Source organism: Genypterus blacodes, unplaced genomic scaffold (genome assembly GCF_046128005.1).
Source record: "Genypterus blacodes isolate CSIRO-AG114 ecotype Tasmania unplaced genomic scaffold, CSIRO-AGI_Gbla_v1 ptg000029l_1, whole genome shotgun sequence".
NCBI classification, from domain to species: Eukaryota; Metazoa; Chordata; class Actinopteri; order Ophidiiformes; family Ophidiidae; genus Genypterus; species Genypterus blacodes.
Window position 1 is genome coordinate 2,731,271 of NW_027466842.1, and position 70,438 is coordinate 2,801,708.

General features: G+C 42.7%; 5 protein-coding genes across 8 annotated transcripts; 4 read left to right on the forward strand and 1 right to left on the reverse strand.

Moving 5' to 3' along the window:
• The first annotated feature begins 2,175 nt into the window (after positions 1-2,175).
• On the forward strand, positions 2,176-7,934 carry kiaa0040 (KIAA0040 ortholog). 2 transcript variants are annotated; one of them, XM_076145049.1, is made up of 2 exons: positions 2,176-2,435; positions 5,691-7,934. In XM_076145049.1, exon 2 carries the CDS (start codon positions 6,314-6,316, stop codon positions 6,638-6,640), a length of 327 nt encoding a protein of 108 aa, XP_076001164.1. In that variant the 5' UTR covers positions 2,176-2,435; positions 5,691-6,313; the 3' UTR covers positions 6,641-7,934. The 2 variants fall into 2 exon arrangements, with proteins under 2 accessions (XP_076001164.1, XP_076001163.1); XM_076145048.1 differs by having other exon boundaries at positions 2,191-2,439.
• Positions 7,935-10,265: 2,331 nt separating this feature from the next.
• Positions 10,266-38,707, reverse strand: tnn (tenascin N). Of its 3 annotated transcripts, XM_076144941.1 has the most exons (20): positions 38,502-38,707; positions 33,260-33,457; positions 32,929-33,141; positions 32,383-32,757; positions 30,221-30,354; positions 29,990-30,119; positions 28,414-28,596; positions 28,168-28,257; positions 22,906-23,169; positions 20,516-20,779; positions 20,065-20,328; positions 19,524-19,787; positions 17,935-18,198; positions 15,293-15,423; positions 14,738-14,876; positions 14,472-14,623; positions 14,211-14,307; positions 13,942-14,106; positions 13,289-13,452; positions 10,266-11,990 (listed from the first exon to the last, which is right to left on the reverse strand). In XM_076144941.1, the coding sequence occupies exons 2-20, from the start codon at positions 33,453-33,455 to the stop codon at positions 11,850-11,852; spliced, it is 3,630 nt and encodes a 1,209-aa protein (XP_076001056.1). In that variant the 5' UTR covers positions 33,456-33,457; positions 38,502-38,707; the 3' UTR covers positions 10,266-11,849. The 3 variants fall into 3 exon arrangements, with proteins under 3 accessions (XP_076001056.1, XP_076001057.1, XP_076001058.1); XM_076144942.1 differs by lacking the exon at positions 17,935-18,198; XM_076144943.1 differs by lacking the exons at positions 17,935-18,198; positions 19,524-19,787; positions 20,065-20,328 and having other exon boundaries at positions 10,268-11,990.
• A 10,046-nt stretch (positions 38,708-48,753) lies between these two features.
• On the forward strand, positions 48,754-49,905 carry mrps14 (mitochondrial ribosomal protein S14). The gene is made up of 3 exons (XM_076144910.1): positions 48,754-48,842; positions 49,021-49,185; positions 49,421-49,905. The coding sequence occupies exons 1-3, from the start codon at positions 48,774-48,776 to the stop codon at positions 49,601-49,603; spliced, it is 417 nt and encodes a 138-aa protein (XP_076001025.1). The 5' UTR covers positions 48,754-48,773; the 3' UTR covers positions 49,604-49,905.
• Positions 49,906-50,158: 253 nt separating this feature from the next.
• Positions 50,159-52,908, forward strand: cacybp (calcyclin binding protein). The gene is made up of 6 exons (XM_076144669.1): positions 50,159-50,286; positions 50,820-51,027; positions 51,110-51,206; positions 51,398-51,497; positions 51,619-51,713; positions 52,145-52,908. Exons 1-6 carry the CDS (start codon positions 50,269-50,271, stop codon positions 52,305-52,307), a joined length of 681 nt encoding a protein of 226 aa, XP_076000784.1. The 5' UTR covers positions 50,159-50,268; the 3' UTR covers positions 52,308-52,908.
• An 851-nt stretch (positions 52,909-53,759) lies between these two features.
• On the forward strand, positions 53,760-61,861 carry plk3 (polo-like kinase 3 (Drosophila)). The gene is made up of 15 exons (XM_076144668.1): positions 53,760-54,135; positions 55,122-55,229; positions 55,339-55,455; positions 55,664-55,793; positions 55,910-55,997; positions 56,282-56,377; positions 56,467-56,665; positions 56,858-56,984; positions 57,258-57,373; positions 58,343-58,463; positions 58,567-58,650; positions 59,011-59,173; positions 59,261-59,390; positions 59,522-59,632; positions 59,782-61,861. Exons 1-15 carry the CDS (start codon positions 53,899-53,901, stop codon positions 59,977-59,979), a joined length of 2,025 nt encoding a protein of 674 aa, XP_076000783.1. The 5' UTR covers positions 53,760-53,898; the 3' UTR covers positions 59,980-61,861.
• Positions 61,862-70,438: the final 8,577 nt, after the last annotated feature.

Sequence of the window (70,438 nt, forward strand, 5' to 3'; positions counted from 1 at the left end):
CGCCTCTGGGGAGCTGCACGTTTTTTATTAGCAGTCTATTTCTGCGCAGTTGTCAGATTCCACCACAGCAACCCCCCTCCCTTTAGTCACTTTTCATTAGCACTTACGTTCTAAACCTCTTTGTGAGCGTCACATAGGCTACTCTATGTGTATGTGTGCGTGAGTGTGTGTGTGTGACCCTCACCAAGTTTCTAGTTGGTGGTGGTGATTTGTTTCGCCCTTTTCCACACAGCCCAGTAATCCCACAAAGGTCCACTTAATGCTACCGGTAATGTCACAGTCATTATTTTGTTAATGCGAGTGTAAGATCAGTGATCCAAAGTGAGTTCAGCATGATGACAGTGGCCTTTCCTCAAGCTTGTTCAGGCTACGAGCTGAGTTTGGAAAAATGGGTGTATTGTTTAGGTTTTTTTCCCTCTACAGCGTCATAGGTGAGCACAACGGGGAATAAGACGTCTATGAATGAAATGGGAGGCGGTCAGCGCAGCATAACAGGGGGATCAGGTTTCCTCAGAGGAAACAGGGACGCACACGAGGGTCACGGCAGCATGAGGTGAACATGAGGTTTGCCTGGAGGAATTGGAAGACATAATAAGGGCAGTGTGATACAAGGAAAGAATAAAGTCTTGGCAATAACATACAGGCCTAAAAATAAAGAAACCACTGTACTGCACTACACGATTTCATGATCAGCACAGTTTCTGTTACTGTACAGGAAGTACATGTTACAAATTAGTCAGTGTCCTATTTCTTTGTCACCATTTTGGTATTTGCTTAGTTTGCTTTTACTGATTAAAATGAGGAAATACAGATCCAAATTCAGCTGAATGCTTGTCTATGGGATACGTATGCCTGATTAAAGAGATTGATGGTTCATTTTTTTAGGGAGGGAACAAACAAACACAAAAGTCCAATCTTGCGATGTTAATACATCATTTTGAAACTTCCTGAGTATAATGGTTCCTCTCTGGGCCATGACTCACTCCTCCACAGAGTTCCATCGTGCATGTAATCAGACGTATTTAGTGGCTATCCCTCATTTGTGCCAGAGCAGCAGCCCTGACGTGTTGCTGCGTGAGATCGATGTCTTTGATAGCTGAACGCACCAATTAAATGCGAGTTCCTCCAGGGAACAGCGATCAGTTTATCCTTTTTGTTTCTACAAACCCAGAAAGTAAAATAGATGAAATGATCCTAACGTGTAAACGAGGACCTCCGGCTCATTCATACACACTTGTGTGTGAGGTGAATGTGCACAGCTTAACTGCACAGCCTTACACACGCCCTGCCACTTCCCACATTATTGTGTCTAATGTGTTTTGGCAACTGCGGTGTGCATTTGACGGTGAAGGCTCAGACACACCTACAGGCAGGTCCAGGCTCATCTCGCCACTGATGAGGCCCTCAAGCTACGATGAAACACACCGGATGTTTGTCAAAATCCTGAGACTACATTTTGGGTGGAGGCTGTTTGGTATGCACTTTAGATTACTTTAGTGGATACTCAAATTAAATTGTATTTCACTTCAGTTCCTCTCTGTTTGTTTACCAATGTGATTTAAAGAATCAGCGTATATCAACAGAATTAGTTTGTTTTAGTAAATTTGCCTTTAGCCTTTCAGTAGAGAACACCGGAATTAATGCTATTTAATGTTATGAAGTTGTTAACACAGAGCAGTCTATCTCTCTCTCTCTCTCTGTGTCGATACACTACATGCCTATCACTGAATCTATCACCTGGTGAACACAGTCTTTCACAACTTTCATTTCTCCTTTCTATTCCATGTTTCCTGGCGTGAGATGGGTGGAGTTGTGTTTGCTTAACTATAATTTAGTGCCATTATACAAAATGCAGCCTGCTTGCCTGTAATTCGATCCGTTTTGCGGGGCTTTCAATTCTGACAGCGTAATTTTACATCAGCAATGCTGGGAGTTTGTCTTGAGGCGCACATGGCACCCTGCTGAATAATACACACTTCATTTCATATTTTCCTACCGTTTGCCTAATTTACACTCTCTGACTCGCTCCGCTTCTGACATCATCCAGCGTTTGTGTGTGTGTGTGTGTGTGTGAGTGTGTGAGTGTGTGTGTGTGTGTGTGTGTGTGTAAAGTAACCACAAGAATCCAGAGCGAGCACGCGCCATGCAGGAAGCACACAGGCACAGACAGAGGGCCCATTCTTAGACAAGGAGGGCAGGGTACGGTGACGCTGCTGCCTGAAACACACACACTCAGAGAGAGAGAGAGAGAGAGAGAGAAAGAGAGGAGGAGGGGAAACAACGGTAGAGAGGGAAACAGGAACAGAAAGTGAAGTCTTGTCAAGATGTCTGGGTGAGGGGGTCCAGAACCGAGCAGCAGCCTGATGCCAAAACAGAAACAACAGAATCTCCAGCAGCCGACTGGGTGAGACAGAGAGGGAGACCCTGACCTGCATGTGGGTAAGGTGCCACTTTCCAAACATTTCTCCACTGTCTATCTCAAATATTCCGAGAGGTGATGTAAATATCAGCCACCGGTGCCTTTTTATCGTCGTTGTTGTGTGACTTCGGAAACAAAGATATTGTTGTTGTTGTTGTTAAGTGGAAAAGTCCCTTGTTTAGTTTGATTTGACAGGATGCTTGACAGGCTCCACTGATAAGATGATAAGTTTCCTTCCTGAGCGCGGGTGTTACATAGTCATCACGTTTTGTCTCTGCTCGCACATTTTCTTATCACATTTGCACAGAAACCATTTCATTTGTATATAAAAAAAGATCATTTATGAGGTTTTTTACGTTTGCTATGTCAGCAGTGGAATCACATTCTGCCGCTCTGCTCAGTGGACCTTTGCAGAAAACATCTTCGGAACATTTCCAGCATTTTTACTGATGAGGCTTTTTATTATGGCTTCTTTTGAGAAACTTTGCTCCTCCGCCACTCTGGGGCGTCTCACTCTTTTGCCAATTACACTCAGTCAGCTTGGAGTTGGCACCGCTCTGACCTGTAATGGGTCTCCTCTGCTCTGCTCTGTCTTTCTTTCTTTCCTACTGTGGTGAAACTGTGAACTCAAGACTATCAGCAGGCCTGTAGTTACCCAAGTGGAACAGTTTCACTTAAGGATGGAAGATATTGTTGTGCAAAAAGGCAACGGATACAAAACTAATTTGATATATAGCGTTATGGTGGATGAAGTGAAGCTGTGCATACCCAAGTAAGTACATAAGGACGGATTGATGCTCCGACTATGTGCTTTGGGGCAAAGTCATTAAAAATTCCTGCCCTGCCTTCTGTCACAGTTTTGTCTTTTAGGTCGCTCATGTTCCCTAAAAAGCAGCAGGGACTCACTGAGTGCAATCATAACATATTTCTCAGCCCCTTCCTGGCTTTGTGCGGCCCAGAAATGGCCTTTTCCTGTATACGAATGGGTCCAGGCCAACACAATGTCATGAGAAAGTGTATGCCGGCCTAAGTTTTGTCTAAGAATGCGATCGGCATCCCAGTGAAGTAACAGTGGAGGAAGAAGCGGCTGAGGGCATTTGAATAACTACATTTATCAATTCCGGGCTAGAAAAGCAAGACTATTAAAAGCTCATACATTCAGAAAAAGCACATTAGGACTTAATAGTATCAAACTATGCAAAGTAAAATTACTCACCGGGTGCATAAAAGCTACAGGTGTTAATGCCCAACCTGATTTTGATCGACTCTTTACTCCTTACACGATGGCTCAGAACCAGAACACTTACCATATTACAAACTTAATGCAGTTACCAGCTCCGATTTATCTGTTTTTGCTATTTGTTTTTATTGAAGCAAACATATTTTGGAGATTTTATACAGAAAGAAGGGGAAGAGGAGAGAGAGAGAGAGACAGAGAGGAAGAAGGAAGGTTGTACCATTAATACTATTGTTGCTCTTAAACTTTATACGTAGACCCTGAGGTAGAATACAAGTAGATTGAAATTGCAATGATGTCATAGGGTAAACACAGCGTTCACAGAATGATGTCAAACAGTAATGCAGGGTACAAATTGCATCATAGGCTGTGGCGAAGAGAAGGAGAGAAGAGAGAAAAAACCCAAACAAACCCAAACATTCTGATTTTGGCTTTATTTCCACATATGAATGAGGATTCCATGTGACTTATGTGTTTACCATATATGGTGTGTGATATGTGCCACATACGCGAGCGAAAAACAAGAATTGTGCCACTTTTGCTCGTCAGTGCAAATGTAGCCGCAGAAAGAAAGAACAGAAAAAGAGAAAGAAGCCATATGATCAGTTTCTGTTGTTTACTGTTGTACAATGACCTGATCATGAACTGAGCTATTCTAGTTCTCGCAACACTGACGTACTTATCCGCCCCATTTTAATGACGCATTGTTTCTCATCTCTAAAGTTGGATCACAACTATTTGTTTTCGCTCCTTGGCTCGGTCCGGATCGTTGTTGCTTCTTAACGACTCCCTTCTATTGTTCACTGGGTGTTTGCATAATAAGAGCATACGTGACATATCTCAACTTAGCTCACCAGAACACAACAAAATGGCCCCGGGTTTAGACTAAAAAGACATAGGTGTTTGAGCTGATTACTGCTTCAGCTCTCTACCACAAAGACGGGGCTAAATGAGTGTATGCATAAACAAAAAGAGGCCTGGTGTCTCACAACAACGCACCAGCTGACTCTCACTGCTCTGCTTTCTTAGCTCAGCTTCCTGTTGAGCAAATGAGCAGGAGGGAAGTTGAAAGGCTGACTGCCGGTAAACCAATTTCACACATGAGACGCAGCACACCGCGACAGCCACGCCAAACCTATTTGCTCTCCACATGCAGGTGCGTCTTCCCCTCTCTCTCTCTCTCTCTCTCTCTCTGCCTAAGAAGCAACCAAATGTGAGATGAAAATCTTCCCTCCCTTCCCCGCGTCTAGAATACCAAGAAGCTCTGAGCCGCAGAGACACGAGAGGACACATGCAAGAGAAAAAAAAAAATATTCAGGTGGTGTTTTGAATGATTTTAGAGGAGTACGACCTTTTAGCTATAAATATAGGAAATCAAAGAGGTTGCCTGGAGGCGTCAAACCTTATCAAACGCTCCATATTCTCAGAGAAGAGAAAGGAACAACGGTCCACTTTTACTTCTTAAAAGTGGCACTTGTTTGAAATCGCCCATAAAACTTCTCAAAGTGAGGTAACTATAACCTCAATCTCTCTCTCGTCGTGGAAATCTGCAGAAAAGATTCCATCTGAGGCCGGAGGAAAATGTTTCAATCAGACATTTATGAAATCTAAAGCCAGATTCCGCCGCCTATCTCCTCCAATGGGAACCATTAGCCTGCTATATTCAAATCTCTCTCTCGCTCTCTCGCTCTCTCTCTGTCGCGTTGTCGCTCTCAGAGGGGCTCTTAGAGAGATTGGTCTATCTCTGTCTCGCCTTCACAGACACAATCTCTCCATTTTCTCTCTCTCCCTCTCCCCCCTCTCCTCTACCCTGTCGTCCTCTGTGGGACTCTTAAAGAGACCTTCCCTGGGATCCTGAAAGACTTCTCTGCAATATTAATGAGAGGAAAAGCTTGAAAAAAATATCTAAGCTGACATTGACAAGGGGAGAGAGAGAGCGAGAGATGGAGAAGACAGGAGGAAGAGGATAGAGATACTGTAGTCGAGGCCGAGTTTTATCCATGTAGTCACTTTCTCTGTTGTGTTTTCCTGCAGATTATTCCCCGCTCGGGCCAAGCACCTGGAAGGAAAACAAAACGGCGAAGAGGGCTCGAGGAGAAACACTGAGAGGGCCAAGAGCAGGAACACAATAAGTGGAACAGCAAAGGCCGTGGATGAAGAGGAGCTTTTGGATTATTCCTCCTGCATCAACTTCTGAATCATTATAAGTCAGGGGATCTGCGGTCTCTCGCTGTTGTTTAAGAATGGTTTGGCCTTCTAACCCCTGGATAGGACGCTGCAGAGAGAGATATTAACTCATCCACCACGCTTACAGACTCCTAATTGAACAGAAATATCACAAGGCCAAACAAAGACACGGTCAGCGTAACCTCATCAGATCGTGGTGCGTTTAAGGACTCCAATCAATACGTCTGTTTGGATTTGATGTTCATTTTAAGAGGAGACTAAATTTTGCTTCTCAGATCTTTATGGCCTGAAGCAGACGTGAATTAAATGAACCCGTCTTAATTATTGTGGTGTCGCACACGGGCTAATATGTGTATTTACAGTGTTGTAAACTTCACACCCTTCTTAAGGATTTATTAAAACTTTACCACTTGGCGCCTGGCAGAGTCTAGTAAAAGAAAAGTGTCACAGCAGCTCCGTATCCTGAAGCCATGAATGTAACCGACAGTATCCTGGAATTTTTCAATCACCTCTGGAGCTTCGCTGTAGACAAACACAACCAGGGGGTCTACAACACCGTCTGCCTGGTGGTCCTCCTCGCCCTTCCCCTGCTGTTCCTCCTCACGGCTTTGATGGTGTGCTGCCATTGCTGCTGCTGTCGCCATGCCAACAGCTGCTGTCGCTGCTGCGGGGACACCATAGCAACCGCTCGGTCGGACACGAAGAAGAAGAAAAGCTCGTCCGACACCGACGACTTGTGGATCTCTGTCAAGGCGGGTCCGATGACGCCTGACAGGGTCGCCCTCGCCATGGTGTAGGAATTAGTTTGGAACTGCTGATCCATGGCCAGATGAACTTCACCGACGCAGTGGAGCTGATGTGTCAAAACGAGCTTAACTCAGACGATGGTGACCTTAAAGGAACCCAGTAGAGATAAGGACTGGAGCAGGAAGCTAATCTGATTGAAATGTAAAACGTGTACAGATTTGATTTTGTATTCATGTGTGGTTGTATGCAAAGCTTTTATCATAATGTTTACATCAGTATGTGTGAGGGGAGTGTGTGTGCAGGTGTGTGTGTGTGTGTGAGGCTCAGTGGTTCATAAAGGAGGAAATATGCAACAGCACACACAAGCACCTACAGGTCTATATATCTTCTAATGAGTGCTTGGGTATGCGTGCATGTGTGTGTGCTTGTGTGTGTGTGTGTGTGTGTATGGGGTTCTTGAAGCTCCTGTGTGAAATTCATTGCTTCAGTATTTGTGAGTGAGAGCCAATTCACCGACTGCCCCCAGGGGCTCAGGTGGCTGTAATGCCGCCGACAATACGCCTTTACATTCAGGTCGTAATCTAACGTTGTGATTGACAATCACTTTGGAATTAAAGCAAAGTAGCGTCGCGTTCTGAGAAGTTAAACTGAGAGTGAGAGAGTGAGAATAAAAACTATTTTGAAGTGACTATGAAACTGTTTTATGTCATCTCTTGATTTCGGTGCATCTTCTTGCTTTATCTACTTAATAGCTAATAACAGCTCAGTCCCCATGAGAGGCACTTATGCTACTTACAATGTCTGACTGTTCTGTTATTCGGATCAAATGAGTTTTAAACATATTCATACATCTCCTGCATTTTCAAACTACTCTGATCCACAAGAGCATAACTGAGAAAATAATCAAAGAATGTGGACTTCAAGTGGATTGCAGTGGAAGGCTTATTTTTTTTAAGTATATGACATCTTTAAAGCCCAATTAAGCAGTGGCGTTTTGGCAGTAGCATCATCTTTATGAATTAGCTCACACTGGCACTGGGACGATCTTCTCTGCTCGAGTGCTGTTGGGAAAACAGGCCACACTCATTTGATTACTGTTCTGACAGATGCAGTCCCATGTGGAAACAGGGGTTTGTCTGTTCTGATTCATGTTAGGAAGGAGAAATTGGACTTGAACTCAGGGTAGAAACAGCAAAATAAAGCTGCCACCGCTCAGACTTATGGCTATTTAAGGAAAGTAGATTTGGAAAGCAGGGATTTCGCTTTAAGAAAGGAGAAAATTATATCAATCCGTAGATTGCATTTGTCGAATTACTGTATACGTTTGATTAAAGTGCCTCCAAATTTTGCCCGTCCTTGTTTTTTTTCATGAAGAACTGAAAAACAAAATAATTTTTTTTAGCTTTCAGGGTTTTTAAATGTCATTCAGACACTCGACCTTTTGGCTTTGGCAGTTTGAAATTAAACATTTTCTCACTCTGCATCGCTACAGGTGTTTTGCTGTCAGACAGGCAGATACATTTTTGTTGCCATGGCCTTTTAATCAGTGTCACACCCGCAATATGGAGCCATTTAGACGTTACAATTATGACAATGCCCTGTTATAGACTTCTCTCACTTTGTACAGCTCATAGTTGATTTCCTGGAGAATATGTAAATTCAGCTGCAGCAGCCACAAGGTTTTAATATGCATTTTTCCTCTCTCCTGTGGCAAATTTGCTCTGATCAGAAGGGATGTGGGAGGATTGGTGATCACTTTCAACAGCAAATCTGCCATCCTGCCTAGATTCCTGATATGATATTGCCAGTTTTTGAACCCTGTCATCATTGTGCATTATGCATGACGTTGTTTATTTAGGACGTGCTACTGTTTGTTGTTGTAGAGTTGAAGAAATGGCTGAGGGAATCTCTCTTTTTCATTATGTGCCTGGCTGGGCTTTGCTGGTTCCTCCGCATGCATAATTTATCTTGACATATAGAGATGCAATGACAGAACACACAGGTGCAGGATGAGAGGAAGAGAAATGCAGCATTTTCGTAATGCTGTCATATCTAATAGAGCGCTCTGAGTTCTGACATAAATTCATTATCTTTACATGTAACCATGGCAGACTCATAGGGAACAAACGCTGGAACCGTAGTTTAAAAAAAGAAACCAGTAAATAAATAGAAAATGCCTGAAAGACAAAGAAGAAACAGATGCATGTTGCTTGCGTCACATTCACATGCAGCATATGTGTGTGACATTAACATCCACTTACTGTAGCGGCTGTATATTCCAAGACAGAACCTTTTCAGGAACTTTCCTTCGTTTCTTAGCCAGGAAAATTGTTGGTGAAAGAAAGGAGCCAAACACAAAGATGCAACTTACCATCACAATGTGCTTTGGGGGTAATGGCCTTGGTTCATTGTGTGTGTGTGTGTGTGTGTGTGTGTGTGTGTGTGTGTGTGTGTATGAAACAGATTGTGTTTCGATATGCCATGTTTAACAGTGTCATATGATGCCCTTTTAACTTAGTTTGAGGCTGTTTGGTTTATACAGTATATAAGCCCAAACGTGACTCAGGCATTACCCATGCAGGCAGTTGTGTCCATCCTAAAGCCAAGAAAAATTCCCCTATATGGGCAAACGCAGTGGGGCACCACAGGATTTATGCAGAGACCCACTTGGGACCCATTATTAAGCTGTTTTTTAACCCATATGAGGCCACATATCAGGGCTGGCTGTTAGATACGTTCAATTAGTGTGTTTAACCATGAAAGAGTTTTTCCACACACCTTACGCCCCCACAAACTCATTAAAATTGTAAGTTGTTGTGAAGAAAGCATTGCAAACAATCAGCAATTCTTACATCCAGGAGACAGACTGACAGCTACATTAACAACCTGACAACACACCGGTCGGTCTACAATCCCTGTCCTGCTTCGGTTCTCTGCTCCTCTCTCGTTCTCTCTTTCCATGACTAAACAACCACTCACCCTCCACCCTTTTACACAAACACTCCCTTGTTACAACATTAGCCAGTTCTCTCATGGAAAAAAGGAATCACCGCGAACCTTAAGGCATAAGTGTCAACCGAAGTGGCACATGAAAACAAATGGGAGACAGAAAACCGCGTGCACACACTTCCAAAGAGAGAGAGAGAGAGAGAGAGAGAGAGAGAGGGAGAGAGAGAGGAGAGAGGGAGGGAGGGAGGCTATACTCCTGTTTCTCATGCTGTGTTTATCCTGGCACCAAGCAAAGCACTTGCCTTCCACTGTGCAATGGCAGGAGCTTTAAAATCTCCTTAAAGTAATTTGGAGTCACTGTGGCTGAAAGGCCTTTCGGTTCAATGAGCTCTTCTGAGACATTTCATTTCAAAGTTGAAATGAAATGCTATGCAAGAGATGTTTGTTGCCAAATTCCAGACGCCGGCTTTCTCATACTGTTATTTAATTTTGATGAATAACCACTCAGTTTTCTTTTCATTCATTCCTTTGACCGTTGAAGGATAAATGACAGTGTTGAAGTGTTGCAATTTGATCTGAATACATCAGATGTTGTGTCTGTACCAATTATGCTTTAATAGTGTCAACATAGAGTTTGTATGTTTATTTATTATTTCTAGGTTGTTACAGACTGTCAGACGCTGCAGTCAACAATGGTTTGATTCATCTATCCTCAAATGTTATTAAGGAACATCAAAACAGGATGCATTTTAAGTAAGATTAAGGTTTCTCGACACAGCAACAAAAACGAAATCGGCAACAATTGTGTAAATTGTGCATCTATTGTTGTGCTATTTCTGTAGAACTTATACTTAAGAGTATGTAAGTAACATCCTTCCTGACAATTTAATAATACTATATCCACACATCCAGCTCTGCATCTTCTCCAGTTTAATATTGAAAGCAAAATAAGAGGCAAAATGAATGCAATAGATGCCTTCAGCCTTTTGTTGAACCCCTGTCCATTGATCGTTTCAATTTAGGAAAATGAAAACAGCACTATCAGTACTTTGCATCACAGACTTTTATTAATTTACTCATCCAGCAAATGCGTGGCATGAATATGATGCAGTAACTATAATATCAGTGTGAAAATGCAAGTAATACGTGTTCATATTCATTCACAGGCTTTTTAAAATTCATGCTGAGGTTCTTCACTTCTGACCTTGAAAGCCATGACTGAGGAATAAAACCTTATGGGCCATGAAGGATTAACAGAAAATATTAAGGAGATGCAAAACGTACGAGGGACAGAGACTAGAAATCAAATCTGGCAGTTAGCTGAAAGATTGATCGATGTGCTGAGTCCTTGCCACATAAACAAGAGTTCGTAGTATAAGTCTGAAATGGTACTCAAGTAATAAAGCCAAAGTCAAAGCAGTTTTAATAACCTCTGTCAGTTCTCCAGATTAAAAACAAGACCTTCGTCATTAAGTTGGCGAGGATGAGACAAGAAACTCTGATGAAGTTGTGTCTTGTTGGCGAGTGATGAGGGCACATTATACTGATTGATAGGCACTGTCCTTATCACATAAATGTAAAGCAGGAACAATATGGCCTATCCAGACGTTCATTCATTGCTATTCTCTTGGTTAAGGTGCCGTGACTGTCTTTGGCAGCCAACAAGCATCATAATCAATAAATCCAGGGTTGTAACTCGCCAATCGTGTATATTCCCTGACAAAACACACAGGCACAGGCTGTCGTGATAATACTCCTAAACACACTAAAAGCTGCTATTCACGTTCTTCATAGAATATGAAACAAACACATATAATACAAATAACCTGGTTTCCTGCCCCGAGAGGGGAAGAAAGACTTAAAGGATATGATGTAATTGAAGATATGAGTTTTTGGTTGAATCAAATAGAATATTATTAAGTTTCCGCCAGAGTCAAAATGAAAAATTTCAATTAAACTGTGTTATTTCCATCAACTCCTCTTTACTCACACACTAAACTTGTTAATGTTCAACTTCATTTTCAAGCACATCAAAACCACTCACAGGGACTTTTCTATTGGCCGCTTTCCCGCTATCACACTACATTTGGGAATTTCTGATACGACTTCTGATATAACAAATCACACAATAACTTCCTTTTGTTTATGATGTCCACAAATGCATGCCCGAGAGACGTGTATGACAGCTGGATATTGAGTGAAGGGTCCAAACGTGAACACATGTAACCATAATAATAAACAGAGAAGTACCCAAATCTATTGCAATGGAGAGAAAAAGCAGCTGAGGCGGCATTGATGGGAGTCGCTCCTCTATGGGGTTTGGAGGTTTATGTTTCTGCCTCTCATCAAAGATCGCCTATTCCTGCCGGTCAAAGCCCCCAGGGGTCGGATCTTCATCTCGGTGAAGTCCAAGGACGTGAGGTGGCCTTTCCACGGCTCCCAGTTCAGCCCCTAAGTCGAGGAGAGACGTAGGAGGAGAAGAAAGAGAGGAATTAGTGTGTGAGTGGGTAGAGAAGAAAGCGTTATTGGAAGGATGAGGATGAAGTGTAGAAAAAGGGCGTCAAGGGGGGGGCGAGAGAGAGACAGGTAGGAGGACAGGCAGACAGGTAAGGAGGAGGATGTCGGCCTCTAGCTTCATTCCGTGTGAGTACAAACTTGCTTTGACCGTTATTACATTTCATCAACAAACATTGCAGGTTTCAAGCGGCCTGAAATTTAAAAAATGAAATCTTGACAAGAGCAGAAAGAATCCCTCGATATTTTCCTCAGCATCGCACTCTGTTACGCACATTAACTGTTGTTGCTGCCCTATCAACCCGGCGAAGACACACTTATGTTTTAATGTTGGTAGGAGACATTTTTCTTCCTCTCTTATCGCTGCTGATGGATTCGGGGCATTTTCTGCCTCGTCTAAACAATCCAGAACAAAATGGTCGACTGGGGAACAGTTGATAGCTGATAGCTGATAGCTGACCGGGGCCCAGCCTCATTTATCAGCGTGATTTTTCTTCTTTATGTCGTTTTTTCTTTACTTGTTTCTTCTTTTCTGTCTGTCTCTTTTTTCCACAACGCATCTCCAATACTTTTGTTGATTTCAGCTACTGTCAAAATTATGAATGCGTATTTATTAGATTGTGAATGTACTTAATTATTAAAAGCAATTATAGTTGTTGTAGCTCTGCATATATTTATAGTGTATGTGTCACTTGTGTGTGCGTGATTCCTTTTAAATTACTTTCTTTTCTATAATTTTGTGTCAATTCCTCATAATTGTGAGTGCAAGCATGGCTGTTGACTCTGCCAATAACAAGTAAATAATCCAGAGCATTCAATATTTTATTCAGCATACATTATTTGCTGGTGCATGCGTGTGTGCATGCGTGCGTTTGTGTCTCTGTGTGTGTGTGTGTTTGTGTGTGTAGTAAAAGGTGAAGTCAGAAATGACAGAGCCTGAACCTTTAACTTGGATTAGAATAACTCAGTCATCAGGTAATACTAACAGTGCCACCTATTGGTCTCAAAGCATACTACAACACAATCCCCTATTTTGTATCACTCGAAAATGTTTGTGTATGTGTTTGCCAGTGATGCAGCTACCACAGAATTTGAGACAAAATTGCCATATTAGTCATTGTCACACATATATCGGTTGAGCAAAATGAGTCACGAATGATAGCACGTGTCTCTGTGTGTGTGTGTGTGTGTGTGTGTGTTTGTGCATGACCCCCCCCCCACACACACACACTTACATTACTGTGCCTGTTGTCACCCCAATTTCCATTGAGGTTGGCCAGGTGACAGTTCTTGTACCACCAAGCGCCGCGATGGGTCAGCGCACAGTTCCCCAGTGCGATGTCATTATCTGAATCCACAGTGGACCAGGGTCGACCTTGGTGGTAGGTCATAGCGTCACCTAGGGTTCAGCAATCAACAATGAAGAAAAATAGTTATCTACTATGTTTAAAAAATAATTAAACCCAAGTCTACTTTGCACACTTTTCTACTCGCTCCTTTTGCTCCCATCTGTTCTCTGTTGGAAGAAATTTAATAAGATACCAAAAATAGAATATACTTAATGTTGTCTCTACACATAGGCGTATTCCCTGCTGCTGTATCTGCCTGACTTCAAAACCCCGCTAAATCCTCGCCACGTTCAGACACTCCATTCCCTGTTGTAACCGTCTCTAACTGCCTGAATATAACTTTCTGAAAGATAACTTGTCTGTGTTTGCTCTTTCGGCTCCTCACAGCGCAATGGGTGGGATGCTCACCCGCGTCTGTCTCTATAATTCCTTCTGTCTGAGTAAAAATGAAAGACACAAAAGCTGTCTCTTATTTTTTTTACATTTGTTTGGTTGTTGTCTATGATTTTCTGAAAAGGTCTAAGACGTAAGCGGCCCACCTGCTGTCCCGCTGTATTTGCCAATGGCGAGTTTGAACTTCTGCTTAACGGGGGCAATCTTAAAGTTGTCGTAGACGGCGTAGACCCTCTCCGAGCCCAGACCAAGGTCGAACCGTAGCTCGTACTGGGTGGGAGTGTTGGTCAGCTCGTAAATTTTATCCATACCTGACAAGGACAAGGACAGTGACATTACAGTAAGAAGAAATACTCCAAAGATCCATGGTCAACACTGTGATATCTCTTTAAATAAGTAACGTTTCAATTCTCACCAAGCCAGAACTCGTCGGTCATGTTGCCGAAACCTGCTATATACTGTTTCCAGCGTTTCATAAAGTTCAGTCTGCCAGTGTTGCGGCGCTGCAGAACCTGGAAGCACCAAGAGGGCACAGAAGGAAACAATTCACACTAAAAGCTGCTTAACAGTTTCTACAGGTTAAAAACAATAACATCAAATGGTAGCCACACTGACACCCACACAAATAGTGACAAACACTAGCAAAGTACACCATCAAATGCGACGATATTCATACCAGCCAGCCGCCTCCGTCCGTGTCCATGTCGCAGTAGACCTCAATGGGTTTGGAGGCGTCATTGTTTATAAAGATGGTGTAGATGCCACTTGGTTTCCCGCTATTCTTCATGATCTGAAGACAGTCCATGGGGAAAGGGTACATCTGGCCAACTAAGGGAGAGAGCCATATATGGAGTGATGCAATTATTAATCATTATTAATATGAGATGTGGGTGTGAGTGTGTAATAAAAAAGACGGGGTGTGTTACAGTGGTGTGTACTGACCCGTATTGAAGATGGTCTCTACCACCATGCTCCTCTTGCCTCCCCTGTAGGCAATTAGAGTGACGACGTATCTCTTCCCCGTCTCCAGACCAGACAAAGCAAATCTTCTCTCTGTAGCTCCAATCTGCTTCTCAACAGCCTGACCACAGTTTGGACACAGTTGGGGTTAAGGGGCACAGTTCATTGTTATACTAGATCTAGCTGCATTAATGTGCCGATGAGGGATTTGTTAAACATCAGTGAGAGGCGTGGAAGTGAGTCACGTCCACATGCAAACACTACTTCTTAGCTGCTACTTTGGGGCCACAAGAGGTCAGTGTTCAACAGAGCATAACTGCACCACCACCCTAAGCTTTTGAAGTAAAACCCACAAAACATACTGTCTATATTCAGTGACTGCAGGTTTAGAGTGACATAGGGAATTTTAGAAATAAAACTTAAACTAAAAAGATCCAGCATTGGAGATGTTGTGGTATTTTTGTGAGGCCTTTAAGGTCAACATAATAATAGTTGTGCTTTTTGGCCTGGTGTCAGTGTTTGTGCGTAGTTCCAAACCTCCATGCTGCCATCCTCAGCTCTGTAGGTGAGCATGTAGCCCGTGATGTCAGCCTGTGGAGGGATCCAGGTCAAGGACGCAGAGTCCGCAGTCACATCTGTAGCCTTTAGGTCCTTAGGGGTGTCGATATCTGTTGGTCAGACAGCAAATCTGAGCAATTTTACTCATTCATGTTCATCAGTAAATGTTATTCATTCAGCTTTGAAATTGGGTGAGAAGAGGATTTTGCTGGTGCTTTTAAATTTTATATGCATGCTTTGTATTGTTCCTGTGCTGCAGGTTTAGAATGCAAACCTCACTCTATTTCCATAACAATTGCATTCATGTTTCTCAGGGCAAAATAATCTAAATGCAGTGTTCCTCCCTTAAGCCTTTCAGACACATTAATGTGTTTGACAGTAGACCTTTTTCAGCCTCACTCCACTTGAATCACAGCCGCTCTCTCAGATGACCAATGATGATTACCACCTGCCTCCAGAGACTTCCCTTGTCTTCACATTTGCTAAGCGCCTCTGCAGATGGCAGTTCCATCCACTTATCCTTTGCTTCATTTACCTGCTTCGGAGATTAAGCCGAAACAGACACTGAGAGCCCCAGGAATGTTAAATTGTCTGAGACAAAGAACTCTGGGATAGTGTGGGTCTTTACCTCCCATGGCTCAAGAGATTTGAAGTTTATATCAGTGCAACTACAGCACCAGTCATATGAATCAATTATTTATTGAAGAGGCATGCTTTTACTGCTTACAACTGTCAGATTTAAAATCAGCCAAGAATGTAACTGCTGTCAAATAAAGTGTAAGACAATAAGGCCAAATGTGACGAATGTGGTATTAATATATCAGTGGAAAGTCATTCTGAGGATTAACTGACATATTAATGGTGCCTGTTACTACGACCAGTAAAGTCACAAATGGAATAACACCTGCATTTACGCATCCCGGCAGAATTCGTTGGAAACAATGGCTTTCTTATTCTGAACACAGAAGCGTGTCGGCTCGTGCCTGATGGCGTCTGATGAGTTATGACGAGACGAAGTTTACAATCCAAAACTTTGGCCATTTTCTGCCTAATTGAAAAAGATCCAGCATTCACTTAGAGCTCCCGAGTGATTTTACAGATGATCTGGTCTACACAAAGATCTCCCTGTTCATCCACCATGTGCTGGCGCTACTATTTTTACCCCGTGCTGAGTTATGCGACGTGCCCAGTGAGCCGGGCCAGCCAGCGTGAAGCATTTCCTCCCAGAACAGGAGTTTTGGTGCATTTTTTGGCACAGATTTAAAGTAAACCTTTTTTGACAGTCCTATGAGCTTTTTATATGTTGGTCATAATGGTTCAAATGACATACAAATAATGGGTTTCTATGTAGTTTATGTGTCCAACACTGTGTGTGTGACAGGACATATTTCTTTAAACCTTTACAAGATGAGCTGACGCATTAATGTCAATACAAATTAATGCGTTCACATTTACCAATGTTTCAGAGCTGTCTGTACAAACTAAATCATCTCGATGTATTGCTTCACCTTGATACTTCACGTCCTGCAATTTGCTATCATCTCCGTATGAATGGTATTAGTCCTCCTCATCATAAAGGTTGTAACTTGACTGTACCTACACATAACATAGCCTCAAGGTAGTAAGCTGGGTCTGCTTTTGTGCCAAAATCCTCCAAATGAGGGCCATATGTAGCAGGGCCTGACTGAGTGGAAACTCTTATCAGTTGAGCTCAGACGCTTTTCATGTTTAAAGAACACAGACCTGTTTGTGTCTGTGTTTATGAAGAAGCCTGGGGATCATTACCGAAAGGCATCTTAGTGCTGTGGGATCGTGTCCCTTTACAAAACAATGACTAATCACCATATCTGTGCTGCAGCAACACGATGGGGCTTTTTCGGGAAAGTGGCCCTGCACAACTTTCTGAGGCGGCGTGAGAAAGCTTACAGCAGTCTTTCCACGTTTGAATTATATTCTTTGTATTTCAGTTCAGTATGCTCTATGAATATGGATATGTTCAGCTTGCAATTTGCAGCCCAGTGTGTGGAGATTAAACAGCTGCATCTGCATTCAGAATTATAGCTCTTATATAGTGTAGACATGTTGTGTTTCATCTCCCGTGGATTTTAAATTAAAAATTTGCTTTTCTCACAATCTTGAGCAAGTGAACCTTCTCATATGAAACAGAGACGTAACAGGAATCGCATAAACCTTCCCTTAACAAAGCAGCTTGTCTCTGCATGATGAGAGATGAGGTAGGGATAAGATTAAGAAATGCCTGTTGTTTCTTAAGATAAGAGATCTCTATAGTCTATCAACAATTCTGTATACATAAATACGTACAGTGTGGACATATTATACAGATTACCAATGTTTCTATTCTCATATAAGGGCTTATTTGGGCTACATTTGCTATAATATGCAAACACATCCACACATAGATCCACATTTGCTCGTCCTTGCTGTTGCATATATGTGCACACTGAGTGGAAACAGGCCATTGTAGGTACAGTCACTATAAAGGCCAAACAGTTACCAGCTAGTCTTATACTCACACTTAACCTCATGTGTGTTACATGTTAATGTGAAATACTAATTAAAGGAAAAAATGATGCAAATTAAGGAAAGACAGTCGTGTCAACCTGTCTCAGCCAGTGTGGAAATCTTCCTGCTGGCTTTGTCCCCTTTAACAGCCCAGATGTAGACAGTGTAGAGAACCCCAGGCATCAACCCGGGCAGCCTGTAAGAGGCGCTGTCAGGGCCCACTGTAATGCCCCCACTGAAGCCCTCAGCAGAGCTGTAGGTCAGCACGTAGCCATCAATGTCTGCCTGGACCCGATCCCACGACACAGTGATGCTGGACTCTGTTTCATCCTGGGCTAAGAGGTTAGCGGGAGCATCCAGTTCTAGAGGGAGATGTTAGTGGAGGTGGTTAATGGTGCCAACAAGTCATTTCTTTGGTGTTAATGGCATTTCTGAAAGTGAAATGAAACCATTTGTCATGCATTTGCCACTATAAATGATTATATTAGGTGAGTATTTGGAGAAAACAAACATTTTACTACAAAAATTAACATAGTATTGCAAATTGATCTGCCCAACATAATAATAATAAATAATCAGTAATGTTAAAATGTAAAGTAGAGTCTTCAGTCTGAAATTGGATTAGGAATGACAGGTAGCTCTGCACGGAATGGTTGCAATTTTTGACTCCCAGGAATAATGTTTCTGTATCCAGGCATAGATGGATGGAATGATGGATCCTCGACACATACATGTTTGATGGCCTTAGCACCTGCTGATGACACCAGCAGTGAGGGAGGCTGTAGGAGTATGTATGGGGGATGACTTTGAATAAGTTATGGCTTATAGGCCTCAAAGACGTTCTGGAAAACCATTTGAAGACCCAAGAGCGGAAGGCAGGGCATCATCCAGACGGAGAAGTGTGGATCTCAGTTGGTGATGCTGAGGATGAAAGAATGACTTTGAAAAATGCAAGTTGATAGACTGACTTGGACTCTGCTGTTCATGATTGATGTTCTTCCTACCCCAACAATATTTGAGTTGAGGATCAGTCATCACAACTGTCTGTTATTGAGATGAGGGAGGCAGCTCTGACACAAAGAGCTCTGATATCTTACAAGCCCTGACTTTGCTATGGGCTGTACAGACATGATATGGGATCACAATTGTAAATCCCCATTTTTCCTGGTCGAGACTGACTGACTGACCCACAGCTATGGTCACAAAGATTTGGTAGAATATGAAAAGATGAGAATGTGTTTGGTCACCTGCAAAGAATAGCTCTGTGCGTTTCCTTTTGGAGGTTTGCTGAAGGTATGATTCATTCAGTGGACAAAACATGCTAAGCAGAGACATGCTGAAGGGATTATGTACATGTCCTAGTTAGCACTGGGATGCTGACAGATCTCCCAGGATGCATGAAAGGAAGTTATAGGGGAACGGGATCTCTGAGCTGATTTGCTCACCATGCTGACATTGCAGTTGAAAGAGATGGGGTGAATGAATGGGGTGACGGATGGATGTGTTAGGAAACTGTTCTTAACGAATGAGTGGGATCCTATTAGTTAACCATCTGGAAAATGTTGTGTTCTTGCACTTAGAAGATCCGATATATTGAAAGGCACAATACTAAATACTACAATGTACAATTCATTCAAAAAATGGCTTTAAACGTGCTTTGAATTTATCAAATAATTGTATTTGACACCTGTCTCAGCTTGAGTGGAAATCTTCCTGCTGGCTTTGTTCCCTTTGACAGCCCAGATATGGACAGTGTAGAGAACTCCAGGCCTCAGCCCAGTCAGCCTGTAGGAAGCACTGTCAGGGCCCACTGGGATTTCCCCACTGAAGCCCTCATCAGAGCTGTAGGTCAGCACGTAGCCATCAATTTCTGCCTGGACTCGATCCCACGACACGGAAAAGCTGGACTCTGCTTCATCCTGGGCTAAGAGGTTAGCAGGAGCATCCAGTTCTAGAGGGAGATGTTAGTGGAGTATGTTACTACTGATGCAAACTATAGTATTATTGTTTCATTTCTCATTAACAAGGAAAATGAAACAATTTCCATGCATTGTAACTGTTACATGTCATTATGATGATGATGACCATACAGAAACGTATGTGGTTTCTTATGATCATGAAGCTGATCAAAGAAACACACAGTTTGATCATTAAATAAAGTAAACCCTCCCCAGATGAATAGACCAGGTGGGATGTTACTAGTTTATGGTTTATGGTGAAATAGTAACCTGTCTCAGCCTTTGTTGAGATCTTCCTGCTGGTTTTCTCGCTCTTCACAGTCCAAATGTAGACAGTGTAGAGGACACCAGGCCTCTGGCCCGTCAGGCTATAAGAGGTGCTGTTAGGTCTCAAAGAAATCTCTGAACTTGAGCCTTGAGCAGAACTGTAAGTCAATCTATAGCCATCAAATTCACCCAGGACCCGATCCCAGGACACACTGAAGCTGGACTCTGTTTCATCTCGGGCCAAGAGGTTAGAAGGAGCTTCCAGTTCTGCATAAAGAGTTGTGGTTATTGTAATAGTTGAATTGTACAGCCGTTGCTGAATAGACAGTGATAACATTTATCAAACAAGCTGGTGCTGCTCAGCCTGGCTGTGTATCTAATGCAATTGTGCACTGCTGTGTTTGTAGGATTTGGAACATTGCATTTGTTTAAACAGAAATTGATATAAAGAGACCTGTCTCTGCTTGTATCGAGACCTTCCTGCTGACTTTGTTCCCCTTGATGGCCCAGATGTAGACCGTATAGAGAACTCCAGGCCTCAACCCAGTCAGCCTGTAGGAGGCGCTGTCAGGCCCCACTGGGATTTCCCCACCAAAGCCCTCGGAGGAGCTGTAGGTCAGCACGTAGCCATCGATTTCTGCCTGGACTCGATCCCACGACACAGTGAGGTTGGACTCTGTTTCATCTTGGGCCAAGACGTTAGTAGGAGCGTCCAGTTCTGCACAAGGAGTTTAGGTTAGTGTAGCAAACATGACAGGAACTACCCACCACCGATACAAACAAGCAGAGTGTAGTAATCTGTCTACACCACACTCAGTCAGTGTGTGAGAGGTTAGAAACAGGAGAAAACAGCAAACTTGGATCGAGACAGTTGTAGGGATTTCTGTTTTCTTGTTTTGAAGATGTTGTTATGTAGATTAAAAGTAAATATGATGTGATTGTTTTCTTTTAAAGCCCCTACTTGACATTACATTACATTACATTACATTACGGTCATTTAGCAGACGCTTTTATCCAAAGCGACTTACAATAAGTGTGTTCAACAAAGGTAGATAAAAGACATTGACATTTTGAAAAATCCAAGTTTGACAAAATCACATTGAGTAAAAACAGATACAGTGAATTACATTAAGGGCTCTATGAGCTGTTAATCAAAAACATGCAAACTATGTCACACCACTACTGCAAACAACATTAGAAAGGTAATGTAACAGCCGGCGGACTGGTCTCAGCGCAAAGACTCTTGGGATTTTGAGTAACTTTCCCATTCAAGACCGAGCTGTAATATGAATGGAGGAATCACCGGTCCGATAGTAAACCCTGCTGCTGGGACATGAGATTACTGTGGAGAAAGAAAGGGGCTACACCTGCCGCCCGGAGAGACTGACTGTCACCTTACCGCCCCCTTTGAGGAGCGAAGCAACAGCCTGGGACTACTCCACAATACATTCCTGGTCGTAGCGCTCCCTGGGGTTGTGCGGTGTATAGGAAAATGGGGAAAGACTCTAAAATCTCAGATACCAGATGTTATAGCCCAGGCTCACAGGGAAATACCCCAAATGAAACCCACCACCTGCATGTGCGCCTTGAGTCTGATCATTTGTTCTATTTGAAATCAGGAAGGACATTGGCCACTTTATAGCAAGATAACTTTTAAGACACCAAGTTGTGTGTTTTATTACTGTGATCAGTTGCTGAAACGACAAATACCATACAAATGTAAAACTAAAGCTTAAATAACCAGTGAGCAGTTCTAAGTCCATTTCAGTGTAGATCCCTGCTACTTGATGTTTGGCCTCAGGTTATTGGAGCGAATTCACCTGCGCTGCTCATCAAACAGAACGACCAAAATGAAACCTAAGTCTGCATGAAACATTGCAGCTGTGTATAAAAATGAAAGAAAAGTGGAAAAGTGCACACTTGGATTGTCTACAGCAAATATTTGTATAAATGGTATTAAGGACGGCCATCAAGTGCACGTCAGGGTTTTCTATTTAGCATGACTAACTCCTGTTCTGAAAGTTCCCTTTGTTCAGTCGACTCTAAAGCGGTGACATTTAAATATATGAGCGTATGCCAGTCAGATTTCCACGTCGCTCTTCCTCTGCCTGTCTCGGGGAAACGTAAATGCAAACAGACGACGGCAGGTGGTAACCTTCACAACAGCCAGACCGAGGGTGCAGTGGAACATTAGAGACGGGAGAAGCATAATAGTTATTGGTTCCTTTGGTGACCTATGCGAAAAAGTTCTCCTGCCAACGTACTAGCAGACGGTTGACCCCAGGTTTTAAAGTGCCTTTAAATGATGTGTCCAGTAGAATTACGTTAAATACAGTTTTCAGCGAGAGTGACATTTCCCCTTTTGGCATTTTGTTAGGGATAAAATGTCCACTGTAATTTACGCTAAGCGCTAGCTCTAACAAAAAAAGCAGAAAAGTGCCAGAACTGTAAGGACTAAGCACACAAAAGGTAAAAAAAAAAAAGAAAGAAATGATTGATCCGTTGTTCATTAAGGTAGTTTGAGGTAGTAATTTCTTCCACAAAGAAGGTTGTGACTTCAAGCTTTTTTCCTTCTGGTCTCAAGCTGTAAAGATGAAAGAGGTCAAAGTAATGTGCCACCTGGGAGCACTTCAGATATCAGAGATTCACCAGTCAACCTGTACACACTTAGCCATTAGAAAAGCTTTACAAAGGGCAAATCTATGGGTTTGCAGACCCACCGCTGTGCATAGGAATACCAGGTTAGCAGTTGCGTTTTACCTTTCTGGAGGTCGACATAGCAGGAATTTATGACGTTATCTTTTTCCAAATCTCTAATAAACTCGTGTCCAGTTCAAAGCTTACCTGTCTCAGCTACTGTTGAAGTTTTCCTACTGGTTTTTTCTCCCTGGATGGCCCAGATGTTGACAGTGTGGAGCACACCAGGCCTCAATCCGATCAGCCTGTAGGAGGCGCTGTCTGGCCCCAGAGGGATCGCAGCGCTGGAGCCCTCAGCAGAACTGTAACTCAGCATGTATCCATCTATTTCTGCCTGGACTTTTCCCCACGAGACCGTCGCAGTGTCCTCTGTCACCTCGGTGGTGACCAGGTTGGTGGGTGCGTCGATGTCTGTTTGATGAAGATGAAAAGAGAGAAGAAACAGACACTGAAGAAAGCTCAGCGGCAAAGGAAAGATGAAAAACTCAAGATGTTTCTGCAGACGAGCAAAGAAAGACGGGGCCAAGGTGACACAGCTCCTTCCTTGATCCTTCAATCATCGATTCAAGCTGTGTGGAGAGTTGTTAAATTACCAAGATGCATAGAGAACTCACTAGAGAGAGACCATTGAGATATAGAATGACAAATAAAAACCAGCTTAGACGAGTAGTGAAGGAAGACGCCTTTAAAGAGGAGGTCAAGGTGAAGTGGATGAGGCAGCAGAGTCAGAGGCACGTAGCAAGTAGCAACAGAAGCATGTGGTGGGCGGGTGGTGAGTACATGGGGGGCGGGGGAGTCACAGGGGGGAAATATTGAAGGATAGAGAGCCGGATTAATGAATGAAGATGGGATTGATAGGAATATTAGTCACCGGTGTTGGTTTTGATCGGCTGACGGTTAGTTGATGTGGCGTGCAAGTCTGTTTCTGCCCAAACTGCTCCAATCGAAACAAATTATTCAGATGCCAACAGCTATGTGAGAACTTAAGTCCATGAGCAGCAGTGAGATGCGGACACGGTCGGAGAAGAACGCAGATGTTTTGTTTGCGTAGTGGGCTTGAAGCATCACAGGAGACATATGGAAGAGGCAGGTGGTGCTGTTATTGGTGTGTGTGTGTGTGTGTGTGTGTGTGTGTGTGTGTGTGTGTGTGTGTGTGTTCACGAGGGGCGTTTGCAGTGATGCGAAGGGACGTCTTGATACGATTCGAGTGAGAAAGGGGGAGCAACAAAGGAAGAGGAAGAGGAGAGAAGAGGAGGAGGAGGAGAGACGCAGCGGTGAATTAGGAGATACCTCAGGGGCAGAGAGGAAGTGGAGGGAAATGCAAAAGCAATCATCATGGCGAGTTATTCCTCTGTGGCAGCAGCTTAGTCAAGGTCAGTCTAGTGTCACCACACAGTCTCCCGTCATCAAAACTGATTGATGATGCAGCGACGAGACCAAAGGGAGGGAGCAAAGAGTCTACCCCCTCATCTCAATCTCTCACGATCTCCTTTCATGCTGCCTTTTCTCTCTCTCTCTCTCTCTCTCTCTCTCTCTCTCTCTCTCTCTCTCTCTCTCTCTCTCTCTCTCTCTCTCTCTCTCTCTCTCTTTCTCTCTCTCTCCTTGTGGCTGTAGCATCCGGCCAAACCTGAATAGATCGGAGGCGGCTCACATAGCAGAAACACACACTTTCAGACGTAATTTATAAAAGTTTCGTTTTATTACAGCTGAGTGTTTCCTCCCAGGGCTAAAACATGAGGAATCGTTCAGTCGCTGGATGCGTGAGCGCTTGTCGCAAAGTGTAAATGCAGGCATCACGCAATCCACACCTTCACACCCACACACACATTAAGCACCATGTCACACACACACACTCTCAGATAGCTTCAGAAGCATAAAAAAGAGAGAATCTAGTTTCCATCTTACAGCCTGAATTTGTCAATTTGTTGAGTAATGTTTGGACCTTGCATTCTGCACATGCAGTCTGAACAGGCTGAACCTTGACAACAGGCGCTGTTAGCTATGAGTTTTGTCATTTTATCCAAAGTGAAACTGATGAACACACGATTTTTTACTTGGATTTGCAACCATCTGAACAAAGTTTGTATTCAAGCTGTTCCGTCCTTGTTCTCCTACCAAAAGAAAAATCTGTGAACTACAAAGTACTGTGGTTTCTTTGGGGCCTGTATGTTATTAGGTTTTATTTATTTTATCAAGTTTTTTCCTCGAGCGCCGCTGCTGTGAGAAGTTGCCTCGCAGTGTAAGATGGATCGAGTTACTCCAGACGTTCTACTCCATCAACTAGTGGCTACCGGGCTACAAAACCCGGCTTGTGGCTTTGAGCATTTGGGAAACAGCTTATCCATTATGTGCAGCATGTTCTGCACAGGATTGACCACAAGGAACACAGTCTTTCATCATCTACACCCCTCGCCGTCTCACTGTACAGCAGACCGAGGGAAAATATGTGCCAGTAGGGTTCTGTTCCTTTACAGTAAGCCGGGTGTGACGTGTTGATGTCGTGCAGATCTATTTGCTGTTTGTAAGAATAATTTGAGCTATAAACAGCCTTTAAATGATCCAACTACTGTACTGGTGAGCTTGTGAACCGCGTTTTGATTCATGATTGTGATTAGAAGAGCATAGAAAAGAAGAAAAAGTATATCTATGTATTCCATGGCAACAAATATACATGGAGGACATTGACAAATCATGTTAACATGTAGATATTACATAAACAGATTGTCCAGAAAGGTGATAATGAAACACGTGCAGGCACATATTACACCTACAAATTTTCACTCACACTGTCACAGATTACGAGAGCATCACTCACTACAATCAATCAACAAGTCAGAAACAGACAAAGACAAGTCTAGCTGTGTCCTTTCATAAATCCATCGTAAATCTGCTTTACCTAGACAATATAACTCCCGTCTCATACTCTCTCAGTTGTCATGTCCCTTATACAGGTCAGGGAAAGTAGCACTGATGGACAAGCCACAGCAGGCAGGGTCTCCCACTGGACCCGCGTCGGGCCAAATCTCCACATGAGCTGCTGCAGTGTGTCCAGATAATACAAAAGCTCAATATGCAAGTCCTCTGCTTCAGCCAAGACCATCTGCTTTTTGTTATATATCCCTTGGTGTTAACTTTATTGAATCTGAATGAGCAGCAGTAGCAGTGATGGTATGTTATGCTTATAGGCTTTACAATATTTTGGCAAGTTATCGACTATGAAAGGTCCATTCCACACACAGATTCCATCGATGGAGATGTTTTCATAAAGGTTAGCTTCAACATTTTTACGAAGAGTATTTATGACAATAGCACACACCACACGATCAGTTTGAAGACTAGTCTGAGTCCACTGTTTCACAATTAGAGAAAGAACGATATATATCCCTATATTCATGCTGGCAGTCCAACCATGAATGTTTTATGATGGCATTCTACGACTATGCAAACAGTGTGTTTTATTCTTTGCATGAAACAAGTTAAAACCATTCCTACTGGATATCAGGTGCATATTCAGCTCACTCACTCACTCACTCACTCACTCACTCACTCACTCACTCACTCACTCACTCACTCACTCACTCACTCACGCACTCACTCACTCACTCACACACTCACACACTATCCGTCGTTCACACAGTTACTTTCTCCGTCTCTCAGTCCCTATTTGTAACTCACTTACTTATTCACTGTTGGTCAGTCAGTCAACCAGTCACTCACTCACTCACTCACTCACTCACTCACTCACTCACTCACTCACTCACTCACTCACTAACCCACTCATTCACTCTCACATTGTCGTGGGAGTGTGTGTTTCAGTTTATGCAGAACATTTAGTTTCATGCTGAAAACTCATTTCTCGCAGGTTGCCGTGTCAGTCGGTAAAATAGAGACGAGTGTAATTCCTAAATTGCTGATACTGCGGGAACATTTTCTGTCTTTCTCAGAACTGTGAAGGTTAAAGGGTAAGTGAACAGAGAGTGAAAGAGGAGGAGAGAACACAAAACAGCATGATAAAGAAACATGCCAATGGTGAGCTATGAGGGAATTTCTGACAAAGAGAGAAAACGAGCGAGAGACAGATGGTAAAGTGGAAGTATTGCAAAATCTTTCTACAATGAAGCTTTTCTTGAGGATTTATGGGGTCAGGACACATCTCTACACAGTAACATCTGCATTATGAGACAAACATTATTCTTTGTGACCCAGTACTTTAAATCCAATCCCACCGCTCTCTCTATATATATCCTCATTTCCAATTTTATCTCTATCATCTGTCCCATTATTCCTGCTTGTTTCTACAGAATTAGCACTACACAGGACTGTATTAATTACATTTATTGCCACTGTTTCTTTTCAGAGATTTCCACGTGTTCTTCTCTTCATCTCTTAGCCCGTATGACCAAGTAAGCCAAAGGCAAACGGTGTATTCAGCGAGATAACAGACGGGCACCCTAAAGACGGGTGAAGAACTCTTACTCTCCGTCACCTGTAAGCCTCTTTTTCTGCAATGCCTCAAATGCTGAGAAGTCTGTCTGTATGTAGATTAGCACATTTAGACACATACGCAACCTCCACATGAGTATTTGAAAGGCACGTACACACACTCACAAGACTAGCTTTGACAGGGGCCCTTGGGTACCTGTGTACTTCAAAAGAAACAAGGTGAGTCTTGAAAATACCGAGCTAAGAGTGGTGACTAAAAAGCATTAAATTGGCTGCCTTGGGCTCTTAAAAAGAGAAATCAGCGTAGGCAGAGATGACTTTTAATAGAGTCGGTGATGAAGCTGAATGAAAGAGGTGAAGAAAAATGTGAGCGAATGTTGGGAAAGTGTGATTTGTCAGAGTCATTTCAATAATAACTCTAAAGTATTTGTATGTCCAGTCCAGCTGTTGAAGTGAAGCGTTCACAATTAATTCCTCCTTTCTGTTCCAGCACACGTTCAGATCTTACAAGCATAACTCAACTGTGCCATATTGCCAAAGTTCGACTTTACCAGATGGACCCTGTTCATTATGGTCCGACTCACCTCAGTCACCAGGGACGATCTGTGTGTGTGTGTGTCATCTCACATTTCATACCATGTTTCCCTTCAGTGACTGTGTTCACCGCAGCCATTATAACCTGTCCAGGTACTTTGCTGTACTGTCTGGCCCCTCATCAATCACTAAACCCACAGTCACACCACAGCCCTGCTGAATTGCATTGTGCTATTATCAATGGCGTTATGCAAAAGGCAACACTAGATTGCGTTTCTAATAATGAATATGACAGAATACGCTTTTTCAATTATGGTCTGACCAATGATGTATCTAATCCAAAATAAGATACATAGATATTGTGTTCATACACCAATAGATAAATGGATGATACACCATTCTACTGTAAGTACGATCACTGTTGTCACTGACCTGTTGCACCGGTGACAGAGGAGCGTTTGCCCTCAGTGGCTCCCTTGATGGCCTGCACTGTGATGGAGTACTCTGTTCCAGGATGTAGACCTACAAAAAGGGTTTCGCAAATGTACATACAGTATTTATACGTGTACTTATGTCTGTACAAACTATGCCTACCTTGATTCTACTTTATTCATCTATAAATGATGGAAATCTCATATCAGTAATGCTCCACTGTGTTTTTCCTGTTATGTGACCTACCCACAATAGTGTGTTTGGTTCGTGCCTCTTGGCTCCTCCGTATGTTTAGTTCCTCCTCCTGTCCTGTTGGGTCGGTGTGTATGAGTTTGAAATGGTCCACCTCAGCTACTGGGTTCTTCCAGTCCACCTGAATTGAGGCTTCTGTCTGACCAACAACTGTAATGTCGTCGATAGCAGATACACCTGGGAAGGGAAAAAACATGAGCAACAACAACAGCAACTCATAAACACAGACAAGAAGGTAGTGAGGGTCAAGAGAAAAGTGACAATGCTCCTGAAATGGAAAGAAAAATGTTGTGGAGGCAAACATCTGCCCTGCTCTGCCCCTACACGTCCTGGAGCTAGACATGAAAACCCTACCATCCTGAACTTTGACCCCCTAGTGAGAAGGCGAGACAAATGAGCCCTTCCTTTTCTCTCTCTCTATCAAAATAGTTCTGTCTGTCCTAGTACTGACCTGCTAGTTTCACTGATATTGAGTAATACTATCCCCTATGGGTTAACTCTCCCAAAATCAATGTAATATAATTCTTAAATAAAACAGTGTATTATTAACCACAGAACGAGTGGGAGAGTCGTTGCAGCCCATGGCAACTTGTTCACCTGGAATGAATAGACTTACAAAAAGACACTGGCCTGGTCAGAAGGGATAATTTCATATTTGTCTGAAAATAAAAACATTCAATCAATTCCCTTTTAAGAAAATAGTTAGAACTTTAAAATGATGTGACCGGTGAAAAGTCTGCCTCATGCTGTGTGTTCCTCACACAACCAGGAGCCAGATGATGACGTGTTTCCTCACGCCCATATAGGAATGCCATGCTCTGGGAGGTTTTCCATGGTTAACCACACATCAGAGTCAGTCACAGTCTCTCCCCCTGTCTGTCCGTCTAGTTGTCTCTCTCTCTCGCTCTCTCTCTCTCACTCTCTGCCACCTATTCTGTCTGGTCGTCTATTCTCCTCACATCTGTCTCTGTTGCCACATCTGTGAACACGTCTGATTACCGGCGAAGACATCTGCAGAGCCATTTCCTTGTAATTAAGTCGACTAATGTAATTATCTTTAAATTTAATGGTTAACAAAGCAGCAGCTTAATGAAACACTCTGTAATGACAGGTTTGGGCCCGTTCATTGCCTCAGAACATAAGATTTGCATAGCAATCCCCTAAACCGTAATTACTTGATCGGTAATGTGTATATTAAAAAACGTGCTCGTATCATGTGCCAGTTCCTCAAATTCTAAGCAAGAACACCTCACATATCCCCCCTGCTAAACCTTTAGGAGTTTCACAGTCGTCTGTTTTCACGGCCCATCATGTTCACTTACATCTGACCTGAAATAGGACCATATAATCCAGCACAAAAATCCAACTAAATCCCTGAGCCTCAGGCTATACCTGCCCTCTCTCGGAAAATCACATCTGCTGTTGCTCCTGTGCAACAACCGACACATTTAAAGTCAACATAACCCCACCCGGCCCATTTCTTTTAGCTGTAGGGACTTCCATTAGAAATAGATGGCCATTGTGAAGGGCTCATTGGGGTTTATGCTCATAAGCAGCTGTTTGCCCTCACCGGTCGTAGCTTCAATCCTGTCTCCATCACTTTTGATTTGTTTGATGACGGCGTACACCTGAACTGTATAGGAGACTCCAGGCTTCAGTCTTGTGATGAGGTAGGAGTTCTCTGTCTCTGGAACCCGCACCTAGGTTGAGGCCAAGGAGAAGGGAAGTATTCAACAATATAGTAATGGTGATTACGTTTGACATTAACAGGTTATTGAAGGTTGAATGAGTTGAAATCTGCCTTCTTCAGGGCGCTCTCCTGGTTTTTGGGATGATGTGTCAAAACGTAATACTCTGCACCGCGAACTGGCTCCCACTCAACAAGGAGAGAGACATCAGTCACCTTCACCAATCGCAGACCCTGCGGGCCAATCACTGTATGAGAGAGACACAGATGAAGAGAGTTTAATGGTTGAAGGTTGAGTAACATTCGACTACAAAGTTGTTTTGCCTGAATATGTCCCTTGACATCTTATGATATGTTTTTGTTTCTTGTACCTTCATGCACTTCTCACATGTTCACTTTAAGGCATTATTTCCCATGTTCTCGGCCATTTACTGTAAATCGTGCGTGATTTGCTTCACTTCGACCATTTTCCAAAGCGAACCATGTCATTTTAGATGGTGTTTCAAACCTCTGTGCAGCCATGTGTTGCAGTTCATTTCAGTAAGCTATGAAAATCACCTTGTCAAGAAAATTGAAATGAAACTACAAATCTATTGCATTGCCATGGTATCATAATTTTGAAAGACTCTGAGGATAAAGACAAGAAATATTTGTATCTGTCCTCTTACACCATGGACCAGAACTACACAATGAACTGTGTGAGGCTATTTTCCAAACCAAAGATTGAAAATAGAGAAAGATTCAGCATTTCTGTGGTTCATACAAGGCCAGAGCTCCGCCATTGAGGTGACGGAAAAATATGGTAGGTGAATAAGAAGGTAGATAACCATTGGGGAGACAATAACAAAACAAGAGCCAAGACACAGAATACAGCAAGTCAGCAGTGGTGGAGAGAGAGGTTTGTTTCCCACAAATGAGAAGTACTTTGAGTATATGATACAATGAAATAAGTAGTAGGTGGCAGTAGTTTTAAAGAGGTACAAAAACTAGTAAGCGTGCCTGAAGAAATTATGAAAATTGGGTGTTATGTCACTTTGACGGGGAAGGAATTCACATCAGGTTTGGATCCTTCTTCTCACGGCAACATCAGGAAGCTTCATGTTTTTCTTCCAATTTAACAGCCCTTTCCATTCAGTAGCAGTTAATGCCGATCCCGCTGCTCTAGGCACGACTCTCAACAATCGGTAGTCTGAGATAATATTTCTGAACAGCTGCTGTGGTGAATAAATTAACATATTAAGATTGTTGGAAAGTGGAAGCTAAGAGTTTTGTGACTTTTGCAAATGAAAATGAGTCAAATGTGACTGCTTGTCTTTAAAATGATCTACTAGTACTAAATATTTGAGAGTATAATGTTCCCAACAAATGAATTCTGAATATGACAAATGTTAGAAAGTCACATATACAAAACTGGATAACATTAAAAAGTGACAATGAAAGTCAGCAGGCACCTGTACTGTGTTAATATGAGCCCACAGAACTCACCTCTTTATATAATCTTACTCATACAATGCCTGTTAGATGGCCTCTTATCATTTTAGTCAATTATTGCAACACCCCTGATTATTCAAAACTTCTGTGACATCTACCTTTGATTAAAAGAAAGATAAATAACATCAAACTGTCAATAACATTCTGTGAAACTGCATTGCACTTAATGTACAGAAAAGCATCAGTTGGAGAATGAGATTACTGTCATCACCCTTTGAGCAGATTGACGTCCATCGCCCAGGTGTTAAAATGGAAACCAGCCACATAAAACAAAGAATATCCTCCCTGTCTTGCTTTTGTACCCGTCCCTCTCCCACTGCTTATTAGCCCTATTATGACTAACACCTAAAATCAACACAATATAGTTTTTCTTCTTACCTCCCACTTTCCTTTTCCTCTCTTACTTTGGCTCTGACACGGTGCCACTGTTTTTGTTGGAATCTATTCAACAGCACCTACACACGAAGCTGTGGATCGGCCTCCAAACTCCTCTCTGCTTTCTATGGAGAACCTGAACCTCCGTCAGAGCTTTGAGGCGTCTGACCTGCTACTGCGGAGACCGAGCACTAAACCTTCTACCCTGTGGTTCAAAACCACAGTGAGGCTCCACACACAGAAAATCTTTAATGGTTGATGAAACACACTGCTCTCTGTTAAGTGTAATAGAAGAATTTACAAAACTTTAACCTACTATAACTTTAATGTGGTATCTGTACCCACAGAGAAATTCTACTGCCAGAAAATACAGAAATGTTGTATTAGTATTGAGGTTTTGAATAGCTTACCCAATGAACAATCCTCCCCATAGAACCCTTCGTCACAGACGCACCGTCCGTCCACGCACTGGCCATTGCCAATGCAGTCATTAGGACACTTCTGGACACTGCAGTCCTCACCACTGAAGTGTGGGAAGCACACACACTTTCCATCCACGCAGTGTCCCTTGTCGTTACAGTCGCCCGGACACATCAGTTGGCTGCAGTCGTGTCCTGTGTAACCCTGATGGCACACACACTTCCCATCCACACAGCGGCCATTGTCATTGCACTCATCAGGACAGGTGGACACTGAGCAGTCGGGACCCTCCCACCCTGGGTTACACAGACAGCTGCAGGTGTCGTGTTGATAGGTGCCATGACCACTACAGCTTGTATCCAATCCTAAGGAGAGAAGGGTGAAGTGATTGCTTTGATAGACAGATGTACAGGAATAGAATTGTATCAACTGCGTGGTGGAGTTATGATACACAACAATAACTTAAGTACATGCATTACCAGCTACATGTGATAGTGACTTCAAGTTTGTGAATATCAATGAATGCTACAGCCTACCTGCAGTGCCGCCGCTCCCACAGCATCCCTGTGTACACTGAGTCTTAAGGTAGTTCACTTCTTCCTCCAGCCCATTGACTCTGTACAAAAGAGACTTGAAGCTTTCTGACTCCTCACAGTCGCACTTGGGTGTCTGCAGCCTGATGTTGTGTCTGAAAACGATGTCGTTCTCTCCATCCACCGTGGTTTGGGTCGCCAAACCGGTTTGCATGCCTACGGGATACATCAAAATGAAACTTTTATTTACCAAATGTAGTTGTAGGTGGTTAGATTAGAAGCAACTGCAATTTATTTAAGTATTCTCTGTTTCGTGTTGTTTTTCATTTTTCACCTGCTGCATCCTGGACGGGCAGATTCTCTACTTTACACCCAGAGCTCCCTGGGATGTCAATTTTGTAGACATGACTAAAGGTGACTCCCTTCTCTGAAGCTGAAGAGTCTGGATGGTTATCAGCAGCGCTGAAGTGTGAGATGGTGCAGAGTAGGGCCAGCACAGACAGCGCCCTCCACAGGAGTCTAGTGGTCATCGCTGGAGAACAAGATAAGGTCAGAGAGTTTATACAGTAAATGATTAGATCTTTATGAACTTGCAGGTATGTCTTTCTGCTTTTAGACTCTTTTAGACTCTATTTTTCTTGTTTTCTGTATATATATATATACAAAATAGAAATGGTATCTTTTGCATGAACCTTGTGTACATTTTTTAAAGAAATGGTTGGCTGGCAGATGTTTGCTGTCACGGCAGACTGAACACTTTTGGGTTGAAAGCAGCTCAACATTGTATTTTCCAGACAGCATTTTATAGTAGTGAAGACTGAAATACTATTTGAATGATAAATAAATTACATTACATTCAGTGGGGCAAGCTACTGTATATTTAATCTGAGGCAATCTGAACCATGATGTCACTGAGGGTGGGTTGGAGGAGATGGTAGGAAAAAGTGTGCCACCACACTTTGCCAGAATTTCCTGTTGCTCTAAACCTTTAATTGTGCTTAGTCAGGCATTTAAGAAGTGTGATGATGTCACTCTGTATAAGCCAAATTACATCCTTTCAAAAACAGCGTGCCCGTTTTAACCTTCAAAAGGCCTTTTAAGACTTTTATTTTACCTCAGAGTTCAGAGGCAGGAAGAGAAAAAGTAATGCGTTCACCAAGTTTGACAGAATTAAACATTCTGCAATTACAACTTCTGGTCAAACTCCAGTGAGCATGTGTGGTCTGCGGAAACAGAAAAACCTTTAATAGATTGACGGGAAACTCAGTCATAAAGTGGATTGAAGTCCCTGCTGTGATGTTTGACAAGTGTAGCAATCGAACATACGCACTTGAATGGGTTGGTTTGCTCTCAAATTATACCGTATGTGGTTGTTTAGTGGAATATGGATGCACTACAGAATCAAACATTTGTTGATGGCACCGCATCGATAAGCACAGCGGATATAAACAGGAAAGGGAGACAAGAACACCATTAGATCATGATACCACAGATTGGTATTTGTGAAAGATATTCTCTCATTAGATTCCCTCTTGGTTTGTGTAAAAAAATAGTTTTCCTATACGTTTCCAAAACTAACACATGCCACTTTAATGGGGAGCGATTAATCAATTAGAGTCCTGTTGAGTTAATGATGATGGAGAATACTGCATAGAAACTATGAATATTGACCAAAAACAAAATGTCAACAAACTCACCTTGAAACCTTCAGTCACCATAACAACGCCATTATCAGATTAACACGGATTCTAATGCTGAATGTTAAAGTAAGCAGGATTGTCTGGCACTCCGTGGGAGAAAAGCTAATGTGAAAGCGTCTTGACTTCCAACATCAGGCGCAATTGCTTCACTGTAAAATAAATCTTGGCTTACGAATGCTTCCCTGATGATTTATGCAGAATGTAACTGGAGTAGCTGTGTGATCAAAAATTCTCCAGAGTCCTTTTTTGGGAGACGATGAGACGTGTAATTACTGCGACCTGTGGATGAGCGGGCCAAACTCAACATGCACGACCTTGTTTGCTGACTTTCTTTAGCTGTTTGATTGCTGCTAGTGGAAAGCTTGAGGTCACACGGGGAGGAGGGGGGGGGGCTACCTTCTCCCAAAAAAATCCAGGCTATGACATCACCGGGAAATTGCTTTCGGCTCTGTGCGGCGGCCAGAATTTCAGATTTAGTGTGTAATCGATGGCCAAGATGTATTTAGAGGGAAAAAGAGGTTAAAAAAGTAAATAAGAGATGTAAACATTTGAAATATGAGAGAGATTGAGTGTGTGGTGGACAGTAAATAGGTGTGAGGGAGAGAGAATGATGGAGAGAGCGTGTGTGAATCAGTGACAGCCAAGCAGTAAGCTCCATTATAGACGGTATACTTTAACCGCGCCGAATCACTGAGAGTGTTGGCGCGCGGAGCTGCTTAACCAGTATGTTTATAGCTCCCTGTCAAGCCTTTATTTGGTGCTCACCGGACTTTTTTTCTTTTAAGGTCCCTCTCTTATTTCTCTTGGAGGAGATAGAAATGTGACCTTCCAAGCATAGCAGAGGGGCCGCTACAGACGGATAAGAATGCCCTGGTGTGTGAAAGAGGGGCAGATGGAGGGAGAAACGGGTGAGGAAATGAGGAGAAGAGGAAGAAGGGCGGCCAGATTTCAGTGGCACAAAGGGAGGATGACTGATGGATGGATGAGTGAAGGAGTGAATGTACATAATGTGCCATGTTGCAATAGTGACAACAACAATGTGAATCACTTAATCTGTTCAGGTCATTTTTCAAGGACACACACTATAGGGTGAAATATTAGTTTGAGGCTCAACGTGGCTATAATGAGATAAACAAACAAATAAAGACAAAATAAGACAAATCTATGTTGCTTTAATGTGTAACAACAGGGGATTTCCTGGATTTTGTCACGTTTTAGACTTCTGTTGTTGTTCTGTCTATTTTTAAGTCTCGCTTTAGCAAAGGAGGAATGAAGGAAGAGGGACAAAAATAGGCAACTGAGGATAAACTCTTCACATATTTTCTCTTATGATGGATGGGTGGAGCAGATGATGGATGGATTTTGAATTGAAATGCAAGTTTGAGGCCCTCAGAATAAAATATTTGATGTTTATGGCTGTAGTGAGACAAATGAGAAAAGACAAGCTTGTAGACCAGAAGAGATAAAGGTACAAACAAACACACACATGGTACGCTTCAATTATAGTAGTGAGATAAGAGGAATGTGTAGGACAAATCAAGGAAACGGAGAGACTGAGACTGCTGCTTCTCTCCACATGGCCATTCAGATTACATTTCAACCTGGCTTTCAAAATTCCTTCCTGATAATAACTTTTCCGTGTTAAAGCAGAGTTATGTCAACGGGCCTGTAAAGTGTCTATTGACGACCCGCGTTGTGTGTTCATCTGTTCTTTTATAGGAGGGAGAGGAGTGAGCGGAATTGGACTCCTGTGTGTGTGTGTGTGTGTACAGTTTGTGTGAAACGTGTTGTTTATTGCGTGTGTGGGATTGCCTCTAAATAACAGCAGTTTAATCGGCAAGAGACACAATCCTTGCTGGACCCGCGGGACACAACAGCTTTCACTGCAGGCTTTACTGTTAGGCCTCCATATGTGTGTGTGTGTGTTAGACAGCGAGAGAGAGAGTGAGAGAGAGAGACAGATGGAAAGCAGAGGTGTTAAGCAACTTTCAAATTCGATACAATATACACGATTTAATGTTTATTCTGTATTTTGTACTCCAATAAAAATTAAAGGTTTTGCAGATAGGCCAAGAACACAATATTGATGCTTGTTCTTCAGTAAATATTTCTTCTGCCACTGGAGGAAAGGCCAAACACGGTTGAAGTAAAGACGAGCAGTAAATAATACATATTGGGAACTCAAAGACAGGCAGGAGATGAAAAGTCGGTGAGACTGTGCACAGCTGACCTGTCGTCCCCCAGAGAGCCATTATCACAGAGACAAAAGCTTGACTGTTTCACCAGGTTTCAAATTTAAGACAAACAAACAAGCCGGGGGACGAGCGGAGGAAGACAGGGATGAAAATAGGCTGCGTAGGTCTGGCGTTTAAGAGCGATTACAAACTATGCAATATTTGTGGAGTTTGCCTTCCTTTGCTGCAGCTTACAGGCAGACGGGAGGGGGTGGGGGGGGGAGGGGGTGGGGGCGGCTGGGGGTGGGCGAAGCTGAAAGCAATTATGGTGTGAGAGCCAAACTCATATCTGCCTGCTGCCTGGGCTCAGACCACAGGGAGATCTCCGTAAGCAAAGGCTCCGTCCGTCTCCGCGCTGCTGTCAGATCATGGAAACTGAACCCATTAAAAAGAAAAAAAACCTTCTCATGCATTAATAAAAGAACTGCCTAAATCCTCAATGGCCATCTTTTTTCTTCTTCTTCTTAAATAATAAAACATGTTTTGAGTAGGTGACATGCAGCCAGAGGTCCTTTACATTCTCGAACCCTCAAATCTCCATAAGTAGAGTTTCGAGGCTTCTATGATGAGCAATATCTCCCCTCTCTCTCTCTCTCTCTCTCTCTCTCCCTCTCTCATTCTGCATGGCTGAGGGCCTACATCTGCACTTCATTTTGCCATGGCTTCTGTGTAACCCCCTTGGCCAGCACAGTAGCATTAGAGGTAAATCTACTGGATCGACGTCCCTGTGCGAATATCACACCAGCAGATTACTACGTGTAGAAAACATTGACGTTCAGCTTCAAGGAAATCAAATAATAGTAATCATTTGTGCTGACAGGAAACAGGTGGTTATCATTGGATACTGGATATTATGCGTATACAAATCTCAAACAATAATCTAAGTGTTTCTAGTTGGCATAAGCTGTGTGCTAAGCCTGCATAGCTGTATACAAAACAACTATCCACACAACAACTGCACTATTATTGAGCAACATTTCATAAACTTTGTCAAGCACCACAGGTCAGACCTAAGAGCAGCTTGAGTTCTGAAGTACGGAATTCCAAGTGTCACGTTATATGTATGTAACTGACAGACAGAAGAGGATTCATTCTTGTTACGGGTGAGATCACAGTGCAGTAGAAAGAAAAAAGGGAGGGAGGAGAGAGAAAGGGATCAAAATGGAGATGAGAGGATGTAAGAAAAGAGGGTCACAGAATTCGGAGGGGACAGAGAGAGAGAGAGAGAGGAAGGAAGGAAATAATGAAGTGAAATGAGCTCCCTGAGCAAAAAGTGCAACATTTTTCTTGAAATATTGAGGCATCACTTTTATGTAGCCGACACTTGATATCCATAAAAGTCATACAGTGGCCTTATAATCAATCAAAGTTGGCAAAAATGTGATGGTTTATTACACAAATGTTATCTCTTCAGGTCACCATTCCCATTTGTGCCTGCCAGTGATTTCAAGTCTTACGGTGACTTCTAACAAATCTAACAAAACAAAACCTTCACACACACACATTCAAGGTTAATTGAATAATGATGGAGATCACTCTCTCAACCGCATACTGAGTACAATATTGATTCATTCAATAAAAAAGTAACTTTGAACTTATTTCAACCAGAAAACACAGGAATAAAAGGGAAAAGTGTCCTTACCCTTGTGGATTTTGTGAACTTTCTCTTCTTCTGTTCTTCTTCTTTCTCTCTCCACTAAAAGACTGAGCGTCACTCACCAAACCTCTCCCTCCGCCACCTGTTGACAGGCAGTGATACAAAGACCCCTACACTACCAATGACTCTCTCTCTCTCTATCCTCTCTCTCTCTCTCTCTCTCTCTCTCTCTCTCCTTCACACACACTCACACACACGTCCTTAGGCCAATGGGCATTTAGTTTGGGAGTGCCTTCTGTCCTGCTCACACTCTTCAAGGAAAAGGGAGTTTCTTTCCTCCGGACGTGACCCGACTTTGCTCTCCGCTTTCTTAACATTTAACAGTTTTTCCCTCCTATATGTGTCTGCTTATAGAAACAGAAAAAGCTGAAATTGATCACTTTTGCAGAAGGAGCAGAGGTTTAAAGATTAGACTAAAGCCAAGACAAACCTGTAGCCTCTTTTTGATCATTTATTACACTATGGCTGATTGAAACATTTACTTGAATTGACCTAAAATGCTGTGATCCCCAACAAAAATACACCGAAAAAGAAATAACAACAAAAGCAAAAGGTTCTGCACTGGAATTCTGTAGGGTGCATTCAGAGACACACACACACACACACACACACACACACACACACACACACACACACACACACACACACACACACACACACACAAACACACACACAAACACACAAACACACAAACACACACAAACACACACACACACACCCCAGCAAGTACCACCATCAACAGAGACCCCGGGTGTCAAGGTTGGCAATAGTTTACGCTGACAGCGGGTGTTTGTCTCTAAATATATAAGTGGGGTTTCAGATTTCTGCGGGAACACACACCCAGATTGTTCAAGTGAAACTAGAGCTAAAGCTGCAGACCAGGTGGGATTGCTTTTCCAGAACAAATGCTGCATGTCTTAACTTTTTATTGTCGTTTGTAATGAAATCCCCCAAATGTTGAAAAAAAAAGAAAGAAGGAGAGATTTTTGAGGACATGATGATTCATTGTTTTGTGTTTATCACAAGATGAGGCAGCAAGACATTATTGACATTCTGTAGCTTCTCCTTAGGAGGCAGAGACAGAGGGATGAATGACACTCCGGATGTCCCCATAATGACACATCACAAAGATAATGTCATAATGTCATTACAAAGAGTAAACGCTTCCTCTGGATGTTCCGGTAGCAAACGTTTTAACCTAAATTTCTCATTTTAATCATCAGAGAACTGTGGAAGTAAAGTTGCAACATAAATAAGCAGAAATACAAAGAGTAAGTGGGTATTTTATTATGTTGTTGTTTTAGTTCTGCTTTTATTTCTATACTTTTTTAATTGAGTTTAATTCGAGTTGTATGAATTAACTGTGTCAGTGCAGAGAACAAACTTAATTGGATGATAAAGACAGATGATGAGAAGTGATCTAATAAACTTAAATCAAATCAAAACAATGACAGTGATTCTATCGTAACACATTTAGCATTGCAGATCTATTGTTATACAGCTTTGGATTTCAAACAATTACTTCACGTCTGCTGCAGATTGACAGACCACCTATACAGCATGTGGGTGGGCCAAACACTAAAGTATATGACACTCTATATGGTTGTGTGAATGTTAGTATTTATTTGGAATCGGCTTTAAATGCGTGTTTGTGTGTCATTTGCGGTCTTAGGATTTAGACAAAGGTGAACAGCTGATGAGACCATGTGTGTGACATGTTTAATGTTTCATGGGACAGTGAGACAATATTTCATGTCACTAGAGCTTCACGGAAATATGAATGTTTCCCGTCTGTACATACTTGTTGGTCTTACTGCATGCCAGCACCCACATTAGCTCCACATGGAACAGAACTCTTCACAGCAGGGTGCCTTTATAAGGAGTTTCATTTAATGGGATGTGTTTTAGAATGCATTTTACAGCTTTTTAGAAGGATTAATTTCTGTATTTCAGATTTAATTTGCTCGTGTAAAGGTTCTTCTTTACTGGACACGTTTTGAGATTTTGCCAATCCTTGTAATAACTGTATATATATATATATGTTTAATAGAAAGATTAGATGTTATTTTATATTTAATAGGATTAATGAACAGACGTCCTCGACCCTCATCAGTTTCTTTCTGATTTGAATTATATACTGTACTTCAGTTCTGCTTCATGTGGCGTTGGCATTAAGTGCATATTCTGTTGCTGCTATCGGCACGTTTGAGTTAAGATATAGTGGCTACAACAGGTTCTATAAAATGCAACTTCACTCGCAGGCCACATCCTCTCCTGCTAAACTACAAGTGCAATAACACCCTCGGTGAAAGAAAAAGGCTTTGATGATCATGGACAACCTTACAGCTGAACTTATCGTTTTCAAATGATTCTTCAAGTGCTCACATTTTCCAGCACATCCCTGCCTGTAACTACCAAATAAAAAACATTATTGTGAATGATTATAAATGCACAGCTAAATCACACTCAACCTCCCGTAACAGCTTTTAACCTTGTGCCATTGGAGTGACGCTTTATCTTCCATTAGCGAGGGCCTCGTGCTGCCATAAGCACTGTATTTCTGACATACCTTGATCTTTCCTCACAAAATAGCATTTTACTACAGCAGATTGTGGCATTTGACTGTGAATGCTCGCTAAGTACAGGAAGTAATTTATTGTGCAGTCCTATTTGCTTGAGGCAGCTCTTTCCTATCATTGTGTGTTTCCTCTCAGCTCAGATAAATAGCAGCCCTCCTGATGCTCATATATTTCGGCTTTGGACAACCGTGGGTGAAAACCTGCAAGTGTGGTTTACAGAAGGTCCTTCTGCTTCCTAATCTCTTCTCACAATTTACATGATATATGAAGCATATGATGGTAGGCCAATATTTTCATTAACTGAGCTACGTTTTGGGTTTTTCTTCTTGAAGCACATAAATGTAATGACTAGCTTTCCCTTATCAATTTGCAGATTACAACAACAAAGTTGTCCTAAATTCTGAACTGTAACATGGGACATAATAATGAGCCAACTCTCAGTGTTTATCATGTACGCTATACTTCAAGACACATACTGGAGAACTCTTCAACTCTTCATTACAACTTATAAACCCTTTACAGAGCAGAGCATATTGGGAAGTGGTGCACCATCAATAACATATTCAATTTCAATCCATCTGCTAAATAATTCTCCACAGTCTCCGAGTACTGACACATTCCCTTTTGACTGCATCAGCCACTTCATCTCCGTGTCTATCTGTGATCGACTGCCCACTTTCAGTCATTACGTGAGCCCGAACTCATTTGATCTTTCCACCAATAACACGAGAAGCACATCAGCTCGACCCCTTCAAACCAGACGACGGTTCGTGTTTAATCACACGACACAAACTGCGGTTGGAGAACTGAAACGCAGCTGATTGCGTGTTTCCTTGCGAATCTGGAAACTGTTGATTGAAAGAGCTGATTGGATCCGAAAGGGGAGCCACACTGACGGGCTGTTTGTGAAATAGGAACTGACAGATGGATCCAAATAGCACCCGCAGATATCTAAAGCATGACACATGTTCAAAGACTGACTAAATGTCTGGCTCCTCAGCAAGGGAATTAGTCTAGATTTACACTGCCAACTCAAACCTGACGATTTTCCATCCTTGTGGTAAAAAGATGATTTTTTTCCCCCAATCGGTTGAAGTCTAAACATCCAAAAATAGGACCAAAATGTTTTCTGTATGTTTACATGGAAATGACAAGATTGGATCAGAGGAAGTGCATCGAAATCTGGTTAAAATACCTGATTCTGCATGTTTACACTAGTGAAACGCGGTGGAGAGAGGTTGTTCTTTTCTTCCTCATGTAAAACTGAACATGTGTCTTTTTGGTAGGAAGCAGATCAGGGGGCCTCAGTGCTGATAAAGTCATTTAAGAGAAAACAAACTGTCGCCATATGGAGGTTTGGTGAATGTTAACAATCTTTGATGCCCAGCACACTCTGCACATACACACGGAATGAATGTTTGGGCACACACACACACATACACACACACACAGGAACGTCCATAGACTTCATGGCTGTGGCCCTGTATCCAGTTATCTCTAATGCTGACCACAAATGAGGGAACTGTTCCTTTGTCAACCACACACAGACATAAAGGTACAGCAACAGTGCCCATGTTGTTTAAGCACTGCGGGCATCCAGCACGTCTGGCTTTGAGATGGTTTTGAAAGTTGATTTTGCATGGGGCTTATGCCGTCACGCCAGCTTGTGGTAAGAAAACAAAACGAAAATGATCTTAACATGACATGGGACAGTAGTTGTGGTTTAGCATCAAACCTGTGATCCGGCGCCTAGAGTCCATGTTCTCCCACCAAGCCACCAGAGCTCTGCTGCAACATCTACTTTAATCATCAGATTTTAGATTGTTGTCTCTGTTTTAAATTAAAAATGACAGCCATGATTAATTTGCGCACACTAAAAACTCACAAAATAAGACTAACCTGTCATCCTGATAACAAATGAGTCCTAATTCATATTCATTGAGCCAGCGGTGCAGCAAAATAGCAAATGAGTTGACTAGAATAGACAAAGTACGTCACGCAGCGGTTTTGACAGATGAGCTGGTGTCAGCAGCTGCTCCCGAGCTTCCTGAGCTGATGTGGATAGCAGTCCTAAGGGTAGGGTCATCCATGTCATGTGGAGACCTGACCCCGGTCCACTGGCTGACATAATCCAGCACTGTTTGATCTCTTGGACACACCAGTGGTCCCTTTTTTTCCCCTCGGAGAAGAACAAGAGCAAGCTGAGAGAAGGTGAAGATACTTACAGACACTTACTGGTTTTACAGAGTTAATGGAACAGATAGTATGTGATGGACAGTATGTTTAGTTAGCGGCTAAGGCCATTAAAGTAACACTCCTGGGGTAGATTAACACAAAAGCTACATAACACAGAATAAATCTTTGTGAGGCATCAGAACAAAATAGATTCCATTCCTGTATGTTGTTTACACAGAACCACATCAATCAGCTCAAGGTGAGGAATGATCAGTGTGTCAGGTCAGGACCTTTAAAGGACGTTTGGATGTTTGAGGGACAAGTGAAACACGTTATGTGTCTTTTAGTTATATGAGCTTTCAATAACGTGTGTTTTTTGAGTCACAATGATACATAAGAATAAAAAGAGAGGCCATTTGAATCAATACGTCTTTTACTCTGACAGGGAAATCTGAAGGAAATCATTTCCGCTTTGTAAAATGGCACCGGGAGTTACCCTTCATCAGGCTCTCTTGGGTCAAGAAAGATTTGTTGTCAAAGCTTTCAGACTTCACTTCCTTCACTGTTGGTGGTCCCCCTAAGTATAATCACAGATGTGTGTTTCTTACCTCTCCCGCTTTTTCTTTTGTCTGCCGATTTACATTCATTTCTCAAAGTACCAATGTTCTCACTGGCACTGATATTAACAGCAAATCAAAACCACAATAGAACAAGGTTTCAGGTACAGGGATTCAGGGACAAATCAATTGCCGAACTCAAGGGTTTGCTTATGAAACATTGGACAGTTTTGTAAAATGTGCCCTTTATCGGAGCGTAACTGAACTCAACGCCTGACAGATGGGACTCCTCATTTTTATTTTGCCGAAAATTAATCATCATTTAGAAGTATTAGGATATTATTTAGAGAATTAAGAGATTGATCATTAATAAGTTGGGCATCTAACGGGAATAACATCGTGCCAAAACAGATGGCAAGAGACAAACTGGTTTCCAAATGTTGAAAATAAATCAGTGTTCTATTTTATTATGTTTTTATGTCTGTTTCTGGGAACGTTATACTATAAATTGATGTAAAACCTCAGGCAAACGTATGGAACAAAGAGCTCACATGGAGTTTAATTTATGCAATCTGGGAGCATCCAGGGGAGATGGAAGATACATAGATAAATGGTCGGGGTAACTTATTTTGTGTTTTCATGGGGTACTGCATTAGAATAAGACACATTGCTGTTGTAAGATTAATTGAATCAAGTTAATGAACGAATGAAAATGTATTGCACATACGTTATATAAAGACAAGTTTCTTGCATTGGAATTACCAATAGGCCGTTATTTGTGGGTAAGGTGTGTTATTTGTTGCTTTCAAATGTGTGTGTGTGCGTGCATGCGTGTGTGCATGCCTGCAAACGTGTGTGTGTGTGTGCACTCCTTCTTTCACACAAGCAGACCTGCCCGCCTGTTTGCCATGAATTTGACCAAGCTGTCTTTCTCTCTTCTGGGAATATAAGACATTCCAGAGGTCTGGAAAGCAGAGACCTCTGAGTCATTCAGGTCATGGCCCCTCTCTAAATGAGCTGTATCTTCCTCAACTGGACACTGATTGCTAAGGGTGCTGGGATTTCCTGAGCTGACGTGGCACTTGTGCTGCATTTTAAAGGATGAGACTTGCTGAATCAGTAGCTGGTTGGTCTAATCTGTATGTAAGGACATACTGGAAGCTTGCCACTTTGATCTGATACATGATCTCAGTAACACACCTTCCAATTTGTCTAGAGACACAGAAATGATATTCTGGATTATCAGCAAAAAAAGGAAATACTGAGACTTGGATCCAATCCTTATTATTTCAGATTTATTGCAGTTAGGTGGGGGGGTATGTTGTGAGTTGTTGCAGTTTGTGATCTCCAGGTTGTTGTTGCAGGATACAAGGGTGGAGGTGATGATCAGTTTGGTGGTATGAAAAGTTATCAGCATAGTAGTTCAAGTAACTCAATCAAATTAATGGAGAAGGTGGTGGATAATGAAGAGGAAGGGGCCCAGTATTGGATCTCGAGTTTAGTTGCTACAAGTGATTTAAGACTTTTGGACAGGTAAAGGAGATTTAAGATGGGGCTGAAGTTGTTTAGGTCATAAGGAGGTCAGCACTGGGTTTTTTTGAGGACAAGCGTCGACAGCTGATGATTTGAAAGATTATAGAACTCTACCTGAGGAGAAAGCGACGTTATGACTTGTGTTTGGTAGAAGATCAAGTCGACAAGCAAGCAAAACTACCTTCTCTGTTTGATCCTATCGTGAGCGTTAGTATGACTCATGCACGAAGGGCTTTCATGCATTTCCCATTATCAGAATTACAGTATTATTGGTTTGCTTTGTTGATTTATTAAGCATCCTATAAATTTCTGCTCAGTTCCTTTTTAGAGACGTCAGCAGTGGACGAATGGACCGGGCTGTGGCTGAAAGCTGCGGCTCCGTCCACAGGAAATGTCTCACTGTTACATGTCTTTCCTTTTTACAGCAGGTATAATGTATGTACTTAACCACATCTTATGGAAAATATTAGGTGTACTATATATACATATCCTACAGCTCTCTCTGAATACAAATCTGCTATTTTCTCGAGTGTACACATTCAAGAAAACAACATGAATCGAGCAGTGTATTATTTAACAGTAAAATAATTGCATTTTATAAGCACAGAATAGGCAATCACCCAAAAGTGGTACGACACCAGCTTACTGTGCCAAATCCATCATAATACAACATGCAACAAATCATATTATGTGATGATGTGCAAATAAAGACAATATTCTGTTTTGGCAACTCGACAAAATGCGTATTACAACAGTATTTCAAGTAACTCAGCAATTCAAAGAAACCAAAAGAGACAAAGACAGAGACAAGAGAGAAGAGAGTATTTGATATATACTTTACAATTTATTATAATATTATATGTTGGGTGGTACATAAGTATTCAAAAAATGGAAAATAATAACATATCTTGAAGGCCAACGTGACAGTATAGCTTTAAAATAAGCCAAGACTTTCCTTTGTTCAAGTCTCTTCCTGCATATAGAGGTTCAGTTCCTTGTTTATTGTCTATAATCTCCCTTCACCCTAACCAGAGCTGATACTGCCTATGTGGAATTAAGGCTGTTTTTGTTGGTGTGTGTGTGTGTGTGTGTGCGTGTGTGTGTGTGTGTGTGTGTATGTGTGTGTGTGTGTGTGTGTGTGTGTGTGTGTGTGTGTGTGTGTGTGTGTGTGTGTGCGCGCATGTGTGTGTGCGCATGTGTGTGCGCGTGTGTGTGCACCCATCCTTAATTTTTCATGCACGTCACCATCACAGCTCTGATAGGCAAGCCAACCATTTTCAAACTCCAGTGACTTTCCGTTTTCAATTAAATCCACATTGTGTCTGAAACAAACAACCACGTAGATCAAATAAAAACCATGTGGCTCATGTTGCCGGTTTCACTCTAAGCGGTAAGTTGGGGACCCGTGCAGCTCCGTGTGTTTGATCATTCACATGATCTTTGTTTACTTTGATCATCTTGTTTGGGCTGAGATAAAATGCAGAAGGTACTGTTGATGAGCACCAGAGAGGTTAGTCGTACGGCCACGGTTAGCAGTCTGGTGCTTATTAGTGGGAAGAGAAAGTATTCCTTTAGTTTGAATGTGTGACAAGACAAGAGGTCATTCTCCTCTTTCTCCACCGTGCAAAACTGAGGAGGGCACAAGCATCGTCTGTCTTTGTTACATAGCTGATAGATTTCCTTCTCATTAGGGCTTGTTTATTATTAGAACAAGCCGTTTCTCTCCTTTTTTCTAATGAAGGTGTTAGCACTGGTGGGCAAATGTCTAGTTTATGATGATTTTAATCAGTAAAGAAATGAAGTACATTGGAGTCCCTTGTGTGATGAATAAATGCATGACCTGCAGACAGGTTATTAATATATCTGGACATTAATAAGGCTATTTTGCCTTTTCCACTTCATGTAACTTTCTTCTTGTGGTTTCATATTCATTACATTACATTACGATCATTTGGCAGACGCTTTTATCCAAAGCGACTTACATTACATTATATTACCACCCTTCGCAGAGGGGGGAGCAATTGAGGGTTCGGTGCCTTGCTCAGGGGCACCTCAGGGGCACCTCGGCAGGGACTTGAACCGGCAACCCTCCGGTTCTTAAGCGGAAGCTCTACCCACTCGACTACCCACTCGACTACTGCTTCCCTACTATTCCACACATTGCTGCAGTGGTTGACCCACCTGCTAAGCTTTGATTATGTCCTTTTGACCACATGCATCACTTTCTATTATACGTACAAGGCAGTTTGTCTGTTGTGACACATTTTGTTTTATCCTGGTAACCAACAACTGTGCATTGTATCGATTTGTCTTTAAAGCCCTCAGTCAATAATTTTCAGCCTTTGCTGTAATCCGTGTTAAGGTCTTGATCCCATTTAAGACACACTGTGAAACAGCAGTTAGACAAAACTCCACAAGGTGTTCAATGGAGCACATTGGTGCTGTCAGCCTGTTGCTGAAGTGTCTTGTACACCAGACGAATATGACGTCTGCACAGTGCCATTAAAGTCATGATTTGCCACGGAGTGCAAACTATAATTCTTGCTGTCAACGGCAGTTATTTTTTAGATTATCTCAAGCCGCCATCTAATTTCAAGGAAGCAACTCTGAGAGGAATTGCTTCCGCTTTCTTGGTGATCTTGGGCCAATACCAACTAAGAGCCAAAAAGCTGTTTAACTATAATGTACTGATGCTGTCAAATGATAGTGTTGCATTTCCCAGACATCCACGTCTTAAAAGAAGAAAATAGGTTTGTCCCTGGTTCATGACCATATAATTTTACAATTACACAGTAGCTGTGAAAAGATTTGTCCCTACTAACAGAGCAAATAAAACACAAATCAATATTTTGTCTCCAATGGAAAAAAGAAAATTTGATTTTGTGCAACAGCAGAGATATCTTAATATTCAATGATGGCCTACGTGATGTTGTTTGATAAGGAATGAAGACTTGCTATATACTCAGTGACAGCTTTAGTGCTGCTATCCATTTGGCTCTAGGCTCCTAAATAATGTTAATTGCTGATTAAACTTGAATCATCTTCGTTTTTAAGGATGTTGTCAAGTATAACCACGTCCAAATAAGAACCAATCCGTTCATGATAGATGTCCTTCATGTAAACAAAAGAGCCACTTGTTTGGAGGTCCTCGAGAAAAGACTCAATTTGAGGATTTACGTCAGACATAATGTTTGAAATCAGTATTAATAAGGACCATAGATTCCTCCTGTATGGCGGGAGAGACATCATTGTATACTCATAGAGCTACACTGCCACCTGTTGGTTTTAAAGTAATAATACAGCAGCTATCCATGCGTCATTATTAACAATACCACCCCCTGTCGCTAGGTGGCAGTGATCTCACTATTTCAACATCCCACTTCGGTACTTTTAGCACACACAGTTTAGCCAACATGGCTGCGCGCAGGATAGCATGTCTCGGCTTAAATGCCCTTTCTTCGACTGTTTGCGCCCCACACCAGGTAACTTGATAACAACACTGCATTATATTACTTTATAATAACAGCACGAATATTTAGTTCACGGGTGGCCGCATTGAAAGAGAAAACTGTGTTTGTAGCACAGGTTGTCAAAAAAGCACTCGGGACTCGATGCTTGAATTGCTGCTTAACGTGTGTGTTGTTATTGTTGTGTGTACAGGCACTGAGGAGCTGCTGGGGAGGCGTGCAGCAGCTAAGGGGTTACTATGTGGACTGGAGGATGCTGAGGGACGTCAAGAGGAGACAGATGGCCTTTGATTACGCTGATGAGAGGCTGAGGATCAACGCACTGAGGAAGAACACCATCCTGCCCAAAGAGCTGCAGGTACCAGACAAGACATGAAACCGTGATGAGAAGGGGACTATGTTATATTGATCGTCCTGAATATGACACGTTTGAGAAGTATAGTTTATGTTTGGGGAAGACTAAAACATCCTCTGGGATGCTGGAATGTGTGTGGATGCAAACACAATATCTGGGTTTACAAACGAGATTCTGCAATGCCAGGACAATTCACTTGAAGAAATACCTGTTCTGACTTTCTTGTTCATCCTCACAGGAGGTGGCAGACAAAGAGATCGCGGCTCTACCCAGAGACAGCTGTCCCGTGAGGATACGCAACAGGTGTGTGATGACCTCTCGACCCCGGGGAGTGAAGCGGCGGTGGAGACTTGGCCGCATCGTCTTCCGTCATCTAGCGGACCACAACCAGATGTCTGGGATTCTGAGGGCAAGATGGTGACGGGGCTACAATACAATACAATATAATACCACAATAAAGTTATGATGAGAAGAGCAGGGACCAGGAGGGTAATCAATATACGTATGTAGTATAATTGTTTGAGGTGTACTTGAAGTACGTTGTGTCTGCTGTACAGGGACATTCTGTGTGACATCCTTTCTGTGGACTATTTATGTCTGTGCCAGCAAGTAACCTTCACTTTAAGGCCCTTTATAGTTTTAATAAATTATATATTACCCTAAAACTAAATGTATTGCAACTGAGATACTCCTCATTCTGCTAATAAATATGTGTTTGCATTACTTTGTTGAGTCATTGTTTGCTTACCCATGTTGGATTTGTGTGTGTTCCATGTGTAACATATTAATATAAGATCTGTGATCATCACAAGTAGGCTTCCAATCGTTGCTTTGGTAACATAATAATAATGTGTTAAATCGATAATCCAAATTAAATGTACTTTTACGACGTTTATTTCAACACACATACAATGTACAAAATCGAGGTGTAAAGCAGTTCACACTTCAATCCAGACGGTGGCGGTAATGCGCCAGTTCACTTCTATGCCAACCGCCGTACTGCCTGAAAGAAGAAGAAGAAGAACGCTTTGCCGACTAGCAGCGCACTTCGGATTTGAGCTGTAAACTCATCAAACTAAAGCTTCAATGGATCTCACCGAGCAGGTAAATATGATATCTTATTGTACAATATTGTAATGTTTTGTCTCAGAGGTTAAATTCACAACATTTAATTCAAAACAATGTTATGTTAGCCAAGTTAGCTATCCACCGCAAACTGGTAGGGTCATGTATATTTACCGTTTCTCTCTTTATACATTTATACGAATTATACATGAATTAACTAATAACAGTGATATAACCCATTCATTTTGGTGGCACGTGTCATTTATTGTGTGTATGTTTGAGTTTGGAATACTGAGTCCTACCAGAACATTCTATGTAACACAGCGAGCTAATGTTAGCGTAGCATCAAGGGAAATTATATACAACCGGAGTAAGTCAACCTATTTTGTCTTTAGTGCAGGAATTAATCTATCACTTTAATTACAAAGTGTTTTTATATGTATTGGTGGAATTAAAAGAGAGTATAAAAGGTGATAATCATTATTTAAGGCTAAGTTTTCATCAGTAACCTAGATGTTATTAAGAACTTAACAATATGACTACATTTGACATTTGTTCTGTGTCGCCACCAGATCAACCAGTTGGAAGCTGACCTGGCAGAGCTGGGGTCGCTGCTGGAGACAGCAGAGAGGAGCAGAGTGAAGGAGGTGCTGAGGCTGGAGCAGAAGAAGGTGGAGAAGGAGATAGCGGTGAAACGGAAACAGAAGGAGCAACAGGTCAAGAGAGAGGCCGACCCGGCTGCATCCAAGGCCACCTACACGGTCAAGATCACCAACTATGGTATGAGTAAGAGGATTAGGATGATGATGTTTACTGAGTGATTGGGAAAGTATTTAAAAGCTGTTTGTGTCTTCCCCTGCAGCGTGGGACCAGTCTGAGAAGTTTGTCAAGATTTACCTCACGCTGAAGGACGTGCACAAGATCCCATCAGAGAACGTGGAGGTGACCTTTAAAGAAGGGTGAGGAGATTTCTTCTTCTTTATTATTAACCATACATCTCTCATCTGTTATCATTCCAGTCTGTTCTCATGACATCGTTCAATAGAATCATAGGGATTTGTGACTGTCGCTGGTCTGATTAAGCAGAAAAAGAAGAAGAATCTGAGGACCAAATGACATCTTGTTGATCAGAACCCTCTTTGTGTTTCAGGTCCTTCTCTGTGCTGGTTAAGGATCTAGATGGGAAGAACCACCAGATGACTTTGCTCAATCTGTTGTTCCCTATTGATGTAGAAGAGAGCTGCAAGAAGGTGACGAGTCTGAAAGCAGAATGGATCACATTGTGGTTTCACAGTGACTGACTCTCTCTCTCTCCCTCTCTCTCTCTCTGTCTCTCTCGCTCTGGCTCTTGCTCTCTCTACTCTCTCACAGATAAAGACGGACATGCTTCTGGTCATGTGCAAGAAGCAGACGCTGAAGAAGTGGGAGTGCCTCACAAAGCTGGAGAAGCAGTCAAAGGAGAAGGAGTAAGTTCAGTAGAAAGATAAAAGATTCAATCACTATGACCAGCTTTATCATTTCAGGAGTTTTCCAGTCAGAGGTTTGAATGCAACGCAACTATATTAAACTGTAATGTTGGGCCGAGTCGTCCATGCAAGCCGAATGTGAGACTCGGAGGGGTGGAAATGTCAAAACAGTTAGATGTAAGATACTAGTAAACACGATTTAATGAGCTTTGTAAAAGTGACACACAGTTTTCAGTGAGTATTAAAAGAACTGTCAGCTTTCAGATCGCTCGACCTTCTCAGTCACTTCGTCTGCTTTGTTTGAAGCTTGCCGCAGGATTTACTCTGAGGCGCAGTACCACATCTGAGCGCCGGGTGTCACTGTTATCACACTAGCGAAATGGAACGCTTATCCCTTCCCTTTTTAACCCTTTTTCCCTTTTTTTCAACAGTAAGCCCACCGTAGACGAGAACGCAGAACCAAGCGATGGACTGATAAACATGCTGAAGAAGATTTACTCAGACGGAGACGACGACATGAAGAGGACCATAAACAAGGTCTGGACTGAGTCTCAGGAGAAGAAGTTGAAAGGAGAGGACATGATGGACCTCTGAGCTGCGTAGGACCGAGCCAGAGCTGCTGGGGGGCTGCAGATGAAATGACATTGATGAATGACGGACATTGTTATTAGTTGAAACTCACGTCCGGTAGATGCATATATCTTCTATATCACAAGATATAAAAAACGCCATTTTGACACTGACATTCCAATAATTAAACTATCGCGTTAGTTGAACCAAAGTAGTACCGCTGTGCTGTCGTCCTCCGTCATTACATCGCTGAGTCGGTCCTTACTTCCTGCTTTAAAGTGGACCTGCTTGGTTCTACTCACTTTTATAATGAAGACAATAACATGGCCCCTTTTATTCAACGTCTTTCCCACCGTTAGTATAATAGATACCTGATGTGTCGGCTTTCATTCCACTCTCACTTTGATGTGTGTGTTGTGATAGTTAAGGCATGATTGTCAGAAATCTTTTGTCACCCTGTCATATTTTGCCTTCTGTATCTATGTGTTCAAATTCTCTTCCTCAAACATGTCAAACAAAGAAAGTTGAACTCTGTGATTGTACTGAAGCCTTTTTGAAGTTTTTTTTGCCATTTGCTGTCCATTCTCAGGTTGTTCCACTTCAAACTAATACACACTTGACTCCAGTCTCACTTCTCTGTTTTCTGTTGTTTCATCATCAGTCGTCCTGAAGTCATCTAGGTTCAAACTCGCCTTTGGGCCTTTTCTGTGAGGTGTTAATGGTCCCCAGCGAGCCGTATGATTGATTAGTATCGATCTACTGGAACAGCGACAGCCACAGGTTTGATATGCACGCTTTCCACCAGATGGCAGCTTCGACTCATATTTTTCTGGGAACTGTAGGTGGAGGTCTATGATCATATTTGTACATCATTCCACAAAACATCTGGGTGTTTGTGGAGGTTATTCAGTGTCTGGCTGAATGACACAGAAACTGAACTTCATACTGCCTGCCTGAGTTTAAATACTTAAAATCCTTCAGGAATGCAGCTCTGCTCCTCTTACTGCTGCTGCTCCTACACTCTTCCACTGCTGGTGTCCATGACAGGGTCACAGCTGCTTACTCATAGAGGGAATAAGATAATGAAACTGCACGGGAAATCACATCATTTAACACAATCTCCCCTTTGTATCAGTGGACACAACAACGTGAGGATTTACTCTCGCTTTAATGCTAAATTTAGAATGAAACTAGTGAGAATAAGACAAATACAAGACTGAAACATTCCTAACAACCGATTAAACTCGTGATAATCTCATTTGATAATGAATGATGGAGTTTTGTTCATTTTAATCTGGGCAGAATTTGGTGACGGTGCTTTTCATCTTTACTACTTTAAATTCTAGGTGCTTTTTCGATTGCGATTCTTCATCAAAATGTGACTTTCTCCGCTAGTGCGCCTCCCTTCTACCTCCTCCTCATCCCCCCCGCCCCCTTTCTCCTCTCCATGACGTCGCCGCTCGCCTATATAGCGGCGGAGCGCTGAGCCCCGGAGTCGCCAGATGGATCCAGCAGGGAGAAGCGGAAACACATTACGCGCACCCTGATCACCGAGATATAAGAAAAAAGCAAAACGGACGTACAATTAACTTGACTTTGACTGTCGCTGTCTTCAATGGATACCGGTTGTTTCACTGCGGCGCAGCGCATTTCATGCCACGCCATGAATGCGGATTTATTCAAGCCCGCACCGGAGCGTGGACCGCCGCCGCCGCCGCAGCAGCACCCGGCGACGGCGGCTCCCGTCAAAGCCAACAGGAATAAGACCGAGCAGAGCAAACCAGAGCTCGCCCAGGTGATCACCGACTCCAAGACGGGCAGATCCTACAGCAAAGGGAAGCTTCTGGGAAAGGTGAATAGACATGTGCTCCTCAATTGAGAATCTGGAGCGATTCTTGCGAAATTTTACGTCTCATATACGAGGCGACATTTGGGGATGTTGTATCGCGTAGACAGCTTCTTGTTTGGGCAGAATCGGGGGTTTTAGCGGTTTTGGCAGCTGTGTCTGTGTGTGTGATTATGAACCGGTTGTCCAGGTGTGTGTGATCAATGCGGGTAATAGTGATTGACCTCGTGGTGGAGGTAACCAACTGTCTCCCCCCCCCTCCTTCGCTGTGCGCGTCGGTGTGAATGAATCACACTCGAGGTGTGTCCGACACCTCACACGATCTTTAACAACACAATACAGAACTACTGTCCCTATTTTCGTTATGACATGTAAGAGAATGCAGCTATTCTCTCCGTCTAACGCACGCTGGCACCGCAGTGAGCGTGACTGTATGTGCTCAGTATGAATGGAGGGGCTGTATCAACATGTTGCTCGTCATCGATACGCTGCGTCGGGCTGCCAGCCAAGTCTTTGCCTCTGCTGCCCGCCCGCCTGCCGCAGAGCTCAAAACGTCTCGTCTATCCCCACACGGTTAATGAATGCAGCAGTATAGCACCACCGTCTGCCTGCCTCATCTCCCCCCATCACGTCCTCAAGTGTTAGTTTTGTAACTGCAATGAGTGTTTAGTTGCGCAGGGAAACGTCGTCGTGTTCAGCCATGATGCCAAAGCCCCGCAAGCCAACAAGAGATGCATCCTTGTCGATAACCTTTGATTTAAAACGCATCTGTGATCGGATCAATGCATATGAAAGCATTTCTAATACAGGACTGGAATTAATTCATGTTATCTCTGTGATTGATAACCTTTATCTCCATACTATGCTTCTTTCTTTTTGTGCCTTTTATTGGTTGTCATCCCTTTATTGATCAGTGATATTTATGGTCAGTGCAGGTTTCCAACCTGCTGCATGGTGACTGATGAGCCTATTTTCTCCTTTGTTTCATTTAGGGAGGCTTTGCTCGATGCTATGAAATGACAGATCTCGGCAACAACAAAATGTACGCCGTGAAGGTGATTCCACAGAGCAGGGTGTCCAAACCACACCAGAGGGACAAGGTACGTGTTTACACCGGCTTACATCCCAGAGGGGGATCCCTGACATGTAAACTCTGTGAATCAATGTTGGCGTCCATATATGCACACTGACAAATTGCAATTTCTACAGATCACAAATGAGATCGAGCTCCATAAAACCCTGTCGCACAAGCATGTGGTGAAATTCTCCCATCATTTCGAGGACCAAGACAACATCTACATATTCCTGGAGCTCTGCAGTCGGAAGGTAAGACTTGGAAATCCCTTAGACAGCTGTTTGCTTTTGTTGCCTTATAATGTTCTACTCTGGTGAGTTATGTAGTACAGTCTCAAGCCTCCAGACCCTCGCCTTCACACCGACGTTCTAACTTCCTGCTATGCAGCTGTGTGTGTGTGTGTGTGTGTCATTTGTAAATCAGGGTTGTGGGTTCACTCTCTGCTCTCTGTCTCTGCAGTCCCTGGCACACATTTGGAAGGCGAGACACACGCTGAAGGAGCCGGAGGTACGATATTATCTCCGACAAATCATCTCTGGCCTCAAGTACCTCCACAGCAGAGGCATCCTGCACCGAGATCTCAAACTAGGTATGTTGAAAGTACGAGTGAAGGCTGGTACGCACGGCCAGAAGCATGCCAGGAATCTGCTGTGACGTGAGGTATCGGTGGAATGCTGATCGGGCCGAATGTTTTGTCTTTTTCAGGGAACTTCTTTGTCAATGAGAACATGGAGCTGCGGTTGGGAGACTTTGGCCTGGCTGCCAAACTGGAGACTGTGGAACAGAGGAAAAAGTGAGAATTAAATTTGATTGCTACTTCTTCCTTATTTATCCTTAAAATCTCATTAGCTTCCATCACGCCCTCTGTACTTACATACACTCACACCTTCACCTACAAGCACCCAACTAAACCGGTTTCCAACAGAAACGCTTAGAGCGAAGTGACAACACTTGTTTGACACTTTGTGACATAACATTGAGATGAGTAACGCAAAGAATGCCAATTGTGAGCCATCAATGAAGCATGACCCTCTTTGTGATGCGAGACATTGACAGCGTCCTGTTGTCTCCCCTCAGAACAATCTGCGGGACTCCCAACTACCTGGCCCCCGAGGTGCTCAACAGGCAAGGTCACGGCACGGAGTCTGACGTCTGGTCCCTCGGCTGCGTCATGTAAGCCGCCGCGTTTTCCCCATGACTTTTTCACGTGTGCTTAAATGTGGTTTGACGAGTTGACCAATGTTGGCGTTTCTCCCACTCAGGTACACGCTGATGTGCGGCAACCCCCCCTTCGAGACCCTGGACCTGAATGAGACCTACAAGTGCATAAAGGAAGTGCGGTACAACCTGCCCTCCACGCTGTCGCCCGCCGCCCAGAAACTCATCTCGGGCATCCTGCAGAAGAACCCCAGCGACCGACTCTCCCTAGATCAGATCCTCAACCACGAGTTCTTCACAAAAGTACGCAAGCGCTACAACGATCTCGCCTCTTACACTTGTTGTTGCCGTGACGTCAATTTTGGACCGTGTTATCGTTGACATGTCAGCGAAACAGCTTAGCGAATTCAGACTGAACACTGATTTCTGTCTCTCGTCTGCTCGCCCTCCTCCTCCTCCTCCTTCTCCTTCTTCTTCTCCTTCGTCCTCCTCCAGGGCTTCACTCCCGATAAGCTTCCTCCCAGCAGCTGTGTGATGGTGCCAGAGCTCCACCCTCCCAGTCCTGCCAAAAAATTCTTCACCAAGATGGCCAAGAGTCTGTTTGGAAAGAAGAAAGCAAAAGGTAAGCAGCAGCAGCGGCAGAAGCAGCCCGACGGGGCCATTATGCATTTGCTGGCGTTTGTCTTTTATTCCTCTCCCGCTCGTAATTAAACGGTCGGCGTCAACTCGTTAATCTGGTCCCGTCTCGTGAGAACCGTAGCTGTTCAAGACGTTTTAATTAAAATGCTGGAACTGTAAATTAATTTCACTTTTTTTACTCCAGGCGTTTTTTTTCCTTCTTCTTGGTTTAAAGACTATTGTTGTGAAATCATTGTGTTATTGTTGTCGCTTGCAGTGGAGAAGATTCCGTGCGAGGAGAAAGATGAGAAGGATCTTTCCAAACTGGTGTCGGGAATCGTGAAATGTTCCATCAGCCGGCAGATCAGCTACAAAACAGTGGGACCCAACGAGGTGAGGTGCCTTCTTTTCTCTGCCGTACATATTCTGTACTTTGTTTACTCCAAACAAAGCGAGTCGTAATTAATCAGGTTGTCAGGGAAACCGTGACCAAAATTACACCCAACACTGGAATCATTAAAGGAGGGGAGAAAATGGATACATAACAGATTCAACTACAAGGCCAAATGTCAAGCTTTGAGTGCAGTCTTCTAAAACGTTCCGGCGTTATGGGATATAGCTATAAATTATTCTGTGTGTGTGTGTGTTGCTTTTAATTACACGAGATGTTACGCAGGCACGGTCTGGCGGTCTTGACGTCATTCCCTGGAAGCGTTTGTCCTCTTTCACAAACGATCCTCCGAGCTTTTCATCAGATAGCGATTTCAAAAGAGAAATGTAGTCGAATCAGTGACGTGGGGGTGTAACCAGACCAGACCGCTCCCATTCCACACGCTCCACTGGGATTCGCTGCGTCTTCGGCTTCTTCTTCTTGCCGCCGCCGCCGCCGCCCAGTCTGGTTGCATGTTTCCATTATGAAGAACTTGATGCACAATTGTGGCTGAGGTGAAATGCCACAGCAGCAGGAGGCTCAGCTGGCCGATCCCTAATCACACTGAAGCAGTTAGTGCGGCTATTTATAGCGCCCGAGCGTTCCCATAAGGAAGTCGTCTTTTTAATTTATTTTCTCCCTTTCCTCCTTTGATCGGGCTTGAAACGTTTTTGAGATGTTGTCAACAAACGGAATATACTTCTAGTGAATGAAAGAGCTTCGCGGTACAAGGAAACACAGGTGCTCAAAATGTAAAAGCGGAACGGAACATGGTGACACTCTAAACAAGCCAAACTGCGTATGAATGGAACATATTTCCTGCTTTTCCAGTTCCCACACCGGTGAAATGATTCTTCTGACGTCCTGTTTTTTCAAGAACATGAAGATGACCTTGATTTCTGACCTGTTGCATTTGTTCCCCGCTGCCTCAGGTTCCTTCTCCCAATGGTCAGCTGGTCAGCTCTGTGCCGCTGGAGCAGACCCCCGCCGAGGAGGAGTCCAGGAAGTCCATCTCCCGCTCCTTCAAGGGCACCATGGCCAGCAGCTCGGAACGTAGGTCACAATATCCAGTTTGACTTTCTAGTTGAGTTGCCTTTTCGTCTCGACTCCTTATTCATTCTTCTCTTTCTCTCTCTCTCTCTCTCTCTCTCTCCAGCGTGCGAGGATGTCTTGACCCCCGAAGCCGTCGCCGACTCGGCCATGAAAATCCTCAACGGCTGCTTGGCCTCTATGCCCTCAGGTGAGGAGAGGTGTCCCACACGGACGGAAGTGGAAGTTTTAAGCTCTGTCATATTCCCCCTCCCCCACCCCTTCCTTTTCTTTCCCTCCGCTCTGTTCCGGTGCATTGCTGTGATGCAGAGTCATTGAAGTTTAATCAGCCACATCTTTCCCTCGCCTCAAATATGCTGACTCATGTTGCCCTGACAACTTTTTTTTTTAAAGAACCACTTTTAATTATCTTTATCATTTGTATCGTTGCTTTTGTAATATGCCGAGTCAGATTTTGTTTTTTTCTGCTTTTACCTCATCACACACCCCTTTCGCTATTTGCACCAAAAGGCTTTTATTGTCCGTAACACGAGTCCATTCTTCTCTCCAGCCACCAGGAATCCCCCGTGTCTGTCCAGGCCACAGTCCTTCCTCTGGGTGACCAAATGGGTCGACTACTCCAACAAATACGGTTTTGGCTACCAGCTCTCCAACCAAAGCATCGGCGTGCTCTTCAACGAGGGAACGCACCTCAGCCTGTGTGACCAGCGCAAGTAAGAACCCTTCCTTGCTCGCTTTCTGACTCGTCTTTCAAAATGTTTTCATTCCCTCATTATTTCTTCCTCTGATCCTCCGAACAGGACGGTCCACTACTGCTTGACCAACAACAAACACTTCACTTTCCCTGCGAGCTCTCTGCCTGAGCAGCTCCGCAGCCAGAAGCAGATTGTAGAGCTCATGGCCAACTACATGGAGGAGAACCTGATGGAGGTAGGGTTTGGTGTTCAATTATTAGATACCTAATAGGAAAATAAATACCTATGTTTGGTAGATTGTCACTTGTTTTTCGAGGGACATCATCTTTGTCTGACCTCATGTAACCCGATGTGTTCTGTCCTCAGGGTGGAGATCTACATTGTGATGGGCAGGCCTCTGCTTCGCCTCCTCTGCTGCTCCAGTGGGTGAAGACGGATCACGCTCTGGTCATGCTGTTCAATAATGGCACCCTACAGGTTCGGATCAAATCTATTCTTTAAATTGATGTTGCCTGAAATTCTATAAAACCCTTTGTCCCAGAACAAATGCTAATTGTAGCAAACAACGAACAAATTTCCGATTCTGTTGCTCTTTAATCGAATCCATTACGTCTTTGCCCTTGCAGGTGAACTTCTACACAGACCACACAAAGATCATCCTCTGCAAGTCTTCTGACGACACCTACCTGCTCACGTACATCAGCCGGGAGCGCGTCTCCTACACGTACCTTCTCAGCATGCTGAACGAGATGGGCTGCTCCTCCGAACTGCGACACCGACTGCGCTACGTGGTCCAGCTGCTCCAACACCACGCTGACGCCTGAGATGCCGACCTGCGAGACGACTGGCAGATGCCCCAGAGGCAACTTGACTGGTTAACACCTTTTCCTTAGGCGGCCTTGACTGGTTGATATATTTTCCAAAAGGCAGAACCCAAAGGGGGCCGACGGCTACTCGCGTGACGGATGGAAGGATGCTCTACTCGTGCTGAGCAGTGTTCTGTCTGGACTGGTGCTTTGGGCAGCTGATCGACAAATTGATTTGTTGAAGGATTAAAGCAACCTTGACAAACATCAAGCAGTCACAAGTTGCCCTTTGCAGCATCTGCCTCGAGGGTTTGTGCCTGTCCAGCGAATGCCTCAAAGGTATCCACCTGGAGGGTATCGATTCCTAAAAAAAATCAGACTCCTCACTGGCCTAGAAAGATGGCGGATCCCTCACAGACCGATAAATCCCAATTTACCTTCCTTCGCTCACTCAAAACCACTGCTTTCTTGGCTGGATGTTTCAAAGCCACCCAACTGACCCCCCCCCCCCCCCCCCTTCCCGTCCCCCGCAGCTTTCAGCCTCCCCTGATCGCCGGCGACCAAGGCAATGGTTCTTAAAAAGTATCTTAAACACTAAAACCGACCCGTTTGCTTGCATCGGCATAAAGATCGTCTTACGGCCACAATTCGTTTTCCCAAAAAGTATTGTAGCAGTAAGATGTCTTATGCCGCTGACTCGCACTGGAACTGTGAAATTACAACCGAGATGCTTTTGGACGAGCTGGGTTTTGACTGGAGAGAGACCTCTCCTACCCTCAGTAGTCTCCGGCCTCTTTTGGACGACTGCACACACATTCTTGTTTGTTTTTTTTTTTTGGTTTGAAGGTATGAGCCAGCAATTCGATTATCCGATCACACTACGATCTTAACCTCACATGCACAAATAACATTCCTGGCCTGATTTTGATGATGGCGACGTCGAGAAGCTTCGGAGGAAACCCGTTGCTTTTTCTTCTTCGCCGACATCACTTTTGCGGTTTTTGTTCTGATTGGAAACAAATTTTCACTGATGTGGTACACAGCTTTCGAAAAGGGGCTATGGGAGTCACACAATTTTGCACTCCTTTCTTTTGTAACTTAATCTTGAAAGCTAAATCTTTTTTTTTTTTCTTTTTTTTACCTTCACTTGTATTTTATTAGTTTTTAACTAGAAACGAAAAAGGCAGTTTTTGTTGGTTTTTAACTTGATTCTCTTTTAAATTCACAGACAGGAGAGGTGAGCGTGTGTGTGTGCGTGTGCCACTCATGTACTGGACTGCATGGTAAAATTGTAGGTTGGAGTATGAGGATGGGCGGGGGGGGGGGGGTAAAAGTGCCTTTTTGAAGGATGTCTGTATGGTGCAATAACGACCCCGTGTGAATGTCAAGCTGGATGCAAACTAGAAGGGTTTTGGAGATGGGACTTGCTTTTGTACTCTGAGCTCGGAAGTTTGAAAGTAAGTCCAATAGCACTACAGTCTCACTACCTGGTATAAGCTTTTAGAAAAAACTGGTATCATAAATATATAATCCAGTAATATCTACTATGGAAAAAAAGAAAACATTGTACTCCGTCGTACTGTACTGTAATCCTTTATCGGTTTACATCGCTTATCAACCCAGAGTTGTATCCTAAAACTGTGACCTGGAATGCAAGTATTACGTACAAGTATTGTGTTTTCAAAAAACCCAACATTGTGAAAGCCATCTGCCAATTCAGAAAAGTCTTTATTTTTGGCACATAATGTCCTGTTTATTTATTTTTATTTATACATGTTTTTTTATTTATTAATGTGCAAATGTTTAACGGTCTTGACACGAGGAAATGTTCAATTCCAATCATTTTTGTATGTACCGTATTCGGGGAAATGGGATAAGAATAAAGTTTAATGAAAATGAATTTCAGTTGGATTTATTGGAACACGGCCTTTGTTTCACGTAAGACAGGTTAGGAGTTGATGCTTAGAGATTGCTGAGGCGGAGAGAGTGTGCAGATCACGAGCATGAGTCTAAATCTATATCTATAGAGATAGATAGATATATATAGATATATATATATATCTATATATATAGATATACACACACACACACACAATTATGTTGATGTACGTAGAATTTTATGAAGGATGGTAGATTTTGCAGTGTAGGCCCCTTTTTTGAATATCTGCAAAAATGACGTGTAGAAAGAAAGGGGGCTCAGGTAATGAAAATGAAATGATTAACACTCAATACTCTAGAGACTTTGATTATTTTTAGTCATGTTTGTTCTGTAAATGCCGTGTTGGTTGAAAACAGGTTGTGGTTTGACCTAAAAATGGAATTGAAGTCACTAACAGGAGCCCAAAATGAATCCACTTAACTTGTATGAGGAAGTAAGAAGCAGTTCAAAAACCAGCTTGTACAGTGATCTACATATGCTGAGGATAACTGGTTTTACTGGCTGCCAGAGGTTTGGGTGTGAGAGAACACACACCTAAACATGTGAACAAGTGCATGATTTAATGTTTTCATACATGTACAGAGCAAGTAACACAGCTCTTACTATTAGGAGTTCTCATACCCACAAACACTGGCTGGCTGGTTGCTGCTGCTCTTTTCAACTTTGAACAGTGAGAGAGGTATTGGCAGCACGGTTTGTGTGTTTTTTTTGTGCAATAATGCAGCCCACTAACAGGCTAGAATAGGACTCACTTGCCTGTGCTTCTATGGAACCTTATACAGGAAGAGGAGGATGCTGTCAAACGTCCCTCCTGATAGAAACTGGGGCAACAGCAGGAGATCACAAGCCTGCTTCACAGTGACTCGGAGGTCTTTTGTTACCGTGTGAGACATACCGTTCCTCCTCTCAGCCAGTGTTTACCTCACAGATGCCATAAGGCTCAGTCACGCACACTGCAGTCGTACACACTGCTAAATCTTTGAAACTACGCTGAAACTCAATTTTCATCTACCGATCGATATCACAGATATATTCCAGATATATTTTGGAAATAGTTGGCTGGCAAACCAAAGTTGTTGAGTCATCTCTTGGGTGAGAGCAGAGGCATGTGGGTGCAACTACAAAATCTTGGAAATTATGGATTACATTTCTTCTTCAGTACAATTTTGGATTTATATGCTGAGGATGAAGTCAAATTGGTGGTTGTAAGGATGATTTTATATGTTCTACATATAAATAGACAGAAGGGGGCAAGGAAAGAGTTTGGTAAATAAAGACAGACATCATTGAAGCTATTTGATCTCTGTGGCAGATACAAACTGAACAAGAAACATGTCGTCCTTTGATACTTTAGTAATAGTCCATCATATCGGAGTGGCAGATGATCCTCAATATTACACACACGCAAAAAAAAATGTAGTTCATAATTTTTGTGGAATTGATTGGCTTATTCATGACATTTTCATATGAACAAATGTCTCTTTTTCCTCACACACAATGAGGAGATGAATTAGTAATTCAGCCCGTATGTCTGTAAATTATGTAAGCTTTGGCATTTACTGATGGTTTTCTGGGAAACAATCCTCTGGCTCGCAGGAAGTGATGCATTTTATGTTTCCAGAAGCAATAACAAAAGTTTGTAATAAACAGAGGAGTTGGCCTCGGTCACAGAAACCCTCATGGAAGAGTTGACAGAGAAAACGCCGCCGCATAAACACAAGCTTGATTAATAGATTGCAAGAAAACAGTAGCAGTAACCTGTATTAGAAAATGAAGCTACAAATTTACAAAAACACCCAACAGTGAAAGTTGAGCTTACTGCTTAGGACCATCCCCTCCTTTTCTTTGATTACCTCAATTACTGTATAGTGGTCGCAGTTGGAGATGGTGAGATGATTAAAGGACTTGAATGGACCATCAATTATCTCTGATGAAAGCTTAACATTTAAAAGTTTTCTTTATCCCCGTTTATCTAAAGCTCTGTCATAGAGTTCCAGTAGTCAAGGCATGATGAGACTCGGACATGTCATGGATATGGAGGCAGTTTGTCTTGGATGAGGCAGAGTATAATTAATAAAATGGAATAACTGCTTAAATTAAACTATATAATAAAATCAAGACCAACTAGGCTAAACGTATGTATCAGAGTGTAAATAAGTGTGTGTTCTTTTGTACTTTAAAATAAGTTTAACGTGATCATCATTGATTTGCTGTAAACCAGAGAGAAGAACACATTGCGTTCAGATCAGCACAGTACATACATAAGTAGGGGCTCTAAAATCGATCCCTGAGGAACACCGCAAATTGTAAACCATTATTTACCATTATTTGCAGCAAAGAATTGGATGTTATTGAGGTAAGAGCTAAACCATTTGAAGACCATTCTTGTCAGGCCAACATATTTCTGTAATTTGTGAAATAGTAACATGGAAAAATGTATTCCCAAAGTCTGTCTACAAGAATCTTCCAATTCCAATTTTGTCTTCCCCCCATCCATGTGTCGGCTTCCATCACACGGTTTTGTTCACTGCTCCCTCAGGAAAAAAGTACCAAAGACTGTTAACTTTAGCCTTACAGTGTAACGTTGTGTGTGTCCCCTGTGTGTGTAGACGCCCACGTTTCAATGCTGACTTGTGTTTGAATAAAGTTACTTGGAACGTTTCAGGAAAGGTTGAAGTGATTATGTTCCAAGTGAGAGCTGTTCATTTCATGGGGTTATTCGCCTCAAATGTACAGAAAAAAACACCTTCCCCTGTGATCTTTGCAAGCTTTGAAGATGTAAATGCAGAGTGAAGAGGGTGGGATGGAAAAGAGGGCAGAGGAGGGGATGTCCGTCCTGTTACGCTCACCCTAAGGATAGCATCTTTTTCTGTCTGAGCCTGTGTGTGTGTTTGTGTGTGTGTGTGCGTGCATGCGTGTGTTCCTTTGCTGTGGTTTCCCCTCCATGCAGGATACTGGTGCTGATGTCACATTCCTGCTGCAGCGGGTAACCCATACACACACATGCACACGCGCACACACACACACACACACGTGTACGTCACAATCTGCTCCTACAGGAAGCGAGTGTTTCCTTTTACGATTCTCCCTCTGCTTCCCATTAAAAGCACAAAGGAGAATGTCATCCACCCCCGCTCCTGCCAAGACGATATTCCCAAACCACGTTGCAATGATTCAGCTCTGCTTTACGCACTGATTCATAAAAGGAGCTGAAGTTGTTTCCCAGTCGTCTCAACCAAATCCGTTGGAAAGTAATTTGTGACTTTTCGGCGAGCCAATGCACCAATTTCAAATTTGTGAGCTGTTGGATTCTTGTACTAAAGAGCTGACAGGGAAATTGGTCACATGGTCGAACTGGTCTCCTTGATTTGGATTCCTTTTTGCGAAACATATAGAGGTCTTTGAATTCTATTTAAACTGTAGCCTGCATCTTATTTTGTTGTTTCATTTAATGTGTTTAGCTGTTTTACTGCAGCGTCTTTCCCCTCTCCCTCATTAGTGTTGCGGTATTCATCTTGGCTAATGATCACCTCCTGCTGTGACAGCAGAACACAAACCAGCCTAAAAAAAACACTAATGTATCAGGAAGTCAAACATCTGGAAGGAGAGAGACAGAGAGGCTTTTTGCAGCCAGACATCTAACTGCTACGGGACAATTCTGCCTAATTAGTAACTCCTGTTTCCTCAAGAGCCTTTTCTCTCCCCAGTCCCCCTTGCTGAGTGTAAATATGTGTGTGTGTGTGTGTGTGTGTCGGAGAAAGAGAGAGAGGGAGAGAGAGAGAGAGTCCATTGTAATGCTCTTTCCTCGTATGAATTCCAGCCAAGGCCACAAGCCAAGGCCTGTGCTGTGCTGTTTCACTAACACTTGTTTCCTCTCAGGAACAACTTTTTTTAAGGAGTCATTTGCATCAGCTTCATCAAACTCTTTCCCTTCCCACGTCCCCATGTGCAGACCTGGTGCATCCTAATGTATTGTTCAGGTTTGCACATTCGTTTCCCACATAGATTTCTCATGTTTATGTCTTTCCCAGCCGCATCCTTAGCACTGTAAATGATGTCTCCTGTGGGGAGAACAGCGGTTCACACTAAAATACTCCCTTGTCACTCAAAGTATCTCCGGTATCCCCACAACCTGTTTGGTTTCCTTCTGTTTTACCCATTTCTTCTTCTTCTTCTACTTTTTGTTATTTTCTTTTCTTGTTTCCTCTCTGTAATCATTCCTTCGGCATTTGAAATGAACTGCAAAGTCTGCAATGTGATGTGATGTGACATGTGGCTTTGTCCAATTTTAAGTTGTTTGAGTCATGAGATGTCTTCACTGGACAACAAAATGACATCTGATCTGATGAGAGTGCAAATACCCATTGAGGGAAGTTCACAATTCCTAAAGCAGAAGTGAATTTATCTTCTCTTCCTCTTCCTGTGTATTGCCAATGAATATTAAGGTCAGACTGATCAGGTCCAACGTTTAATCCTGGGATTCTATTCAGTGATATACAGAATTCTCTCTTTGTTCCCATTTTCTTCTCTAGTAAATATCCCCAAGCTGTGTCTGTCACATATGATTCACTGAGGTTACAACCCAGCAGACATTTTAAATGGAGTCGTCCACAATTCTGCTGTGTGTGTGTCTGTGGTTACACCTCTGATCCTGCTTTCTTTGGGTTTCATGTCTTCCTTGTTTTAGGGGAGTTACTGTGTCTGTCATGTGAGTTACTGTCCCCCACAGCTGAATGACCTTGGTCATATGAGTGGAAGAGTGTCTGCTGATCAGTCCCACTTCAATGACCTCATTCAGCAGGAAATGAGTTGTAAGGACTTTCCTTCCCATCATGCTTCTTATCACATGAGTGTAATTAACCACAGGCATTGTTAAGACTCACTTTTAATGTGTGGAACTGATGTTTATGTGAACAGAGCTGAGTTTTTTCTGGGAAATTGCGTCATTCTACAGTGGAAATACTAAGACTACTTACTAAAAGGATAAGTGAGATCATATCCATATAATTGTGAAACCTTTAAAAATAATTGATATAACCAAAGAAATCCCCTTTAAACACCATCATCTGAAGCGATGCACATCCTCTTCCTCGCTGTCTTCAGTCCAGCTCTGTGTGCTTTTGTTTTATCAGCAGAAACCTGTACCAAAGTGGATTAACAATCTCTGGCACAAGGTGTCTCCACATAAGTCAAGGGTGTGGACACAATGTTCCAATAAGAAGGAACCATCATCTCTCCTCACAGGAAACTGTCAAAGATAAAAACAATTGAAGGCATCAAAATGAAGTGGGAACCAGTATAAGTGAACAGAAAGTGATTTACAGTGAAGCACGATACACTACCCATAGGCCAGTTTAAGATTTAATTGAGTTAAAATGATAGGATTAAATCTGATACTGCATGGAACACATGCCAGGTGATAATGATGACATCAGGTTCATAACCGATGTTGTTCTTATTTTAATTAGTGTCACAAGTTTGTTATTGTGTGGGCACCATGTATGGCTTCCTCTGCACCTGGGAAACAGGAAGGTGTGAGTCTGCCATGAATGTGTACTGTATGTGTGAGTGTGTGTGTGTGTGTGTGTGTGTGTGTGTGTGTGTGTGTGTGTGTGTGTGTGTGTGTGTGTGTGTGTGTGTGTATGAATGTATGTGTGTGTGTGTGTATGCTACAGGATGTCAGTTGATCTGTGTTGATCTTTCCACGAATTACAACACACCCACTTTGGCCCCCCATGACTTATCCAATTCTATAAATAGTAACTCATTTTCCGTTACCATGCGCCCATAAGAGTTTACCATGTAAACTCAGTTGTATCTCCAAGGAGTGCGCACACATACACACACACAGAGAGAGAGAGAGAGAGAGAGAGAGAGAGAGAGAATTTTGAATTGGCTCTGTGCTAGAAGGGCACAATCAATCACAACTATGCCACTTTACATTTTAGAAAAGTAATTTAACTTTGTAAACTACAACGAGCAGATAAAATCAGATCACAGAAATGGAAGTACTGACTTAGAGAGAAGCACTGCACTGTTGTATTAGGAATTACTATTACGTGCCTTATTTCATTTCTGAGGGTTGATCTTAAAAATAGAACAATAAAACATATTAACGTTTCATACCGGTTCTAAATTTTGATATGAAATCCCCAAATTGGACCCAGTAGCTGGTGGGACCCTGCGGTGATTTTGACCAGAGCGTCTTTCTGCCAAATGATTTGCGTTTTTCCACAGTGAAGTGTTTTTCTAAACCTCCAGACAAAACCTCTCTGTCTTTCCTTTCACCCCATGAAACTCTGCGGGCTATTTGACAATCAGGACAGTGAAAAGCCTACAACTACAAGTATGTTTGAGCTGCGGTTGTGTCTGTTGCACACTGAGAGCCTGTTGAAGGACGAGGCACCATGGGTCCTCTCACACGTCTCAATGGCACACTTTGTGCTATGTTCATTTCTTATGTGGGGGTTGTTTGACAAACCCCAACAGGCTTTATTAGCTCCTAATTCGGAGTCAAGACACAATTGTGGAGGAATAGAACTGTTGGGAGGAGAGAGAGAAAATAATCCTGTTTGATGAACGATTCTGGGTGTGATGATTGAGACTTAAGCTTATCTATAATGCGTGAGGTGTTATTGTCTTTGACGCATTCCTTTGCTGTCTTTCTGCTTCTCCCCTTCTCCTCTTTCCTATATGTTCCTCCCCTCCCCAAACCCAAACAAACATTAAGCCAGAGGGAGAGAGAGATTCCAGACCAGACCGACTGATAAGTGGGGAATTCCCACACTCTGTCGACCATGGATCATTTGGATACACACACACACACACACACACACACACATACACACAAACACACTTGTGCACAGACGCACACTGGCAGACACACAGATGAGAAGCTCGTATTTAAACGACGTGTCAGGCTTTAAGTTCAGCAAAGATTTATTTGTGCATTAAGTTTTTGGAAGCGTGGAGGGAAAAAGGTTTGATTTACAACATGGGAAGTTCCTACCATGTGATTCCCCTACCTGATAGCTAAAGAGAGAAAAGAAAGAAGACCTGTGCGGGACGGTACTTTTGCTGAGACAAATCTCGTTCTCTGTGGGTCTTGAATACAAAACCACACTCGAGGATGACATTTAGAGTGAGGTTTCATAAGGGTTAATAATAAACATTAAGGTTAAATTGGCTCAAATGGGACTTTCCGGAATTTAGCAACCGCACTACATCACCTGACCTTATTGTTTTGGAATAAAACAAGAATGCTGGGTGACATTATCCTGAAATAAATAGAGTCTGACTGGAAGCATAGTCCCCAAACTGAGATAATGGTGTTATTGCTCTATATTTCACGCTGCCGTGTGTGCCGACAGTTTGAATAGTAATGCGATTTTACTCCTGTGGAGATATAGGACGCCATGATAAATTCAGCCCCCGGCAGCTGAAACCCAAATCATTAATCGTCATTTTTCTTACCATCTCATCCAGAAGCAAGATACTGTCACAAAGTGGACACAGTTAAATCACCGGTACGTGTCGTCCATCCTGTGTGTACACGAAGCCATAACAGACACGTGAACACATCATAGATCATAGCTCTTACTTACAATATCTATTCATGCTCTTTATTGTACCTACTTGTGTGGCTTGTGTTTGAAGTGGGAAACCAGAGCTCCCATAGGAAACACGAGGAGAACATGCAAACTCAAGGACCTTCATTGGCAACATATTTGTTACATCATATTGTTTTAAAGTGACATAGGAATACAATCAGACAGTGGCAACAAGCGTAAGACTGCATAGGGCCCTACAAATGCTCTCAAAAGTCTGGCCCTGGTAGTCTAGAATGTCCAGACTGTTTATGACTCATAAGTCTGTTGTATTATTCATTTATTAAAAGTCTCTGTGGGGGCGGGTGCAGTGTTACCGATGCCTTTGGGCGAATGCCATAAAATACAAATATATACAAGAAGAAATTGCTTGTCACACTGGTTTTTGAGTGTAAGGTCATTAAGGTGCCCACAGCTATAGACGGTTTCAGTTACGCAGTATAGTTTCAGTACGTTTATTGACAGAGCTTTCTCTTCAGCAGTGGCAGTATTGACACAGGGAAATTCTACAGGGAGGAACTTGACGCACTTTGACACTTGAAAGTGGAGGATTGAAAACAATTGTTCCATTAGTCAGCCAAGCACACAGCTATGGATCTCCCCAGCTCAACCCCCATAAGCTGCTTTGATGTGTTTCAGTGAAGTGTGGGGCTCTCCCGTGGGCGCTACCTTCATTACAACAACAAGCCGCCGTGTGTATTCTTGTTTATTCTTCCACCAAAGGGGTTCCACAGAAATCACGAGTCATCTGTGTGTGTGCATGGGTGAAAAGGAGTGTGTGGGTGATACAGAAGTGAGCAGACAAGTGTCTTATCTTGAAAGACCAAAGCTTTCTTTAAGTTAGGGGTTTGGCTTTTTCCTGTAATCCTTTCAGGGTTTACCAGCGTAATGATGCATTTCCCCCTTTTAAACAAAACACTCAAGCACAAGG

What these genes read in the sequence shown, in the direction of transcription:
- kiaa0040 (XM_076145049.1), top strand. Translation starts at nt 6,314, where the DNA reads ATGAATGTAACCGACAGTATCCTGGAATTTTTCAATCACCTCTGGAGC.
- tnn (XM_076144941.1), bottom strand. Translation starts at nt 33,455, where the DNA reads ATGACCACTAGACTCCTGTGGAGGGCGCTGTCTGTGCTGGCCCTACTC. An exon ending in AGGAGAGCGCCCTGAAGAAG is followed by an intron (nt 30,120 to 30,220) that starts GCAGATTTCAAC and finishes GCCTCAACCTAG; the next exon opens with GTGCGGGTTCCAGAGACAGA. An exon ending in CTCTGTCACCGGTGCAACAG is followed by an intron (nt 23,170 to 28,167) that starts GTCAGTGACAAC and finishes TTCATCAAACAG; the next exon opens with ACATCGACGCACCCACCAAC.
- mrps14 (XM_076144910.1), top strand. Translation starts at nt 48,774, where the DNA reads ATGGCTGCGCGCAGGATAGCATGTCTCGGCTTAAATGCCCTTTCTTCG. An exon ending in CTGTTTGCGCCCCACACCAG is followed by an intron (nt 48,843 to 49,020) that starts GTAACTTGATAA and finishes TTGTGTGTACAG; the next exon opens with GCACTGAGGAGCTGCTGGGG. An exon ending in TCCTGCCCAAAGAGCTGCAG is followed by an intron (nt 49,186 to 49,420) that starts GTACCAGACAAG and finishes TCATCCTCACAG; the next exon opens with GAGGTGGCAGACAAAGAGAT.
- cacybp (XM_076144669.1), top strand. An exon ending in TAGAAGAGAGCTGCAAGAAG is followed by an intron (nt 51,498 to 51,618) that starts GTGACGAGTCTG and finishes ACTCTCTCACAG; the next exon opens with ATAAAGACGGACATGCTTCT. An exon ending in AAGCAGTCAAAGGAGAAGGA is followed by an intron (nt 51,714 to 52,144) that starts GTAAGTTCAGTA and finishes TTTTTTCAACAG; the next exon opens with TAAGCCCACCGTAGACGAGA.
- plk3 (XM_076144668.1), top strand. Translation starts at nt 53,899, where the DNA reads ATGGATACCGGTTGTTTCACTGCGGCGCAGCGCATTTCATGCCACGCC. An exon ending in CTTGGCCTCTATGCCCTCAG is followed by an intron (nt 58,651 to 59,010) that starts GTGAGGAGAGGT and finishes TCTTCTCTCCAG; the next exon opens with CCACCAGGAATCCCCCGTGT. An exon ending in AGCCTGTGTGACCAGCGCAA is followed by an intron (nt 59,174 to 59,260) that starts GTAAGAACCCTT and finishes TCCTCCGAACAG; the next exon opens with GACGGTCCACTACTGCTTGA.